This window comes from Panicum virgatum, chromosome 3N (genome assembly GCF_016808335.1).
Source record: "Panicum virgatum strain AP13 chromosome 3N, P.virgatum_v5, whole genome shotgun sequence".
Lineage (NCBI taxonomy): Eukaryota > Viridiplantae > Streptophyta > Magnoliopsida > Poales > Poaceae > Panicum > Panicum virgatum.
In genome coordinates, this window is record NC_053147.1 from 23048207 (window position 1) to 23106447 (window position 58241).

The 58241-nt window shown below is 51.9% G+C and overlaps 5 protein-coding genes across 6 annotated transcripts; 2 read left to right on the forward strand and 3 right to left on the reverse strand.

Annotated features, from left to right (window-relative positions):
* Positions 1 to 6664: 6664 nt before the first annotated feature.
* On the forward strand, positions 6665 to 7949 carry LOC120665176 (abscisic acid receptor PYL4-like). Its single transcript, XM_039944638.1, has one exon. It carries the CDS (start codon positions 7048 to 7050, stop codon positions 7657 to 7659), a length of 612 nt encoding a protein of 203 aa, XP_039800572.1. The 5' UTR covers positions 6665 to 7047; the 3' UTR covers positions 7660 to 7949.
* Positions 7950 to 12302: 4353 nt separating this feature from the next.
* On the forward strand, positions 12303 to 14191 carry LOC120665177. The gene is made up of 3 exons (XM_039944639.1): positions 12303 to 12606; positions 12700 to 12957; positions 13042 to 14191. Exons 2-3 carry the CDS (start codon positions 12713 to 12715, stop codon positions 14078 to 14080), a joined length of 1284 nt encoding a protein of 427 aa, XP_039800573.1. The 5' UTR covers positions 12303 to 12606; positions 12700 to 12712; the 3' UTR covers positions 14081 to 14191.
* Positions 14192 to 14276: 85 nt separating this feature from the next.
* Positions 14277 to 16200, reverse strand: LOC120665178 (glutathione S-transferase T3-like). The gene is made up of 3 exons (XM_039944640.1): positions 16133 to 16200; positions 15206 to 15649; positions 14277 to 15121 (listed from the first exon to the last, which is right to left on the reverse strand). The coding sequence occupies exons 1-3, from the start codon at positions 16160 to 16162 to the stop codon at positions 14480 to 14482; spliced, it is 1116 nt and encodes a 371-aa protein (XP_039800574.1). The 5' UTR covers positions 16163 to 16200; the 3' UTR covers positions 14277 to 14479.
* Positions 16201 to 20841: 4641 nt separating this feature from the next.
* LOC120665179 (zinc transporter 5-like) lies at positions 20842 to 24675 on the reverse strand. 2 transcript variants are annotated; one of them, XM_039944641.1, is made up of 3 exons: positions 23881 to 24675; positions 23608 to 23757; positions 20842 to 21311 (listed from the first exon to the last, which is right to left on the reverse strand). In XM_039944641.1, exons 1-3 carry the CDS (start codon positions 24523 to 24525, stop codon positions 21006 to 21008), a joined length of 1101 nt encoding a protein of 366 aa, XP_039800575.1. In that variant the 5' UTR covers positions 24526 to 24675; the 3' UTR covers positions 20842 to 21005. The 2 variants fall into 2 exon arrangements, with proteins under 2 accessions (XP_039800575.1, XP_039800576.1); XM_039944642.1 differs by lacking the exon at positions 20842 to 21311 and adding an exon at positions 21730 to 22165 and having other exon boundaries at positions 23881 to 24672.
* Positions 24676 to 25764: 1089 nt separating this feature from the next.
* Positions 25765 to 27612, reverse strand: LOC120667437 (zinc transporter 9-like). The gene is made up of 3 exons (XM_039947509.1): positions 26907 to 27612; positions 26655 to 26804; positions 25765 to 26186 (listed from the first exon to the last, which is right to left on the reverse strand). Exons 1-3 carry the CDS (start codon positions 27516 to 27518, stop codon positions 25881 to 25883), a joined length of 1068 nt encoding a protein of 355 aa, XP_039803443.1. The 5' UTR covers positions 27519 to 27612; the 3' UTR covers positions 25765 to 25880.
* Between the last annotated feature and the right edge of the window lie 30629 nt (positions 27613 to 58241).

Sequence of the window (58241 nt, forward strand, 5' to 3'; positions counted from 1 at the left end):
AGGCATCCTCCGTACCGCTGGTTGATGTGGCACTAGGGTGTCCGTGGGGCCCGCCGTGCCATGCCGGGGAAGAGGGAGGGGAGGGGTGGGCCCCGCCGCCGCGAGGTGTCGCTTTCTTCGACACCAAGCATCGGCCGCTTTGTGGTGACGGGGAGCGCGGGGCCCGGCTTGACCTCTTCACCGCGGTGTACTCGCACGGAGAACCGCGAAGGCGTTTTTTTTCAGGAAAAAAAAATTATTTTTGGCCATCCAACTATTGACTGAGTTTGATTTTGGCCATGCAACTCCAAAACCGGATATTCTTGATCATCGAACTATCAAAACTGTTCACATTTAGCCATCCGGCTGTTTTGCAGGGCGGTTTCGCTGACGTGGACGCCACGTGGCAGTGGGACCCACATGTCAGCCCATTTTCCTCTCTTCTCTCTCTTCTCTCTGTTTCTTCTCTCCCTCATCTCTTCGAGCCTAGGCAGAGGATGCCCGCGACGGCCTCGCGCAGCGACGGGTTTGTGACGCACGGGGTGAGCACGCCGGTCTCGATGTCCGCAGCGAGCTGCTCCCAGTTGAACTGCTCCGCGCCGCCGGTCGCGCCCAGCAGGGCCGCCCCTGCCCTGGGCGTAGGGAACGGGACTGGACGGGACCGCCGGGGACCGAGGGAGCTCGCGGTGCGCCGCTGCCGGGAGTGCTCCGAGCTGCTAGCGCTGGCCATACGCCACCGCTACATGCTCGCCGACGCGCACCACGCCTATGTGAGTCGCTGTGCGCCATCGTCGCTGTGCTCCTGCTTGTCCGCAGCTAAATCGAGCTCGTTGACTACGAATCGAGCTCGCTGCGATCCAATTTGAGCTCACCAATATATCTAAATCGAGGTCAACTTTATCCAAATCGAACTAGTTATGGCACGATTTATTCTCGTTGCTGATTGGTTGAGTGCCTCCATGGAATGTGGATGATGGTCTTTCGTCTTTGGCTACCTGCTCCGCTGGACCGCTACATGCCTGCGCTAGAGTCCTGCTCGATTGATTCACGGGCTACAACAACATTGGCCGCAAGGAGGAGGTAACGCAGGAGGGCGGGGAGGATCCCTCGGTGCGGGAGTTCAATGCCTGGATGGAGGAAGAAGAGACGGAGGTCCTCGATCTTAGCAGCGGCAACAGTGGAGTCGGTGAGGTCTACTCGCGGCTTCGCTCCACCTCCTCCTCGTGGCCCGGCCGCCGCTCGCGCTTCCTGCCGCAGTCCCTCCTGGTTGCGGTGTCGCTAGCCCTGACGCCAGCCGGCCATGCTGCCGGCGAGGAACACCGCGCCGCCGCCGTGCCGGTTCCTCTGCTGTTCGGCACTGTCGTGCGGGGTGGAGAAGAAAGAAGATAGGGGCATCGATGGTCCCAGGCCGCAGTGGATGGACCGCGGCCGCGACGTAGAAGCTCATGTGAGCTTGAGGACGGGGACCCAGGCTGGATGACGGGGAGGCGGAGGGCGGCGGCGCTGGTGGCTCGGCCTCCCCTGCCTCGCGCCCGGTCCGGTGGAGGGCAGAGCAGGGAGGCGGCGAGCAGGGAGGCGGGAGGAGGCGAGCAACGGCGGTGAGCAAGGAGGCGGCGAGCAGGGAGGAGGAAGGAGGCGAGCGGCGGCGGTGAGCAGGGAGGCGGCGAGCAGGGAGGAGGGGGAGACAGGAGGCAGGAGAGAGAAAGAGGGAAACAGAGAGAAGAAAGAGAGGAGGTATCACTAACAAGTAGGCTTCACCTCCACATAGCGTCCACGTCAGCGAAACCGCCCTACAAAACAGTCGGATGGCCAAATGTGAACGGTTTTTATAGTTCGATGGTCAATGATACCCGGTTTTGGAGTTGCATGGCCAAAATCAAACTCGTACAATAATTGGATGGCCAAAATGAACTTTTTCCTTTTTTTTAAGCCTGCGGGAGCCTTCTCTGGGAAAGCAGTGCTGCTACTGCCCGTTTTGGCGGCATTTACACAGTATTTGGGCTATGTTTAGGCCTTGTTTAGTTGTCTTCCGTAAATTTTTTGAAAGGAAGTCTTTCTACATTTGAAGTACTAAATATAGACTAATCACAAAATTAATTACAGAACTTGTCTGTAAATCGCGAGACGAATCTAATGAGCCTAGTTAATCCGTCATTAGAGATTGTTTAATGTAGCATTACTATAGCAATTTAGCGTTTAATTACGGCCTAATTAGGTTTATTAGATTTGTCTCGCGATTTACAGGCAAACTGTGCAATACGTTTTTTATTTCGTCTAGATTTAAGTCTCCATGCAGGTGCTAGAAAAAAAATTAGAACTTTGAATTATGGAACTAAACACGGCATTAGTTTCAAAAAAAATTGGACAGGACATGTCACATCGAATCTTTGGACACATACATATAACATTAAATACAGTTGAAAAAATAATTAATCACACAGTCTGTCTGAATAGTACGGGCTGAATTTTTAAGTCTAATTAGTCCATAATTGGATATTATTTATCAAGTAACAACGAAATGTGCTACAGTACCAAAATCCAAACTTTTTCACCAACTAAACACACCCTTGGACTCGTAGAGAACACAAGGAAGTTTCTTGATACTCTGTTTGATCCTCTAATCCCAGAACTAATTCTTTAGTCTACCTATTTGGAACTAGAGACTAAAAAAGATTAAAGGTCATTAAATAAATTGTAAAAAAACCATATTACTCTCAGTCCATTGCTCCCACTCCTTGGACCGTGACCTCCTACGTTTCTAGTCTCTAAACTAAAAACTTTAGTCTACTTATTTGGAACTAGAGACTAAAAAGAATTAAAGGTCATTAAATAAATTATACAAAAGACCATATTAGGCCACTCCCAATGGGAGTTTCATAGAGGTTCCATGCATATTAATTAGTATGTCATATAAGATTACATGATGGCATGGCATAGTATTTAAGAAGAAAGAGAAGAAATCAGTTTCGTCTAGATGAAATTCTCTCTACACGAATACCAACACACTATGAGTTTTGAAATTAAATACAACATAGATCACATGAAACCACAACATGAAATTATTCATTGGGAGATGGTGTTTCAAACATTATTTCATAATCCTTTTACTTATATGGCTATCTTGGAAACAGCAATATGAAATTCTCCATTGAGATTAGCCTTACTCTCAGTCCATTGCTCCCACTCCTCGGACCGTGACCTCCTCCTGCTCGGCTACTCCCGGACTAGACGCTGGTGCCCGCTCCTCCTCTCCACGGCAGGCGGCGGCAGATTGCGCGAGCGAGCAGCTGCGGGTGGAGCGGGCGGCGTCGGTAGGTGGAGCGGGCGGCGGCGATGGCTGGAGCGAGCGGCGACGGGTGCAGCGGGCGGATGGCGGCTTGCGCGAGCAGGCGGCGTGGGTGGAGCGCGGACAACGGCGGCTTGCGCGAGCAGGCGGCGGCGGGTGCAGCGGGGGTACCGGGTGGAAATAGAGACCTTCTATAGACTTTTAGTCACTATAAGCACCTATAAGACGGATTTTTGAATTTTAACCCCAACTTGCACTTTTAGTCCCTTCTATTTAATTTTTTAGGGACTAAAGTATAAGGACTAACCTCACAGGCTCTGGAGGCTTGGAACGCCTGAGGTAAAAATCACAAAGTTTATGTCTGGGCCTGAGATCTCGAACGTTGAATTGACAACCAAACCACGCCTCTTTTATGATAAACCAGAGCCCAGTTGATTCGGCCCATCTCAGACATTTCGGTTATTGCCTAAACAAAATGGTTGCAATTAGGAGGACGGTATTAAGGTCATCAGGTCGTTCCCCTAAACAAATTGTGACGGCATCAACCCACTTTAATATAAACCTCACCTCCCTCTGGCTAATTTTCTTTTCTGTGATTACGTGACGGCAGCTAACTAGCTCGAAGCAGGCACGTCGGTCTCGCCGTGCTGGCGCGATCGAGATCCTGCTTACCGAGCTCTTCCAATGGAACAGGACCTGGTGATGGCATCACGCACGAAGGCGGCGAGCCGGCGACCCCATCAACCTGCAGCTTGCAGTTGCAGGGCTGCATCATGGCGAGCTCTAGGAAATATCGTCGCCAAGATCATGTCTGAACTTTCAGCAAGGCGTGACTAGTAAACTGATCACTCTTTATATGATCCCTGTGATATCACCATCCCCAATAAATAAAAGAGAATGCTGTCCTGCTGCGCTATCAGTTCTGACATCCTGGGGAGAAAGGAGAGAAAGAAAAACCGATTCAATTGGGATGCCAGTATACCACCTGAAAAGAGAAGATAAAAAACGAAACCGACGAGTTGTTTAGGGTTCCCCAGACGATTATCATCGTCTGATGGCAATAATGTAGCATTGCTGGGTCGTCCAAAGATATCATTGTTTTTCGCTGCGAGCATTGTATCTGCAGCAAATGTTGTCCGGCTGATGTGCGCTTTTAGTTGCGAGCGTGCATGCACTGTATCCTCCTCGGATGTTTTGATCTGACGCGACTTTTTTAGAAAGAAAATTGCAGAAAAGGCAAAATGGTCAACTAATTCGTTTCTTAATTCGCCGAGCAAACAGTCGGTATGATGCGAGATTTCTCATGTCGCATCTCCATTTTCACTTGTTTCGAACCGATTCTACCTTACCTGAACTTGTAATAAGTCTTCTGAAGAAAATTCACAAAAAAAGAGTCTTCTGAAGAAAGGTGGCTACGGGCTGTACCTTTTCTTTCTGAGATTACTCCTTTTAAGTGACGTGGATGTTATATTTGCGCAATTCACCAATGTAGACCGTTGGATCTAGCCGTCCAGGATCGATCTGTGTCTTGTTTTGTTTTTGTTTTTATTTTGTTTGTTTTTTGTTTTTGTTTTGTTTTTATATCTAGTGTTACAAGTGACTTGCGGGAATGCAATATCTAAGTCACTGAGACATATTTTTTTTTCGTGCTGAGACCGGGACTCCCCACAAACAATTTCCAGCTACTCTATTTTGCATTTCAAAAAGTTTCCGCTAACCTAATTCAGGCATGGGAAACAGAAGTCGGGATCCTCGCGTGCCGATGCCGAGTACTGAACTGAAAGCACATCGAGGCCCCGGAGGCCAGATGCACTGACAGACGGTGCCCGAAACAAAGTCCCGGGGCCCAGAGTGCGTTCTGACGTTTGCAAAACGGACAAATCGTGTCAGTATCTGGCTTGGCTTCATCAGATGAGATGAGAAACCGGATGCACGCCCCGGCGGCCCCGTTTCAGTCAGATGGAACGTCTTGGCGTTCCCGGGAGGGCCCGCCCGTGGCGGGAGGCTTCGCAACCAGCCTCTGAGCCTCCCACCAAGTCGCTACCACCGAAGAAGAAGCTACGGCGACAGCACGATGGAACTGGCTGCCGGTTGCTGTCTAGACCAGTGTCCCGGGGATCGGACGTCGTCTCCTCCCTCGCCACCCGCTCCCTCGTCCAGCCAGTCCGACCGCGCGGATTCGTCGAGACTCGAGACAGGTCGACCGCTCGCCGCCGCCGGAGATCGGGAGTATTTGCGAGGCCCAGCGGAGCGCCAGGGCAGCAGTGCCGGTGCGGGACACGGGACGCGACGAGCACAACCGCGCGGGATGGAATCGTGGATCACTCGCTCTCGGTGCCGGCTCACCCGCACCATGCCCCCTTCCCTATCCATACCCAAACGAAGAAAGCCACCACCAGCGCGAAAAACGACGAGCATTACCGTCGCCCCCTCCCGCCGCGCGACAAGTGGCCGCGTGGCGGACGGACTGATCGACCCGCCCGGAGCGGAATCGACCTGGTCCGGCATTCTAGATGACCCGCCAGCAAACTTTATCCTCCACCTCCACCTCGCTCTTGACATGGATCTTTTCACAATATATCACAGACCCTTTTGGCACGTTGTATAAAAGTCTAAATTACTCCATCAACCATAATTAAAGTTTCCATACCCCTTCGGTTTAAATTACCCCTAATATAATTTATATTTTTTATTTCTCCATGCATAGGTAGAGTTCTAGGTTAAAATTTTACAAGATAATAATACACATCATAAATATGTTGGGAAAATATATCATATTTTTTATTATTATTTTAAAAAGTTAGGATATTTAATAACAAATAATTATTGGAGTTTAAAATTTATGAAATATAACGATGGAAAAATTATAACAATTTTTAATATGTTTGTACTGTGATGTCCACTACTACATTGCAAAAATTAAAATTAAAATTCAATTTATATATGGAGAAATAAAAACATCTGTATTATGGATTAAAATGAACTAAATGGTGTAGTTTAAAAGAGAAATTGAATTAAACTATAGTTTAGAAGGTTATTCAGACTTTGGCCGTATTCGAAGCAAGTAAAACTTTTCCTATATATATAATTAATATATTATTAAGAGTGGGGGTCGAATTCCTTTGCGAATGGCAATTGGGTTGATTGATTGTAACATCTACTCCCACAAGTTGGCTCATAAACAAGATCAACCAACCTTGACAACGAATAAATGGATCGCGCCCCCGCGATCTTCTTTATTCGCTCGCTAATGGGCATGCGCGTCGCTTTCCTCCCCAATTCTAATCTGACCCTCCCAATTGGCCACCGCGTTGCCCCCGCTTGCCCCAACCAACCACCCCAAGCCCCCAACCCGGCCAGCTTTTCCTCCGTGACCACCCATTGGAACGCCAGGCTTCAGAGTCCAGCCCAGGGAGCCAAACCGCCATCTTTCTTCCGAGAAAACTATCGGCGGCCGAGACAACAACTCTCCCAACTGACCCTAAAAAACTAGTCCCTGCAACTTGCGAGGCCACAGTAAGGAATGGCAGCTGGTGCCGCGCGCGCCTCGGCAAGTTGCGAGGAGTGACCATGACCGGCACCACCCACTTGCTCGTCCCAGTCCCAGGTATATAAGCTGCCGCCTCTCTCCTCCGGCCTCTACCAGCTCTCTTCCCCTCTCTCTATCCCCTCCCGGCCGCTCCTCTGAGGAAAAACCAGGAACCGTGGGGGCGGAGTAGGGTGCGCGTCTGGTACTCTGGTGCCACATAGAGGAAGGAGCGAGCAAGCAGGAAGCAGCAGAAATGCCGTACACAGCTCCGAGGCCGTCGCCGCAGCAGCACATCAGCCGGTTCGCGGGCTGCGGCGGGGTGGGGAAGGCGGCGTCGCACGGGCCGTCGTGCGCGGCGGTGCCGGCGGAGGTGGCGCGGCACCACGAGCACGCGGCGCGCGCGGGGCAGTGCTGCTCGGCGGTGGTGCAGGCGATCGCGGCGCCCGTGGGGGCGGTCTGGTCGGTGGTGCGGCGCTTCGACCGGCCGCAGGCGTACAAGCACTTCATCCGGAGCTGCCGCCTCGTGAACGGCGACGGCGGCGCCGTGGGCTCCGTGCGGGAGGTGCGCGTCGTGTCGGGCCTCCCCGCCACCAGCAGCCGCGAGCGGCTCGAGATCCTCGACGACGAGCGCCGCGTGCTCAGCTTCCGCGTCGTCGGCGGGGAGCACCGCCTCGCCAACTACCGGTCGGTCACCACCGTGCACGAGGCCGCCGCCGGGCACACGCTGGTGGTGGAGTCGTACGTCGTGGACGTGCCGCCCGGGAACACCGAGGACGAGACGCGCACGTTCGTTGACACCATCGTGCGCTGCAACCTCCAGTCGCTGGCGCGCACCGCCGAGCAGCTCGCCGACGCGCTCGCCTAGTGCCCGTGTCGCCGGCCGCCGGCTTTTTTGCGGGACGTTGCTCTTGACTTCTTCCTGTTCCTTAGCCCTATTGGGGGAGATCGATCCCTGTGTTCAATGGTTCTAGATTGATTTAGCTTGTGATTTAATTTTCTTTTCTTTTTTTTGGGCGACACATAGTAAAAAAATCATTTGTGTGGCTGTTGCCTGCTGATATTTGACACCCAATATTCACATACATGTACAACTTTTAGCCGTCCAGCTACTTCTTGGCCTAGTTAAATTAAGTCACTACTCCTATTTTACCTCTATGAAAATATCATTACTTTTGAGCATTTGTCCTTGTGGTTGCATAGGAGTAGCTGTTATGTGTTAGTTCCTGCAGTTGAAAGGCAAACTTCTGCTGAGAAATCTATAGATATCTGAAGGGGGGGGGGGGGGGGGGGTCCGGTTGGTGGTTCATAAGTTACATTCATGAGATGAATTAGATGCAGTTGCACAGAACAGGTGCACATGGACCCGATGGGGATTGATCAAGGACTCTAATCTCGGTTTAGTGTTGTGGGAAGGAAGTTAATTAGTACTACATGGTAGCTAGGCGTAATCATGAAATGCTTGTTTCTTCTAGTATCTAAATCCTATCCGCTCCAAAGCACTGAACGAATCATGAATGGTTGTAGAGTCCTAAAGAAAACCCATCAATGGCGTCCCAGTATATACATTTTGTTACTCGAAGTTCAACACAATTTGAAATCCGGACCTTGAGGTCGCCACTCGCCACCCCATCTGCTGCTTCTCAAGAAATATACAGATCAGCTCAAATAATGCTCGCCTTGCCACCGCTATTATGTTAATCCTCTGACTTTATATATATACTTCTTCTCCTCAAGTCATAATTTTTGTCCATTTGTTCTGACTTCTGAAAGAGCTCAGGTGCCATGCCATCCGTGTGCGCGCACCTCAAACAAATCTTTAAAGATGCATATCTCTGCGTGCAGATGCGCAATGCAATCCTGCTCACTGGGTGGCTCCACGGTACTGGCATGAGTTTGCAGATCTAGAGATGCCCTAGCCCTACCATTGGGCCCAGAGCCCTAATCCAAGACAGGAAAAGCACAAACAAAGCAGCAAAGGCACGAACTAACCAACGCAAATTCCCCGGTGAACACATTTTACCTACAGTACTTACTTGCATGACGACAGAATTAAACGGAGGGTTTCTTCATCGATTCACGTACTCACTACTCGGACAGCAAGCGAGCGAACCGACCGAGACACCCAGTTGGCCGGAGAAAGAGCAAGGTCCTGCCCAATGTGATTGAGAATTTGCCGTCCCGTACGAGGAATTCGGGAGCCGCGCCCGTGCGGCCGTGCTCTAGGATTCCCTGCCCGGAGGATTCGCGCTCGCGAATCGCGATAGCCTGACACTGCACCATCGGCGGGCTTGACCTGGTGCCAGCCGTGGATCTGAGCCGCCATTAAACTAGGCGAACACCCTGGCCGATATGGGGATCCACACGCACGTACGTGCGCGGGGGGTACCACCCTGCTCGATCGCCTTTGCTTCCCATCCAGCTGCTGCTGCTGCTGCTTGCTTGTTGGCCAATAGGCTAGGAGCTCTGGAGGCATTCATGGCGGTGTTGCTGTTGGAGAAGCAACCGCACATTCACAAATCACAACCCTAGCTGCTCGGTCGCATTGCATTGAAATTCTTCGTCCTAGCTTCCCCGGTCCACTGCCAACCGACGGTCGACCAGTTTATTCGCATCTACGCTTCTTGATCTCTAATTCTCCATGCTCCAGTATTGGTAATTCTCTCCTGCCGGTTCCGTTTCAAAAAAAAAAGTATTGGTAATTTACCTAAGTACTAGTGTACGAATTGCATGCAGCTGGCATCGAACGTTTGAAAAGAAGATATATTCTCCTCTTTCAGGGGGAGAAGATATTCTTGGGTTAATGGCAATGATTGTATAATGCCATGATGGTACTACGTAATGGACTACTAAACCTCTGCAGCTTGCAGGGCGGCCTGGTCTGGTCCGCGCTCTTCTCCTTTTTATTTTTGCCTCAAAAAACGAAGGAGGCAGAGGACGCACACTTGGAGCACTTGGCGTAAATAAACCGAGAGCGCCGTGGCATGGCGCGAATAGATGTAAGCGGCTACTTGGCCAAGTTGCTGCACTGCTTCTTTCGGGCTCCCCGATCGGTCAAGGAGAGCTGCGGCTCCCCCGACCCTGATCGATTCGATCCGTTCCTTTCCTTTCGTTTCCCACCAGCTGCTTGCTTGCGCCATCGCGTGTGCAAGTGCAACTCGGCCTGCAAGTTGTGGTTGGGGGGAGTGCGCCGACGCGAGGAGGCAAAGCTTCGGGCTCAACCAGCTGCCAAGGCTTCCCAGTTGCTGGCCTCCGGCCAGTTGCGACCGCTCCGGCGACGCTGGTCATCAGTTGGTGTGTATTCCATCGGCGTTGGTTTCGGAAAGGCCAGATCGACTCGACCGCTCGAGCGCGTCTTCTCCGTAGATGGTACGCTAGCTTGGTCACGAATAAACCACTGTAGACTTCGGACTCACGTCACGACCCGGCGCCGTGCGCGGATCAAGCTGCCCCCGGTCCTCCTGCTTTCGAAAGAGAGAATCTCATCATCAACGCCCCTGGCCCCCGCACCCTCCCCGCAGGCGCAACTTGCCAACTTGGCTCCTTACGGGACGGTACGGCGGCATCACTTCTTATCCGTACGGCACGCTGGACGCCGGCGCGTGCGTCACACCGGTTTCGCTCCGTCGTAAACCCTGACAGCTCCGGCGTGCGGCCGGCGTGCACCAGCGCGGCAGGCAGGCCTGACTAGAAAAATCGCCCGTCGACTGCCGCGCCGACCTCGATCTGCCGGCACGGCATCTCCCCGCGCCGCGGCCTCCAGTTACTAATCCTAGCCAGCCAGGCCCAAGGCCCCGGCCCCGGCCAGCCAGCCAGCTAGGGTTGAAAATGGGACGGGAAAATCCCGTCCCGACCGGCTCCGTTTACCGTTTAAATCGACCGTAAACTGTTTCCGTGGAAAAAATAGGAAAATGGGAAAACAAAACGGGAAAACGGGCTGGAACGGAAACGGGAACAGTTGGGTGTTTTCCCGACCGTTTTCACGGTTCCCGTTTTCAGCCGGGAAAATTCCCGCGGGAATTCCCGTATTTGTCGTAGTCGGCTGTGTTACTTGTGTTGGAAACGTGAATTGTTGTTTGCATGTGTTACAACGTGAATTGTGAATTCGTGATTCACTTTACCTGTGTTTCTTAGTTATACGAGTCTTGTTTCCATGTTATTTATGCATAGTTGTAATTATTTTATCGAGTTAAATGTTTGAAGTGGTTGTATGTATTTTCCCGTTTTGAGTTATCGATTCCCGATCGTAATCGGCATGCTCCCGACCGATTGATTCCGTTCCCGATATCCCGTAATACCGATTTCATTTTCCCGTCCGTTTTTTCCGTTTTCGTTTCCATTCCCAACCAAAAAATATAGTTGCGGGACAGTTAAAGAGTTTGAGTTCCCCGATGTTCCCGACCGCTTTCATCCCTACATCCAGCGGCGTTCCTTCCTCCGTTCCTCGTTCGGGTGGAGCGGGGCCCGAAATACGAGGGGAATCTCCCGTGCCCACTTGCCCGGCCGGACCTGCGCGCCACGAGCGGTGGCAGAGGAAATCTCGTACGGCGGCGGGGCGCGATTCTCCGCTCCGTGGTGTGCAAACGTACGTCGCTCCAAACATGGAAGGTCGCATGTGCCGGCGCGGGCCGGATCGTATCTCCGCCGCGATTTTGTACAGATAATAATCTGGCCCGTGTTTGGTTGCGTAATTCCAAATTCCAAATTTTTTTTCCGGCACCTGCATGGAGACTTAAATCTAGACGAAATAAAAAACGCATTGCGACTGCTGTCTGTAAATGACGAGACGAATCTAATGAACCTAATTAGGCTGTAATTAGATGCTAAATTGCTACAGTAATGCTACAGTAAATAACCTCTAATGACGGAATAATTAGGCTCATTAGATTCGTCTCGCGATTTACAGACGGATTCTGTAATTATTTTTATAATTAATCTATATTTAATACTTCAAATATAAAAATATGCCTTTTCAAAAAATTTACACGCTGCAACCAAACACGGCCCTGGTTGCCTACTCCTTGCTAGCCTCGGGAAGTCAGGATGCTAGCTCTCTGCTCTCTTCTCCCCGACGCGCTCACTCACCGCGCCGGCTCTTCAGCGTGTGGAGGGACAAAAGGACCATTTTCTATCTATCTCTCTTCTCAGAGGCGAAGGAGCAGCACAACCATCCATCTTTTCCAGTATCAGAAAAAAATCCCCTTCAAAAGGAAAAAACACTTTTCCAAAAAAAAATCACATCTTTTTTTAAAAGAAAAAAAATCACTTCGCTAGGCACGAGCGGAAGTGAGGCGCTCAACCTCATCGGAGCAGCACCACCCACTAGGCTCCACCTTTGCTCAGCCTTGGGCATCGCCAATTTGGTACCGGTGGTGGCATATCTTAATCCAACAGAGCGTTGCTGGATTTGGAGCCCATCGTTCTGCGTCGCTGAACTTGGGGTATTGACGTAATTGTAGTTTGTGGTTACCACACCTGGGATATTTAAATTTTTGCCATCGTTACTAAGAGCATCTCCAATGGTTTGGCAAATTGAACTTGGCAATATTTGCAATTTGCCAAGTCCCAAAAATATTTGCCAAGTCAAATTAAAGCCCATCTCCAACGGTTTGGCAAATTGAACTTGGCAAATCCTAAAATTGTGGACCCACCTCAACTACCGGTGTTTTTTTTTCTCGCGACCTGGTCAGATCGCGGCGTCCTTCTTGGCGCCCCTGCTGCCGCCGCCGCCAGGCTTCTCACGCGCCGTCCTTCTTGGTGCCCTTGCTGCTGCCGCTGCCAGCCTTCTCGCGCGCCGCTGTCGCCGGTTACCAAGGTGTGTCCCTCTCATCCCTGTTTCAATTCGATAGTTCGTATTGGAGCCCTAGTTCATACTCTCGTTCATTGCCTATATCCTTGATCACTGTAGTTCAAGAGACGTCATGCCATTCAAGAGATCCCGTTTAGTACGGAGACAATTGGATGATTCATCATCCGATGACGACGACTACGTGATATCCTCAGCTACTCAAATTCTGCATTCGTTATCGAATGTCAAAAGAAGTCATGGTGGGTCTGTCTTTGGACATAGAATTATTAATCGTGATAGACAAGGCGGCCACAATAGGATGTATCAAGATTATTTGGCTGTTAATCCAACGTACAGCCCCGAAATTTTCCGTCGCAGGTTGATATTCGTTCACTTCGGATGAGTTCGTACTATGTGCATACTTGTTATATGAATGTTTAAATTTTATTTTATTTGCTTCAGGTACAGGATGTCTAGGCAACTTTTTCTACGAATAATGAATGCTGTTGAAGCGCACGATGATTACTTTGTGCAGAAAAGGGATGCGGCCAATGTTCTTGGATTGAGTTGCTTCCAAAAAGTCACAGCTGCATTTCGTATGCTCACTTATGGGGTACCAGCTGATGCTACAGATGAGTACGTTCGCATTGGCGAGAGTACTGTACTTGAGAGCCTACGTAGGTTTGTTACAGCAGTTGTTGATATATTTGAAGATGAATACCTGAGATATCCCAATGAGGCAGACACAACAAAATTACTGGCACGCGGTGAACAAAGAGGATTTCCTGGAATGTTAGGGTCCATTGATTGTATGCATTGGGCGTGGAAGAGCTGTCCTTATGAAAAACAAGGTCAGTACAAAGGGCATAAGGACAAGCCCACTATCATTTTGGAGGCTGTTGCTTCGCAGGACCTTTGGATATGGCATGCCTTCTTTGGAATGCCTGGATCACATAATGACATCAATGTTCTTCACCGATCTCCTTTGTTTTCAAATTTGGCGGAAGGTACATCTCCACAGGTGAATTATACTATTAATGGCCATGAGTATGATATGGGATATTATCTAGCAGATGGTATATACCCCTCATGGGCTACTTTAGTCCAGTCCATCACTCTTCCTATGGGCAACAAGAGAAAGTATTTTGCGAAAGCGCAAGAAGCAGCAAGGAAGGATGTGGAGAGAGCTTTTGGGGTTCTACAGTCCAGGTTCGCCATTGTTCGAGGACCAACTCGCATTTGGGACAAAGAGACAATAGGAATGATCATGAGAGCTTGTGTGATCATGCACAACATGATTGTTGAAGATGAAGGGTTCTTGGACCCTAATGAGCGCTTCGATTACGGTGGTCGAAATGTGGAACCTGCTCGTGGCAAGGCTACTCGTACACTTGATGAATTTATTGATGCACACAGAAGGATCAGAGATAAGGAAACACATGTGCAGTTGAAAGAAGACCTCATCGAGCATCTATGGAACCATTACCCAGATTTATATTAGACACATAGGATTTTTAGTTTCATGTGACGAACATGTTTTTTTTTAAAAGGTGTAATAAACAATATTTTTGTTTATTTTATCGAGTGCAGTACCATGTCCTACTCCCATTCAGCACTTGAGCATGTTTTATCGAGTGCAAGGAGCTGTCGGACCATGCAAATGAACAGCAGCAGCAGGAGCTGTCGGACCATGCAAATGACATGACCACGTTGTAGAATGGTTCAACATGCACGTTCAGGACCATGCAAATTCAGATAGAGTGCTGCATACATATTTGTTCATCAAATTAAATTACAGGACTTGATAATGGAAAAGGATCACACAATGACAATGAACAGAAAGGTCTCACTCATTAAAATATAATTGGATTTGTAGAATAAAAAATGACATAAACTATAACTAATTTTCCATGCGACGAGCTATTATTTTCTTTTGCATCATCTCAATGTACTGCAACTGCAGCGGATCGAGAGTTCTCTTGTCCACAAACATTATTGCATTTTCTTCCTTCAGCAAGTCTGCTTCAGCCTTTTTTTCTTCAAGTGCACACCTTTTTTCTTCAAGTGCAACCTTTTTTTCTTCAAGTGCAGCCTTGTTTTCCACTCGTTTTTTCTCTAACTCTAGTGCAGCCTTCTCTACCTCAAGCGAAGCCATGAACCTCTCCTCTTTTGCTTTCTCTTTTTCCTTGTCGAAGGCCTCCTTCTTCGCCCACATCTTGTCTAATGCCTCCATAGAAGCTTCACCCCCTCCTCGCCTAGCAGCTTCTTTTGCTTTCTTTATCCCCTCTGGCCTTTTCCTAGCTTCGGTTTCATGAGCAACAACATCTGCACCTTCTTCATTGTTGTTTTTTTCTTCATCCCTTGGCCTCGACTGCTTGGAAGACTTGTTTTTTTTCAGCCTTGCTTGTCTCTCTAGCTCGGCAATTTCTATCCTTTTGGCTTTCCACTTGTCTTCCTCCTTGAGTATGTTCCAACAAGGTATAAGAGTAAATGACTTCTTGTCCTTGTCTACTCTCTCGTACATCTTCAGTGCTTCTGAAATCTGTACAAATATTTTATCAATACACATATCTTTTTGTAGTAAACCGAAATTAAGTTAAAAAGAAAGTAAACACATATGACATACCATGTCTTTGACAGTTGTTCCACTTTGATTCCTACCCTCAATAGCATCATAGCATGCACAAAACTTGTTCACAGAAGCTTGAATTGCTAGCCACCGATGCATAATGGAACTCTCTGTCCTCGCAGCTGTAGTTTTCTTGTGCTTCTCAAAAAAATTATGAACTCTCTTCCAAAACGAGGTACGAGTTTGGTTGGCCCCATTAATGGGATCTTTGCTAATGTTCAACCAGCCCGAGCATATAACTTCATCTTCGTCAGCACTAAAATTTTTTGTTCTCTTCGAACCCTTTGAACTGCGACTTGCCTGCACCTCCACATCAGTTTGTTCTACTTCTTGAGAACTCTGATTGTTTTGTGTGGACGGAATATTGAGGTCCTCCAAACCAGGAACAACACCATTATCTCCATCGAGAAGAATGTCTGTCAAGAATGCATCTCCATCCATCTATGAGTATTAAAAATAAACAAATTTAGTTTACTCCAGAACAAAATCACTTCAATTGTCTACAACTCCTATCAATAGCAGTTGTCACATACTCCTGCGATCCGAAAATTCCACTTTGATCCCAATTAAAAACGTACAACGTTGTAAAGTTGAAGGCTGGTCAACTAAACCATGATGAGAAAGCAAAAACAACGACAGTGAAGGAAGCAAAACGGGATCTGCAGGTTCCGTGCCGACTCCGAGGACGGATCGCCCCTGCGGAGGGATCGTGCCATCTCAGAAAGGGCGCGTGCGGAGCGCTTTCCGGCGACGGCGACCGGCCGACCGCAGCGCTCGTTTTCTAGCTCTTCTCCGGCGATCGGCCGGAACTGCGGCGATCGGCCGAAACCGCGAATTCAATGGCTGCGGACATGAATCCTAGGGGGGCTGAAGGGGTCCATGGAGATGAACCCTAGGGGGCAGAAGGGGTCCATGGAGGCGTACCTGAACATGACAGCATGGATGATCTTCCATCTGCAACCCTAGGAGGAGGAAGATGATCGCCAACTCGTCACGACGGTGGCGCACGCTGTTCTGTCGCGGGAACAGAAAGAAGTCGCGCCAAGGAGGAAAGGAAAGGCCTGGCGGAAGTTTCCCACACGCGGGAGGATACCTGATCGTGCGGACGGGGGGCGATGCGCGGACGGGACTCGCGCGCATATTTGCGCGAATTGGACCCCAGATGGGCAACTTGGCAAATTTTGCCAACCCAGATGCCAAACCATTGGAGAGTAGATTTCAGGGAATTTGGCAAAATTTTAGGATGCCAAGTGCAGATGCAAAACCGTTGGAGATGCTCTAATGGCACCTCTTCAAATGCCAGTTTTAGAATGGCACCTATATTTTTGCCATTGGTGAGAGAAGATTACACTATCTTTTGCCATTTTTGATGACATGGCACGACACGTACACAAGCCAGCGTGGATAGACGATGTGCAAAGACATTCTTGACCCCGGGTTGTCTTCTTCCTCTCGCTAGCACAACCTGATTCCTCTGTTCTTCTTCCAAGGCATCTAGCACAACCTTCCTCTGTTCTTCTTCCAAGCGGCAACCGTAGCAGGCTAGCAACTTGCTTCTTGCCCACCGCTTCTTTTCTTCTCCACAGCACCAGCCATCCTACTCTCCTCTCCACAGCAAAGAAGTCAACATGCAAGCTCCTGCTCCACCTGCAGAACACCACCACACTCAATGGTCAATGCGGACAGAGCAGCAGAGGTTTCCATGACGGTGGAGAGGCATTATCAGTACTGGTCCTACTGGAGCATGCCACGGCCGGGGCAGTGGGTAGTCGACGGCATCATATGATTTTTTTTCGTTCATTTTTTTCGCCGGGGCTCACCCATGCCTCGCTCCCAGTCCCAGTCCCAAGCTGCTTGGGTAGGGGCTCGCTCACAGCCGTGCTCGTGCCGAGGCTGCGGTGGCTAGCGGAGCTCACCCACGCGTCTATCGTCGCGCCCGTCTGCGCCAACTCAACCCCGTCCTCAATTTCAGCCTCGCCGCTACCGATTTCGCCTGCGCCAGCCGCCAATGCGCTGCGTGCTTCAGCTTGTGTAGTTGTGTTCCACCACCATCACCACGCCATGACTGGCCACAGTCATAAGCCCGCAATTGTTCCAAGACCACCGTTTCCTCCTCCGCGGGGAGCTGCGCTAGAGGGGGGGGGGGGGGGGGGGGGGGCAGGCTCGCTGGCCTAGGACCAGAAGGGTGGTAGGACTGCAGGAGCAAATGAGCAGCCATGGTGTTGGGAGGACAGAGGGAAGGAATGGGCGAATGGAGAAGAGATAGGGGTTAAGGTGGTCTTTTGACACCATCCATCCACGCTGGCTTGGGGACGTGTCGTGCTATGTCATAAAAAATGGCAAAATATAGTGCAATCTTCTCTCACCAATGGCAAAAATATAGATGTCATTGTAAAACTAGCATTTGAAGAGGTGTCATTGGTAACGATGGCAAAAAATTAAATATCCCACCACACCTAGTCTCTACCTACGATTCTTAGCCAATTCCGAGAGTTTTTATTGCGCCACGTCATCACGCAAAATCCCTGCGGTCAATCCGGCGACCAACGGCCGGCGATTGGCCGAGCCCCTTTCCGCGGCCCGCTCCTCGCGGCCGCTGGCCAAGGCCACCGCCCGCCGGCTCCTCGCGCCGCCGAGCCATCCGGAGATGAACAGCCATCCGAGCGGCCCCTGCGACCGGCTCGTTGCGGCGGCGGCCGAGGGTCCTCACGCCCAAAAACCGCACTCCGGCCCCAGTCGCCGGCCACCACTAGGCATGGAGGGGGAGGGGGAGGCGGTGGCGTCGGCCCGCCGCTCCAGCGCACGGAAGGGAGGGGACGAACCGGGCCGCTGGCGCGCCACGGAGGGGAGGGACGGAGCAGTGCACGCCGAGCCGAACCCCCAGCCCCGGCGGCCAAGCCATGGAGGAGAGGGGGAGGAGGGAGGTGGCATGGCCGCTGCCAGTCCAAAGAGCCGGCCGCCGCCACTCAACGGAAGGGAGGGGGAGGAGGGCGCGCGTGCCGGGCCACACCCCCGACCCCGGCCGTCCCCGCGTCACGGAGAGGGGGAGGGGGGAGCAGCCCCGCCAGCGCACCGAGGGAAGGGGAGGGACCGGGCCACCGCCGCACCACGCCTGCCGGGGGATGCAGCCAACGGCGGCCGCGAGCTCCTCCCTTGGGGCCAGCGGCAGAGGTGGCCCCAGGCTTCTCGCGCACGCGCCCGCCTGGGGAAGAAGCCGGCGGCGGCCGTGAGCCCCGCCGCAGCCTGCTCTCGCATGCGCCCACTACTCTTCGGACTTGCGGCGCTCACCGTTTCGTCCGCCGCCAAGCGCCTTGGTCAGAGCCTTGCTGCTCCCCTACCCTGCTGCGTAGCCTCGCCGCTTCCCCGCATGCGCGTGCGAAAGTCACCTCTGTTCCTGCAGCCCGTGAGCTCCCTCACGCGGAGCCGCATGCTCCTCGGTCCTCGCCAAGGACGCCACCAATTTGATGGATTTGGAAAAGAAAGAGAAACAGGAGACACGGGAAAGAACAGAAGGAAAATGGTATGCTGGTGATAAGGTTGAGCGGGCCCCTCCTGTGCGGATGAAAAAAGAGCGAAGCTTCCAGGCTTCATCAGTCAAATAATAAAATTTCTTGAACGTACATAGTAGTATTTGTTAACACAGAGCAAACAACCTCAAATTTCTTTAGGTACGAAAGCCCAAGGTTATCAGTATCAAGTAGTATTGTTTTATTTTTTTGCCTGAGAACATTATAGTATCGGAATTTAATCGTAGTATCAGAATACTATCAAAATTTTAGATGAATATTTAATATAGCATTTGTGATCTGTTGTACAAATTAATGCAAACAGCATTGATTATGATAAGTTTAAGTAACATTTTTGAAAATTTGAGTCAACTTATTCATACTATTTTCAATCCACCTTATTTTAAATAAGATCTTCATAGTATCGTAGTATGGAGAGACTATGATTCATCCAATAGAATTGTATAGAAGTAAACAGTAGGATGAAGACACTACCAAAACTAAAATACTATGTGCGATCAGTATTATTTTGGCTTGGTAGGATCGTACTATCGTAAGATATTAAGATACATATCGAGATACTGACAACCTTGCAAAAGCATCGCTGTGGCATGCGACCGGATCCATCCAACCATGCGTCGACCAGGGACCATGCGCCGCTCCCTCACCAACCCCACCCCCCCCCCCACCGGTGCGCTGAAGTAGCAGCGCCACCGCCAGTTGGGCACGTCTCGCCGGGCCACATCAATTTGTGTGGATGGGGAGGCAAAGACAGACCTGTGGAACGAAGAATTGAGAGTATCTTTACGAAACGAAGGTTGGATACACGATGGAGGGGGGTAGGGACGAGAACGAGATAAGGAAGAGAGAGATAGAGAGGTGCTCCAGCGCTATTGCCCGCACTTTTGTGAAATCAACCCGTAGCCTGAACTCCTCAGATGTTATGAAAATTACTACGCAATTTGGACCTCTGGTAACTTTTCCTACAACCCCTTGACCTTCGTTGAAATTAATCCGTGCTCCACCCAGTAACCTCTTAGTTAATTTTGCAAAAAAAAGAATTTTACCAAATTCAATCCACGATCCAGCCTTTCTCTCATCCATTTTTACAAAAGCAATCTAAAAGTGTCCTAAAATCTAGACCCACCATATTACATCAATTATTTCATATAAGATGTGTTAAACTTGCAATTCAAACACACAAACGTCTTGAAAATCAAAAAGTGTACAATGTAAAAGTTCTTCAACATTTCAAAACCTACAACTTTGTTACATATAAAATTTTAAAATTCAAAACTCTTTTGTAATTTCTTTGTACAAATGTTTACATTTTAACAAAAGATACACTTGAAAAGAAAATTTGCTCAATAATTCAAAATCTAAAACATTTTTATAGAGAAAAATTCAAATTTAAGGTACTTTTACAGTTTGTTTACAAAAATATTTATATGATCGCATGAGGAAAAAATACGGTACTACAAAATTATCCAATGTATGGTTAGTAGTCTACAAGTTTATGTGCCTTTTAAATTGAATTTTATACAACATATTCTATTCATGCCGATCATCATAAAGGCTATCAAAAAAACTTCTCTATCTATGCTTTTGTTCCTATCAAATACCACTGGTGCATCCACTGGCCAACCGCAGCAACGCTGTGGCGTTTTCTAGTAGCTATCTAAGGTGAAATGAGTGGCAGTTTCAATTCTTTTCAAAGCCCAAGTGATCTTTGAACACTTTGCGTGCATGGGCTCTATATGGCAGCTTGACTGGTGTGGAGACTTTGACGATTGCTTGGGCCGTCAAGTGGCAAGCCCAGAAAAGGGGATCGAACAAAACAGGCAGGCGGCACGGCATCTTCTATTCTTTTTCCTCCGGGCTCCCCTCCCCTCCTGTTCTCTGCTGGCCTTCCTTCCCCAGCCTCTCCGTCCATGTATCCAGTACTACCAGTTTATGAGACAATCTGCATCGGCTGCAAGTTGTCGAGTGATTTTGAGATGGAGGTTCGTAAAACGTGGCCTGTGGCCGGTGAGTGGTCTGTCCTGCACTCGCCAACAATACCGCGCAGGTGCTAAGCAAACTAGGCAGCTTGAGCGTGAGGCTGACTTCCTAAGTCCTAATAACCTGTGTCATCACGTCCAGCCTTTCATACATCTCAGTTCACAAGCTCAGTTAAACCTTACATCCTTGCAATCAGCCTAACAAAAACGCTATCTACTGCTCTCTCGCTTCGTACTCAGATGATGGAACAACAAATACGCCTGCGGCTTCGTGAGCTCATCTCACGGCGGTCAGGCCCAGATGGCTAGCATGGACATCAAGCCGGCCCCGAGCAGCAGCGAGGCGTTCAGCGCGAGCTGCAGCCGCGCCCTGCTCTGCACCCTGGCGCTAATGAACTCCTCGGCGAGGATGTCCACCAGCGCCATGTACACCAGGATCCCGGCCGCCGCGGCCTCGAGGAGCCCCTGCACCACCAGCGCCGTCGGGCTGGTCTCGTCGTACACGGACGATATCGCGATGCCGATGGCCACGCCGGCCGGGGTCGTCACCGAGAAGAAGAGCGCCATCGCTACCACCGATTTGAGGCGAAACTTGGCCTGTGACGGAAAGAAGAAAATCTCTGTCATCCAATCCAACTAGTTGTTAACTTACTCCAGTCAACAAGGAGTGGCATCTACTACATTCAAAATTAAAATAAAAAAAGAAACACGGGTGGAATCTTTACATGGGCTGACTTTTTACTCAGCCTAGGCCCAGAAGTATCCGATAAGCATGTGGCCATTCAAGGCGTTTTTTTTATTTTTATATTTTCAGAAATATATTTTCGGTTTCATAATTTACAGATTTATACACCTACCGCCCGGTTGCGGGGCGGCCGGCCCCCTGCCGCCCTCCTGGCGGGCGATAGGGACTTTAATGTAAATAAAATTTATTTTTAACCGCTTTTTGGCCCCTGGGGGAGGCTGCCGCCCGGCAGCCGGGCGGCAGGTACCCGCCGCCCGGTGGCGGGGCGGCCGGCCCCTCCCGCAGGTTAAACTTTGACCGTCAGTGCGGCATTAGATGCGGTTTTAAATATTTTGGATAGAAATAAAAACCGTTAGTAAAGTAGATGAATATGAAAAGTATAACTTAGCAATTCATACACATACGCAACTGAGAACGAAATAGGTGATGCATGAGAACAAAATAAGTATAACATGACGACATGTCCATAACAAAAATACAGAAACAACTAGAAGCACCTCCTAACCACCCCGGCCATGTCGACCTCTTTTACGCTGTGTGTGGACGTGGTCTGTAGGGTAGGTGTGTCGGTCTGGAGGCCATACGTCTCTACCTGGACGTCCGGTGGCCACAGGTGTCTGGAAGGTAGAATCGGCCTGCTGGTTAGGTGTAGAAAATAACCGACTCCAGTCTTCGAAGCTCGCCTCAAAGGTATCATGTGTGGCCCCTATGCAGTAGCAATTAAGATATCTTAATCATCGTCATATAAGTCATATATTTGAGTACATATTCATCATACGTACCTGTTGGTGGTGGATACGAAGAAGGACCCATATTAGGAAGCTGCTGGTGCTGTAAACCGCCCCCTGCCGGGCGGCAGCCTCCCCAGGGACCAAAATGCGATTAAAAATAAATTTTATTTATATTAAGGTCCCTACCGCCGGCAGAAGGGCGGCAGGGGGCCGGCCGCCCCGCAGCCGGGCGGTAGGTGTATAGATATGTAAATTATGAAACCGAAAATATATTTCTGTAAAAAATGATTTTGAAAAATAAAAAAATAAAAAAACGGGCCATTCAAGCATTACCGGCCCAGTTACTAGTAGTATTCTTGTTTCACAATATTTTTATAAAGTTTGCTCGTCGGGAACGTATCTAGTACAAACTGTAGATTTCATAAAAATCCGTGCAAACCACGGTAAAAAAAGTCGTCTAAATTCACTAAAAAAATCACACATGCAGATGATATGATGATACACAACCTTGTAAAATATTTTGTCCAAACTTGACTTCGTTTGTAAGATATAAAAATAACAAATTTCTAACAAATTGTTAGAAATTTGTTATTTTTATATCTCATAAACGAAGTCGAGTTTGAACAAGATATTTTACAAGATTGTATAGCATTATATCATCTACATGTGTGATTTTTTGGACCAAATATGTTCCCTGTTGTTCGTCAGGGCAAAAGATAGCAAAAATGAAAGAAAAGGCCGCAGATTACGATACGTTAGCGATAGTGATTTTGTGTTTGGCAAGAAAAAAGACGATAGTGATGTTGTGACAAGACACTTTGATGTGGACCTTGGAAGTCCTAAAAGATGAAACACGAGTGCTAAACACGAGTGCTAAGGCCGTGTTTAGTTTCAACGCAAAAAAAATTTCGATGAAATCTTACTAATTTGAAGTACTAAATGAAGTCTATTTATAAAATTTTTTGCACAGATGGATTGTAAATCGCGAGATGAATCTAATGATGCTAATTAATCTATAATTAGCGGATAGTTACTGTAGCATCACTGTTGCAAATCATGAATTAAGTAGTCTCATTAGATTCGTTTCGCGATTTACAGCCCATCCATACAAAAAAATTTTGTAAATAGAATTTATTTAGTACTCCGTACATGCGTCAAAATATTTAATGTGACTTTTTTTTGCGTTTACGGAGTTTATGAATAAAGATCTAAACAGAGGCTAAAGAAGATGCGGCGACGTCTTCCGTACAGGTTTTATAAAGTTTCAAAAGATTGGTAGATTCTGCTGAGTGCTATGCCCCAACGCCCGCAGTAACGTTCGCAATTGATGGCGCGGTTTCACGGACAAGGAGTCTAAGGACGCTAGCTAATTGACTGCTCCTAAACCAGCCCGAATGGGAAGCAACAGCGTCCTCACCTGGACAATGCACCCGCCGAGGCCGATGCCCTCGAAGAGCTGGTGGAACGTCAGCGCCGGGACGAGCGGCCGTACCGTGCTGGGGAAATCCGAGGCGCCCAGCGACATCCCGATGATTAGCGAGTGCACCACCACGCCCAGCTCCAGCACCTGGATGGATGGATCCACGACAGCAGCTCGATCAAATCCGTCGGGAATCATCACCGCGCCGCGCCGCCGCCTCTCTGTTTCTTGGAGACAGCGCGCGCGCAAGGTGTTATCGTACGTACGTACCTGAGAGATGACGCGGTGGCGCACGAGCTCGTCGCCGGCGGCGGCAGGCGCGGGTGCCAGCACGGACATCCCGTGCGCGTGCCCGCGGTGCCCGTCGGCGGCCTCCTCCAGGTCCCTGTCCCCGCAACGCCCGAGCTCCGCCGGGGGCTCGTCGACGACGGCCGCGGCCTTCCTGGCGACCGTGCGGCGGAAGTACCCCGTGGCGACGGTGTCCACGACGAGCGTGGCGATCGCGGCGAGCATGGCGACCATCCCGGCGAACGGGAACCTCCTCCAGGGCCCGGTCGCCGCGAGGCACGGCGAGCCCAGCGCGTCGAAGGCCGCGGGCAGGATGTGGACCAGCCCCGTGGCGAGGATGACGCCGCCCGCGAAGGCCTTGACGGCGCGGAACAGGCCCGTGCCCGGCCGCAGCGCGGGGACCCGGCGGCCCAGCGAGGGCACCGCGGCCCCGGCGGCGCCCCCCGCGAGGATGCAGAAGACGGCCACCACCTTCAGCCGCAGCGCCCGCGCCTTGTCCCGCCCCGCGGCGTCCTCCGAGCAGCCGCACTCCGCCGCGGAGGGAGCCGGCAGCAGGGAGGCCGCCAGTGCCAGGAGGAGGCACCAGGGCGCGGCCGGGAGGCTGGCCCTGGGCGCGGCGCCGGCCATCGTCTAGCTCGGTCGGCACAGTGCCGCGGGCGCGGCCGGCACTGATGTGGCGCGTAAGTATGCGTTACCGATGGGTTTTCCTCGCAGCATTTTTGTACCCGGCGGGCCGTGACGACCCGCCATCTCATTTCCCGGGGGTTACGAGACGCGACGGGCTCACCATGGGTACGCGGCGACGGCGACATTGATCGTGCTAGCTGTCGTTTTTGCTGCACACGCCTCGCCCGCGCGCGCGGGGCCGAATTGATGGGTGTGGTGAAAGCAGCGGGGCAACGAAGTGGAGTGGACGCTGCCACACGACGACGTGTTTTCCGTTGACCGTGCCGAGCATATGGCCTGCTGGTCCCGGGCGACGAAGTAGTAGAGTGCGTGGCAGCAGCTCGGCGAGGCGTTTCCGACGGTTTGGCCAGTGGTCCTAACTCCTAACGCACTTGCGTGCATGACAGTAACGTACTAGTCTGAATGTCTGATTACTAGCGATCAGCTAGATTGTTTACTTCTCTCGGAGGCCGGCGAGCGGCGAGCGATCGTTCCACGCTGCCGATCCAATGAATGATCCAGCAGCTCAGATGGTGCGAGTTGGCACGACACACTAATCGTGCAGGACCCGGGGGTACTACAGCATAGCGGAATTAGCGGGTCTGGTGGCATGTAAACTCGATGTCCCCAACGGTCAACCAAACCAATAAACTAGTCTTGGGCAAGGAGAGTAGTACAGCCACTGCACCTCGGCGACGAAGAAGTCTTGGGATCAAGGAACAGATCGAAGACTTTTGGCATGTCGCCACCATGTCGACATCCTGTGTCATCTGCATGAGGTCGGTGGACCTGCTCTTGTATGCTGTGATCTGCACGGCCACGCCATGTTCCAAGTCTTGCAGATGGGTATCTGGCTATCTGCTACGCACACGTATCTAGAGTGGGCGAGTGGCGGCTTTGCCATAGTCAACTTGCACTGGCCATTTCCTTTTTTTTTTCCTTTCTCCTCCTATCCGTGTACTATCGCGAGAGAAGTAGCAGGTGCGCTTTCACGATTGGTACGAATGGAAAGCCCACCAGCTTTTTGCTTGAAGTGGCTTTGATGCAGCTGCTCGCCTTTACCTTCCTCCTTTTGGAATCCTCAACGTACATTCACAAAATCCGGTTCATAATTTTGCCATTTAGCGGCGTAATCGGCGCTTTCATCACATGAGTTTTATTTGGTATTTGGTATATGTACTTCTTTTTACAGACACAAATAATAAACTGTCAGGTGATGATGATCGCATAGTAACAAGATCAAACGGGAGGTGAAAAATCCAAAAAGGAAAAAAAAACAGAATTGGATCAGTACTGTACACATGCATGAGTATTATTCACGCCCATATAGCAAGCATGGACATGAGCGCCGTCCCGACCAGCAGCGACACGTTGACGATGACCTGCAGCCTCCCGTTGTTCTGCACCCTAGAGTTCATGAAGTCTTCGGCGAGAAGGTCGACGAGGGCCATGTAGTTTAGGATGCCAGCCGCCGCGGCATTGAGGACCCCTTCGATGATGAGGGCCCTGGGGCTGTGCTCGTCGTAGGCGGAGGAGATCCCGATGCCGATCACCACGCCGACAGGTGTGGTGAGTGAGAAGAAGAGGGCCATTGTCAGCACCGACTTTAGACGGAACTTGGCCTGTGTTCAAACCAAGAAATTCCACATCACCCCAATGATCATATATTCATATTGATATACTTTTGATTAGCTAAACCCTAATCTGGAAATATTGAGCACACAAAGGCGGCGACCAAGGTGCTCTACGAAGGTAATGGATGAATAGGAGTAGTGTTGTAGGGTGGTGGTACGGGGGCGAAGTATGAGGACATAGAGAAAGAAATCATCAGTGTCCTATCATAAACCCTTTTTTGAAACTCTTTTTTTAAAAAAAAATCGAGGTTTTATCCCATTTCCATTTCACAACGGAAATACAAGAACTCCTTTTCGAAACTAATTAAGCTGTTGATCTAATATTCCTTGATTGTATTGAGCACCTAGTTAAACCGGAGTACTATTTACAGCGTCTCAGGTGCCGCTGTTGTAAACTTTGGTAGTTCAAATGTAGCAGACTGCAGAGTGCAGACAGTAATAAATCGAAGTGTATACCTGCACAATGCATCCTCCAAGCCCTATTCCTTCGAAGAACTGATGAAACGTCAGCGCTGCTACAAGCGGTCTGATCGTGCTGGGACTCTCAGATGCGCCCACAGACATCCCAATGATCACCGAGTGCACTATGATCCCCAGCTCGAGAACCTTGAGGGCATCATGCAATACAAGGCAAGACCATAGTACATGAATTCCTATGAATTATACGTTCATTCGATTCACGGGCAGGGATGATGGATCGATCAGAACCTGCGCGATGACGCGGTGGCGGATGAGCTGCGTGCCGCCGTCGGCGGCGTCGTTGGAGGTCGACACCATCATGGCCGCGACACCGTGCGCGTGGCCGTGCCCGTGGCCACCGTGCGGCGCATGATCTGAGGTCTCGACGTCCCCGACGGCCGCGACGGGCTTGGCGCTGTGCGCGCGCTGGAAGTAGCCCGTGGCGATCGTGTCGACGACGAGCGTGGCGATGGAGGCGAGCATGGTGATGAGGCCCGTGAACGGGAACTTCTGCCACGGCCCGTCGACGAGGCACGGCGAGCCGAGCTTGTCGAAGGCGTCCGGGAGGATGTGCACGAACGCCGTGGCGAGGATGACCCCCGCCGCGAAGGCCTTGACGGCGACGAAGAGGTCGGTGTCCGGGTGGAGCGCCGGGAACCTCCGGCCGAGAGAGGGGATGGCGCAGCCCGCGGAGCTCGCGACGAGGATGCAGAAGATGGCGACGATCTTGAGCGTGAGCGCCCTTCCCTTGTCGTTGCCTTCGTCGGTGGAGGCCTCGCATCCGCAGTCGGCGACCGCGAGAAGCGGGAGAGAGGCGACGACGAGGAGGCAGAAGGCAGCAAGCTTCATACCGGCAGCCATGTTGAGTTGAGCTAGGAATAACGGTGACGAGCAGTACGGCCGTATGCGGGTATATATGAAGAAGCTTTCATCGTTGGAACTTGATCGTGGATATACTAAGAAAATGAACTGAAATGAAGGTTAACATATATAATAATCATGTGGAAAATTGCTGGACAACTAGTAACACGGCAGTGATTCATTAGGTCCTGTCACCATGGCAAAACTTTTTATTAGCAAATTTATTAGGTCATGGACTAGCTCGTTGGGTCGCTACTCGCTACAATCTGAACACACATTGGCTATTTGAAGCGCGAGCTGCATGCGTGCACTACATCTTTTGCTTGATACTACAGTAGTTTTCACACACTTGGTCCTTGTCAATCATCTTCTCCAAGATCCCCGAGGCGCCAGTCACCAATCACCATGCTCTCTGGCATCGATGATCGCGATCCCCCTCTTTTCCTGTAACGAATCCGCTTTGGGTACTGAAACACGCCGGTCACGTGTAGATCAGAGACCAACGCAGTCAGAACTCAGATAAGCGTGTTCAAAGATTACGGACCCTGCAACCATCTCGTATGACACTCCTCTTTCAGCACTGTCACTCCAGAGCGCTCTCTGCTGCTCTGCATGCGGCTTCTCCATCCATGGAGTCAACGCCTACCGGCTACCGCCGGCCGCCACCAACCATCCGGCCCGCCCCCAGTTCATGATTCGGTGTCTGATTGGTGCCCCATCATGTACGCCTCCCTGAGATGAAGACGGCGCTTAAAATGTTTCGGGGTCAAACGATCGAGCACACAGAAATACTGTATAATCCTGGTCGAGATGCATGTCAGAATGTCGACACAATTTGGGCAGCACGCGACATGGTAGCCGTGATTCAGCAGCTAACCTCGTCTTAGTTTTCTTATTGGGTTCACATGGGACGTGTCTGGAATCCTGTGAGATCAAGGGTTGGTCCGTCCGTCGGTCTGTTCGCTGCACGGTAAATGGTACATCTTCCTTTTATTACTTATTACCTGATGGTGATGTTCAGGATGCAGTCTCCAACCCATGTATTTGATAGTTATTTTTTCTTTTTTTTTCGTTGAAATTTATAGAAAATACAGTCATTTGAAAGTATGGTTATGGACTTATTATGGCCAAGCTAAGGTATATCATTTTTTTGCGGGTAAATGTATATCTTTGCTATGCCGTAAAAACCTTAAAATTTCTGTGTATATGTATTGCTTGTCTAGAGTTGACCAGTTACATACTTGAGCGTCATTTAAAAATAATAGTTCACCGTACGTACGTATCCTTATGTATATTAGTACATGGGCTTAAAATCGTAGGTCCATTTTATTATATTTTGTCTAAAGTCAAACTTTCATCGGTTTTGATCAAACGTGTATAAAAGATATATAACATCTTACAATAGCAAGACATATTTAATGGTGGGTTTTAATTTGATTTGGTGTTGGTATTTTTTCTACAGAGACGATCAAACTTAGAGAATTTTTTTTACTTATGAAAATAAACCGCCCATTCTCCAGGCCGTAAAGCTGCCAACGCCCGCCATACCCCAGCGCCAAGGTAAGATGGACACATTTAAATTTAAAGGTATTCAATTGAATATTTTTTTATAAAACCTTATACTTTCTTGCTCTCAAATTATTAGTCGATTTGGTTTTTTTAGGTGCATAGTAAAATTAATATATCTAGAAAAATTGAAACGACTAATGATTTGGGACGGAGGGAGTATATACATACACAAAGTGTATCCATGTATATAAAAAATATCGCAACATAACATACTCCTAATCAATCCTCTGACCTAAAAACAATACCAGTCCCCCTTCCCTTCCCATCCGACAGCGCGCACACACAGCTCATTAGAACTCCCAACCCTTAGGATGGTTTCTATAGCATTAATATAGTGTCACATAGGACTTTCAGTTTACATGGCACCATAATGAAAAGAGAAAGATAGTGAAAAGTGGAAGAAACTGGGTCTCGTGTATGAGAACCTATACGCTAGACATTGTTAAGTTGTTCATTGGAAATGAGGTGGTGTCTTCATAATGTGAAAAAATCGTGTATTTACAACTACAATGGAATAATATACAAAGTCAACACCAATGATTAAATTAAATTTATGGCTACACAAACTGTTGAAGATAGTTGCTCCCGGTCCGGTATTGGCAAGTACTTTAAGCCCAGAACCAACCCAGGAGATAAGCCTACAATAAAGAGTGTGCTTCAAGGAGAAGAAGTGAACTTGAAGACTGATTTGTGTGTGACAAAATGGTTTATTGATGCATCTATTCCATTTAATGCAAATAACTCAATGTTTTATCAGCCAATGCTTGATGTTGTGTGTGCATATGGTTCTGGATACAAGGGGCCAAGTTTCAATCAGTTGCGTGGTCCATTACTTGCAAAATGTGTTCAGGAAACTAGGAACTTTGTTGATGGATTCCGCAAAACTTGGAGGGAAACTTGTTGCACTGTTATGGCTGGTGGATGGACTGATAGGAAGAGAAGGACACTCATCAACTTCTTGGTCTACTGTCCCAAAGGTATTGTCTTTCTCAAGTCAGTTGATGCCATAGAAGCTTCCAAAACTGCAGATTACTTGTTCAGATTATTTAAAGATGTAGTCAACTTCGTTGGTCCTGAACATGTTGTTCATTTTGTCACTGACAATGCCTCAAACATGGTTGCTATCCATCAATTTATTGGACCCCTTGTGCTGCCCATTGTTTGAATTTAATATTGTCCGACTTTGGCAAGGAAAATTAAGTGAAGACTATTGTTGCTCATGCATCATCTATTACAAAATATATCTACAATCATTGCTATCCATTATATCTGATGAGGAAGTTCACTAAAGGTCATGAGATTCTTCGTCCAGCACAAACTCGCTTTGTGTCGCTACGGGAAATGGGCGACTACCAAACTACTCGATTGCTTGTTTGTTGTGCGCTTGATCGGATATGATCTAGCACGCAAAGACTCGAGGATTTAGACTGGTTCGGGTAGAAAGTGCCCTACGTCCAGTATGGGGGGCGGTGTTCTTGCTCTATTGCTCTCGAGCCTGGGTGCTCAAAGTTCTGAGGGGAGCTTACAAACAGTATCCAGCAGTGTCGAACCTCTAGGAGTCCAACCCTGGGGGGGGGGGCTCTCCCTTTTATAGTTCAAGGTGGGGCCCCCATTTACATATATCTAGCGCTGTGTCTTGGCTCCGTCTGGGAGTCCTTTGTCCTTGTCAGTCATCGGGGCCCACTTGGTCAGTCGGGAGTGGGATGGCTTGAGTCTGGTTGGTTTTTTTGGGCAACGGGTTGTTTAACTGCTGTCCCATCCCGGGCCAGTCGGGATAGCCTGGTCACTCGGATGGTCGCTCAGGGATCATCTCCGGTCTTATCTGCCTGTGCCTACGCTACTTATCTGCAGGGCTACCTCACGTCCTCCTCGCGTAGCCCCTGCCTGTAGGACAGCACGCCCGGTGAGGGGTGTCTTACCGAGGCTAGGCAGGGCCGTCCAGTCACGCTCGCTGGCGTAATGGAGTGGTGTGCAGGGACGACCATCATTATAGCGCGGGAGGCGACGACCGTTGACGCCCTCTCCCGTTGCATCACGGGGCCCGCTAGGGAGGTGCTGTCCCTCTGTCAGGGAGCCCTGTAGCCCACGTTCACGCCGCGCGATAAGGGGAGTCGGCGTCGTGGAGCCTGCACGGGGACCTGGCTTGTCCGGCACGTCCGTCCTACAGGGCGGCAATCTTGGAGCACCCGGCCCGGGTCATCTGGTACGGCTCTGACCCGGGGCGCTAGGTCGGGGAGCCTCCACGTGTTCCGGGCGGTCGGGCTCCCGGCCGCGCTGGCTTATGAAGGAAGGCGGCTGCCCACACCGGTTGGTGGGCCATGCCGCGTCCAGCCCAGGAGACTCATTGGACTATCCTTATGTGAGTTGGGCCCGTTAGGAGTCCCGGACTCCCCCGTCAGAGGCCCCCGAGTGGCTTTGCGATTTTAATAATCGCGAAGCCGCTGGACTCGGTTTGATGACCCTTGACCGGGGCGTCCCATCCGCCTGCTCGCGTTCTCAGCTTTCGGCGAACGCCAGCGCCGGCGTGACGAGGGTGTACCAGTTTTAATTGCCGGCTGGGGAGCTAGTACTGCGGAATCTCGAGACCTGCCGGCGTGTCTCATCATCACGCCGCGGACGCTTTGACTTCTCTCCTGCTCGGGGCCGCTTCCCATTGGTTGGTCGTATGGCGACCGTGTCACGAGTGGGGTGGTGACTGCTCAGTGCGCTGGGCCTGGCCCGTTGGCATTGAAGAGGGGGACACAGCTAGGTGAGGACTTTTGGTGCGTCCCATTTGACCGGTCCGTTGGGCACCGTGGCCGTTCGTGTCCACGTTTGCCTATAATCGCCCTCCAGATGAGAGCGGGCATATCCTATGTATCTGGTGCTAGAAGAATGCTTGCGAGCGGCGGAGGATCTTCCTCAGGCACGAGCCTAATATCGTGCTCCGTCCGCGAGTCGCGTGCCGGCGCCCAGAACTTGGGGACTGCCTTCCGGGATCAGGCAAGCCAGGCCACTGGTTCCCTTTCCAAGGGGCGTGATTGGCGGCCATCCCTCTCTCGTAGCTCCCTTGGTATTCCTTTGGCACTGGTCCCATGATGGACTCGGCATGGAAGCAGAAGGGAGCCTTCCCGGGGTGCTCGGGCTCGCGTCGGCTGGAGGTCCCTCGATGAAACGGACGCCGGGGGGAGGGGTTGGCGAGGATGCCGAAGGAGTACTCGTGGGGTTCCTTGAGCATGTCCTCTACCTCTGCCCACGGTGTCTGTTGCCTTTGTCTTCCGCAGCTGAGGGGAGAGGTCGTAGCTAGAGAGTGCGTTCTCGAGGGCGCCTTCTGTGTTGCCCCTCCAAGGGATTTAATGGATTTGATCCATTGTACCTGCCGTTTCCCTGAGTCGGGGTTGGCTAGTCTTTGTTTGTTGTAATGGCTTCTGGCCGATTGCTTTAATGAAATTAATCGGAAGCAAACTTATCCTGTGTGATTCGAATCATCGTTGTCGTTCCCATACATCGATCGATCAATGTGCTTTGTTTTGAGCGAGAGCCATTCTTGTTGTGGGTGATGGGCCATAGGAGACCGTTATTCCTGCGATTATCCCGTCATCGGCTCCAAACTTCACAGACCTGTGGGGTCGGTCGGCGTTCGAGGGTAGGTCGGGAATGTCCGGGCCTTGGTGTTGCGCAATGGATGGTCGGCTCATCGGGCCCGGCCCGCTTTCCGTCCGACGGGGGCATGCGCCAGACGCACTCGATGTCGTGCCGCTGCGGGTTTCTCGCCGATCGGTGGGGCCCATCAGGCTAAACCCTTTGGCCCTTTAATACGAGGAGTGGAGGGTTTACCTCCTCTCTTGCCTAGCTCTTGCCTTCTTTCTCCGCCGCCTCTAGTGCCTACTCTCCTCCTTGCTCTCACTTATCGCTGCTCTCGGCTCCTCTCCCTCCTCAAGCGTCCGTCTCGTTGGAGCCGAGGCATGGTGATGTCGCTGTGGAGGCCGTCCTCCTTGACCGAGGCCCAACTCGAGAAGTTGGCTGTGGAAGGGTCGATTCCCCCGAGGGGCGTGGCTCACTGGAGGGCACCGCCGCCCGAAGAGGTTAGTCCCCACCCGCGCCTTGATGAGGTGGTCTCCTTCCGCATCTTCTATGCGCGGGGTCTCGGGCATCCTGCCCACCCCTTCTTGCTAGGCTTGCTGGAGGAGTGGAAAATTGGGTTGCATCACCTCAACACCACCAGAATGTTGCACATCGCGGGTTTCATGATGGTGTGCGAGGCGTTCCTCGGGATAGATCCGCATGTGGATCTATTCCGGGAGGTGTTCGTCGGTCGCTCGGTCACACTGAGGCGGGAGGCCGGCGTGTCGCGTTCAGAGGCGACAATCGCGCCCGTTGGCGGTTTCGGCCTGCAGCGGTATTCACTAGGAACGCCCCGGAGAAGCGGGACAGTTGGACCTGGGGGCCTCCCGGAGGAGGAAGAATTGCGTGGAAGCGATTGAGGAGGTGCTGAAGGGCCTAGTGGCGTGCGGCCTAGACGCGCCCGTGTTTTTGCCACCATCTTCCTTCGCAGAGTGCGCGTTCTTTCCGCGTTGTGGGGGAAGATGTGGGATTATGAGCGCGATGAGCCACAAGAGGAGCTGCAGGACCCCGACAGCTCAGGGCTGTGGAGGTGGCTCGAAGGCATGATTGCGGGGGAGACCCGCCGCTCCATCGGCGGGCCGTCTCCTTTTTGGTCGGGGTCTCCTCCCAACCTGGTATTTTTCCGTCCCTGTCTGTCTTACCCTCATTTATGGTCGCAGGGTCTTGGCAAGCCCAAGTCTCTTCCTCACCGCAGCAAAGGGCCGGAAGGGGTTGCTCGTCAAGCCGAACAACAGAGGAGGGCCACGGAAAGGAAGAAAAGGAGAGCGCTCCGTGCCCGGGAGCATGAAAGCCGTCAGAAGGAGGTCGCCAAGCTTATCCTTGAGGGGATGGACCCCGCGGAGGCTCAGGATTTGGTTGACGCTCGGCCCCTGGAATATCCGGAGTCCGGATCCGATGGGAAGGAAGAGGAGAAGGTGCCGGAGCAGCTTGGGGGCAAAGATTCCGGCTTTGACGCGTCCCCATGTGAGACGAGCGGATCCGGGGCCCTCAAACGCGCCCGCGACGACGTGGATCCTGAGCTGGTGAAACGGATTCGGGGCGAGGGCCCGGGCACGCCGGAGGTCATTGGTGGCGATTGCGTCCTCCCGTCAGACCGTGGGGGAGCTAACGGGCCGCCGTCGCCCATTGCGACGGCTGTCGCAACACGCTTGCCTCCCACATCGTCAGCCGAAACCATCCCGACGAGAGCTGCGGCGAGAACATGAGTGCTACGTCTGCTCTGGTGTTCTGAAGAGGCAGCTTTTTGGTGACACACTTTTTCGTCCTTGTAATGCAGGGTCTCGACTGGATTCCAGCCATTAGCTGGGTCGGTGGAATGGGTTGAACATCCTTCGCTGGCGGTTCTGCTCGCCAGTCGTCGGGAGGGAAGTGCACCCTCGGGGGCATCCTCATCACGGATGGTAATAGTGGCGATACCAGGCCCTGTTTTTTCGCCGGCCGGCGTGGCGACGGCGTTCGTGCCGTTTTCTGTGAGCCGTGGGGGTGTTCCTGCCGAGAGCCCTCTCCTCTTGCCGCCTGTGGGGGAGATCGCTATGTTGGCAGAGCCACCATTGATGGATGGCTCCATGGTTCCCTACTGTCCGCCGCATGGGCTGCTAGAGTGGCCGTCACGTGACGATGCCGGTGACACGCGGTTCGTGCTGGATGATTCTCGGGAGGACAAGCTCTGGCGACACGTGGGACGACAAGGCCTCGAAACTCAGGAGGTGCTTGCCTCCGCCAAGGGCCGCATTGCTCTGCTGCTGGAAGAGGTGGAACGAGCTGAGAAGCTTATTACCTCTGGCCTGCCTCCTGCCGTTGGGGTAAGACCTTTTTCGTCGGGCCTGCTCTACCTGCCTGTAGGCGTTCTCTTGTGACCTCCTTTCGTCTTCTTGGTGCTAGAGAAGATCTCCAAAAGGAAATCGTCCTTCTTGCGAGAGGAGCATGGTCGCGAGGTGATGGGCAAGGCGGCACGCCAAGACCTTGCGGAGCGGTTGCGCTCTGTAGAGGCCGCGCGTGCCTCGAACGCTCAGGAGTATCACCGTAACCTCGCGGCTGCAGAGACCCGGCTGGAGGAAGAGCGGGCCAGTCGTGCCAGCGCGGAGGCTGACCTGGCGAACCAAGAAATGGGTCGCCAAGCAATGGAGGGAGCATTGGATGGTAATTTTTCTCGCACTCCTTTCCTTTGATCTAATTTGCAACGTAACCTCACAGTGTTGTGATATCCCATTCAGAGATGACTACTCAAAACCAGGCTTTACGCCGTGAGTTTGATCGATTGCGAACGTCAGCACGAGAGGTTTGCTCCTGTGTCCTTGGCTCCCCACTGTCGAGCCCTCTGCAGGATGATCTACGGAAAGTCCCCAAGGAGCTGGCCGCGTTAACGGCCATAGCGACTTACCACGGGGCTTCGACAGCACTGAGCGCCGTGGTGCTGCGGCATCCGGAGCTGGATCTGGATCTGGCGGGTCTTGATGGCGATCTCTCTACTGGGCGACCGTACGACGACGCGCTTGTGGTAGCCAGGAAGCTAGAGCCCATCGCCGGTAAGATTGAGCAGGGTCTGACCTTCGCAGTGGTAAGGGACATCCAGCGTGCAGAGCAGGAATTAGATGTGAGCGGTGGGAGCGCCGGAGCCATGGCGGACGCATCGTCGACTGGTGGATATGCTGCTCCTTCCTCTTGTGTGGATCCGCCATTGAAAAGATAAATGAATTGTATTAGTTTTCGCTTTATGTAAAATTGCTGATGAGGGAAAGAACATCTTGCGCTTCGTGTGCGAAGTAAATTTTTGTTTTTCTAAAAGGAGTTCTACCGTTCGCTTTTCCGCATGCTCGTGAATGTTTTTGCCCTCTGCATTCCCTTCTTTCGGAACTGCGTGTTGATCGTAGGCTACGACGTGTAGCCGGGAGCTAGCCCAGAGGCATCAATCGCCAGTCACCGTAGACCGTTACATGGATCCAATTGATCGGGTAGTTCGGGAAAAGCGTTTGAGTAGGATGGAGAAAGTGCGAGCTAATAGAAAGAGTCGTGTGTTGTGTGACGAGAGAAAACGGTGTGCGTGTGCTGCACGGTCCGTCCCTATGAGGCCCCCGAGCGCCTTGGCCTGAGAGTGCTCTGGTCAAGGGGCTATAGAGGCAAAAAAGCAACAGAAATTGGGATGGTCGAAGACCATGGTCTGGCCCCCGAGTGTGCTGAGCCAAATGCCATTGGGTCAGGGTGCTGGAAAATAGAGAGCTTGTGTGCTGCGAAAAGATAAAATACAGGTATCAGGCTCCCGAGTGTTTCCGAGCTGGGAGTGGCCGGTTCGGGGCGCCGGGAGAGTCTACTGTGCTGTGCGGGGAGAAGAAAAAATCGACAGGTGTCGGGCCCCTGAGTGCTCTAAGCCGGAAGTGGCCGGGTCGGGGCACTGGACTGAGCCGCTGGTGCTCTTATCGGAAAAAATGCCGTAACTGTTCTATGTTCCAAGAATTGGTAAGTGTGTTACCGTCGGAGTCTTTTAGCTTGTAAGTGCCTGGCCGTATGACCTCTGCGATGTTGTAGGGTCCTTCCCATAGCGGCGAGAGCTTGTGCTTGTCCTTCATCGACATGACTCGTCGCAAGACCAAATCTCTGACCTGCAGCGTCCTCTCCCGTATACGCCTCTCGTGGTACCTGCGCAAAGTTTGTTGGTAACAGGCCGATCGGTGTAACATTGCTAACCTTGCTTCCTTTAAGATTTCCTTAGCGTCCCTCTGGGCTTCAGCTGCCGTTTCTGGGTCAAACGCTTTGACTCTCGGGGCACCGTTGTCCAGGTCAAAAGGGAGCACGGCCTCAGAACCGTATGTTAGGAAGAAAGGTGTTAACCCCGTTGACCGGTTAGGTGTGGTTCGCAAGCTCTAGAGCACCGCCGACAGCTCTTCCACCCAACGACCCGCGAATTTTTTGAGCATGTCAAAAATTCACAATTTGAGCCCTTGGAGGATTAAGTCGTTAGCTCTCTCAACTTGGCCGTTTGTGCATGGGTGTCCGACCGATGCCCAGTCGATCCGATCCCATACCCTTCCGGAAATTCTTGGAAGTAGTGGCCCGTAAAGTTAGTTCCGTTGTCGGTGATGATGGAATTGGGCACGCTGAACCTATAGATGATGTCCAGGAAGAACTTGGTGGATTCACTTGGTTTATCCACTTGGTGTCTAGAAAGAACTTCCGCGAGTTTCGATTGTGGTGATCAGCTTTGCCTCTATCCACTTGGTGAACTTGTCGATTGCGATAAGTAGGTGGGTGAACCCCCCTGGTGCCTTCCGCAATGGCCCGACCATATCCAAACCCCACATGTCAAATGGCCATGTTATGGGAATGGTCTGAAGGGCTTGGGCTAGCAAGTGGGTTTGTTTTGCGTAAAACTGGCAGCCTTTGCATGCGCGGACGATTTCCTCCGCGTTGCGCAGTGCCGTTGGCCAGTAGAATCCTTGTCGAAAAGCTTTTCCAACCAGGGAGCGTGGTGCAGCATGGCGTCCACAGATCCCGGCGTGTATCTCAAGAAGAAGTTCCTTGCCCTGGACAATGGGGATGCACTTCATGAGAATGCCAGTTTCAGAGGGGCTGCGTTTGTAGTTGGCTCGTCGGGCGATCCGGCGAGCTGTGTTGCGTTCCTCAGGGAGAACTTCGCAGAGGAGATAAGCCAGTAGGTCGGTTCTCCAATCTGTCTTGTCTGCCTGGCTTGGGTCGGATTGGCCCGTAGCCAAGCAAAGTGGGCTCCCGGGTGTCTGGTCGGGGGCTGGGTCGGAGGGAGCGTGCTTTGTTTTCTCTGGATGCTCTGTTTCCTCTACCCGTGTCTTGTCTGTGGTCGGCGGCTTTTCTCGCGCTGATGGCACGTTCAAGTCGTTGACGAAAACACCACTGGGCGCCGGCTTGCACTCGGTGGCCATTTTTGCGAGAGCATATGTGTCAGGATTTTGCTTCCGCGGGATGTGGTGGAGCTCCAGACTCTGTAATTTCCCTTCTAGCTTGCGGACTTCCTGGCAGTATGCGTCCATGAGGGGGCTCTCACGGTTGGAGTTCTTCATGACTTGGTCGACTACCAGCTTGGAGTCGCCGTAGACGTATAGGCGGGTTGCCCCAATTTCGATGGCTATGCGGAGGCCGCTGATGAGCGCCTCATATTCGGCGACGTTGTTGGATGCGGGGAAATGGAGGCGGACTGCGTACTGAAATTTGCCTCCCTCTAGGGAGAACAAGACGACCCCGGCCCCTGTGCCGGGTCCCATGACCGACCCATCGAAGTAGAGGGTCCAATACTCGTGAGAGATTTCTGGGGTCGGAGCTTGGACTTCCGTCCACTCGGCGATGAAGTCGGCCAGGGCATGAGACTTTATCGCCATGCGTGGTACGAACTTGAAATCGTAGCCCATTAGCTCAACCGCCCATTTGGAAATCCGTCCCACGGCGTCGTGGTTGCGGACCACCTCACCGAGTGGGAATGAGGTGACGACCGACACCTCATGTTCAGTGAAGTAATGTTGCAGCTTCTTGGCCGCCATGATGACGGCATAGAGAAGTTTCTGTGTCTGCGGGTACCGCAACTTGGTGTCGGTCAGTACTTCGCTGACAAATATACGGGACGTTGGACTTTGAGGGCGTGTCCCGGTTCCTCCCTTTCTACTACCAGAGCAACGCTAACCTCATGGTTGGTGGCTGCCAGGTAAAGCAGAAGGGGTTCGCAGGGATCTGGTGCGACGAGGACCGGGGCAGAGGACAAGAGGGTCTTGAGGTGGTCGGGGGCCACCTGCGCTTCCTCTGTCCAGACGAAGGTGTCGGACTTCTTGAGGAGTTTGTACAGCGGCAGGCCCTGCTCTCCCAGATGGGCAATGAACCGACTGAGCGCTGCTAGACACCCAGTTAACCTCTGGACACCGATTTTGTCGCGGTTGGCTTCGATACCACACTTGGACACCATGTACCTGAGGAGTTTGCCCTTAGGTACACCAAACGTGCATTTCTCGGGGTTCAATTTGATGTTGAACCTCTTGAGGTTTGCAAACGTGACGCTCAGGGTGGCGACTAGGTCGTCTACGCGTGGCGTCTTACGATGTTGTCGTCAACGTAGACCGCGACCGTCGCCCGAGGCGGATCCGCCCGGTCGGGGTCGGTCGGCGGATTAATCTGGTCGGAAAAGCAGGCCTGCATGCATCGCTGGTATGTTGCAACTGCATTCTTGAGTCTGAACGACATAGAAACGTAGCAGTACGAACCGAACGGTGTGATGAAGGATGTCGCGAGCTGGTCGGATTCCTTCATCGCTATCTGGTGATAGCCCGAGTAAGCGTCTAAAAAGATAAGATCTCGCATCCAGAGGTGGAGTCGATTATCTGATCTATTCTAGGCAGACGAAAAGGGTCTTTGGGGCACGCCTTGTTTAAGTTGGTGTAGTCAACACACATCCTCCATTGACCGGTTTTCTTCTTTACAAGGACTGGGTTAGAGAGCCAGTCGGAGTGGTAGACCTCTTTTATGAAGCTAACAGCTAACAGTTTAGCTATTTCCTCTCCTATGGCCCTACGCCTCTCGTCGTCGAAGCGACGTAGGCGTTGCTGGATGGGCTTGGATCCCGGCAAAATGCGGAGCTCGTGCTTGACGACCTCCCTTGGGATGCCCGGCATGTCGGACGGCTTCCAGGCAAAAGTGTCCTTGTTGGCGCGGAGGAAGTCGACAAGCGCGAGTTCCTATTTGGCCGATAGCTGGGAGCTAACCCGCACCGTCTTGGTTGATTCGGCGTCGCCGACCACGACCGACTTGGTCTCCTCGGTCGAGACGAAAGTCGGTGCCTGGCTAGGCTTGCCAGGGTCAGGGCGACACTCGGTGGTGGCTGCACGAAGCTGGCCGAGCTCCGCCGAGTTCGCCGCGGTGGTGGCTAGTTCGAAATGCTCGCGGCTGCTGGCGTAGGCCTGCTCGAAGGAGCCACTCACGGTGATGACTCCGTTTGGGCCCGGCTGCTTGAGCTTGAGGTAGGTGTAGTTGGGCACCGCCATGAACTTGGCGTAGGCCAGGCACCCTAGAATGGCGTGGCACACCCCCTTCCAATCTACCACCTCGAATGTGAGGTTCTCGATGCGGTAGTTGGTTCTGCTGCTGAACGTGACCGGCAGGTCGAGGTTGCCGACCGGGTACGCCTTCATGCCCGGCAAGATGCCACAGAAGGGGAAGAGGGAGGCCCGCAAGCAGGATCGCGGGATCCCCATGGCTTCCAGGGCGTCGATGTACATGATGTTGTGGCTACTGCCCCTGTCCATCAGCACCTTGGACAGGCGCATGTTGCTGACGATGGGGTCGATGACGAGAGGGTAGCTCCTGGGTCGAGGGATGCTAGTCGGATGGTCGTCCTGATCGAAGATAATGGGCGTGGATGCCCATTTCAGCTTCCTGGGGATAGCGCTTGCAGTGGCACATACCTCACGAAGCCGCACCTTCTGCTGTCGCCTAGAGCAGTCGTCCTCCACGCCACCGATGATGACCAGGCACCAGTCCACCTCTGGGAATGACCCTTTCGCCAGCTTCTCCTTGCCCTGGTCGGCGTCGGGCTGCTTGTCGCGACCGTCGCCGTCGGACCTGGCTATCCTGCGAAGGAGGCGCTTCATCATGTCACAATCTACGAACTTGTGGCTCACCGGGTAGCCGTGGTTGGTGCACGGCTTCTCCAGGAGCTGGTCGAAGTGGTTGTTCCTGGGAGGGTGCTTATCTTGGCGATCAGTCGCCGCGACCTCGCCGGTGGTGGGAGGCCGATGGTTCTTCTTGTTCTTCCTGTCGTCGCGGCTTGAGGAAGGCCTGTGGGGTTGAGCCGTTTCGCCTTTGCCGCAGGCTGATCCCGTTCGAAGACAGCTTCGACCGCCTCCTCGTCAGAAGCGTGGTTGGTGGCGATGTTTAGGAGCTCGTGCGCAGTGCACGGCTTATGGCACCCCAGTTGGTGGACCAGGGTTTTGCAGTTCATCCCACTGAGGAACGCGCTGATGATGTCAGCGTCGACGACGCCAAGGAGCGAGTTGCACTGCTTGGAGAAGCGCCGGATGTAGTTACGCAGGGACTCACCGGGCTCCTGTTGGCAGTTCTTGAGGTCCCAAGAATTGCCAGGGCGCACGTACGTGCCCTGAAAGTTTCCGATGATAACTTTGCGGAGGTCCGCCGAGCTGCCAATGGAGTCTGCGGGCTAGAATTCCAGCCAGGTGTGGACGTTCTCTCCTAGGCAGATTGGGAGATACTTGTGACGGCCCAGGTTTTTAAATAGCCAATTCAGGGTAAATAGCACCAAATCATGCATCATTAAATAGGAAACCTTGAATTAATGCATGTGCATGCATGAATGTCTATGTGTATGTGTGTCTATGTGCATAAGAAATTGAGTTGGCATGTCACTAATGTCACGATAAACCAAAGTCTAGTTGAAGTCAAAGTGAGAAAGTAAAATTTTATACATGAAATGACGAGTTCTTCAAATTACAGTTTCGAAACATTTAATTTATCTTTCAAAGTGTAACGAACCAGTTTTAAAAATAAATTTTAAACCATTGCTCAAATTAACCTTTGTCCAAAACCAATGTTGTAGTTTTTCGAAAGATGAACAACTTTCATGTTCATGATTTTTCAAGTTGCCCCGCAAAAACTTGAGAAAATTTTGAATTTTGAAAAGGGCTATATTTCGAATTTGCAAGAGTTTAAAATTAACTTTTAAAGTAGGCTTCAAATGAAAAAGTGACTAGGACAAAAGTTGTAGATCTCGAAATTTTAAGCAAGTTTGGTATTCAAAAGTTTTTCATTTGAGGCCATGAAAGTGGAGAAAAATTGAGTTTACAAAAGGAAATTTTAAACTTTGCTCTATTTACAAAATTGCCCTCACTCCATCCCTCTCCCTCCTTTGTTTTTCCTTTCACGCCTGGAGGCACCGTGACGATGCCGGCGTCGCCAGCCACGCGCCGAGCTCCCCAGCCAAACCCACATCCCCATCCCCGGTTCCTCCCCGACGCTTCTCGACCTCGCCACGCGGCGCCGTTTCCCTGTGCGCACGCCGAGGACGGACGCTCGAAGCGCCACGGCAACAACGCGTCGTGCCGTGCGCCCCTTCTCCATCTCACCTGCGCCCTCGCTCCTCTCCTTCCCCTTTGGCTCGCGCAGCACGCGTTCGCAACCTTCCTTCCCATCTCCGAGCCGAATTGAGCTCGCCCCTGCATCCCGAGCGCCGCCGCACGCCATGGCCACCGCCGCCGCCCCTACCTCGCACTGGTCAGTATACTGCATGTTTGTATATATTTTTTTTAGTTCATGTTGTTCCTATGTCTAATTGTTTATTTTTGCACTGGTCAGTATACTGCATGTTTGTAGATAAAAGTTGCACAGAATCATATCTTAGTTGTGTAGATGCTCTACAAAAGTTTAGGGTTTATTACTTAATAGAATCTTAGTAGAATGGTCTGTATAAATTAACCTGGGTCTATGTCACTATAACTTGCTTTCATGGCCTGTGTAGTGCTCCTTTAAATTTGAAAAGTGTACAGTAGGCTCATCATCGGGTCATCAACACTCAGTTAAAATTTCATTACCAGTGCTTGCATGATTCGACCTGTACAATTTATTCTTGTTTGCCTATTGTTTGTTGAAATACCTGCGTTACATGACTTAGCGAAATTTTGAAAACCACCCTGTTCCTTTCACGAACTAAATCATGTTAAATTACTACTCTATAAATGACTGCCCAGGAAATGTTAATTAAGAAGTTTCACATCCAACTCACTTTATGTAGACTACAACCTTATTGTGAAGGAAAAATAATAAAACCTAAATCGCTAAACAACTCGGAACTTTGCATTCATACATATGCATTGTTGCATTTCATTAGGTACGATAGATGAACCTCGTGAATGATGTGATGTTGAAGACGAGCCAGAAGACGATGAATGGTGGACACATCTAGAAGATGGACGAATGGATCCCGATGTGCACGACTGAAGGAAGATGCTCGCCGAGTGACTATCCTATAACTAACACTGACCTAGTGTTATTCCCAGGCAAGCCCCGGAGCATGTCCTATATATTTTAAATTTATGCAACTTATTATTATTCCTATCTACTTGCGCATTTAAGTTTACAGGAGTTGCTTGGAACCTTAGCTGCATGATCATAGGTACCTATGCTTGAACACTAGTATGTGTAGGTCGCTAGTTGGCTAGGCTAATGGTTCGGTAGAAGTCGAGTGATTTCCTGTCACTCGCGAGAATTTTAGGAATTGAATGTTTATTACATGCTGCAACAACAAGGCTCACGGCGGGGCTGTGGTACTTGTGATGCCCCGTCTATTTAGTGAAAAATGATAAGGCTGCAGTGTGTGGTAGTGGTGGTTAAGCTTTTGAACGTACTAACCACATGCCGAGAAATATGGTAATCGGTAAGCTTAAGTACCTGATCAGCCCGACGAGTGGACTTTTCCCTCACCCTCTTTGAATGTTGTTCTCATGCGGCCACATGCGGGTGCAAGAAGGCTCACGACCCGACGTACTGTGGCGTCGATTCTTGTACTCGAAGTGGGTGACCCTGATCCACAACCCGGAAAGAAAGGGGAAAAGTCGTGTGGGTGACTTGGTTCCCATACGTGTGTGTTAGGTCTGCCTGGCCAGGTTAACAAATTCGATTTGAATCGTCCGCTTCTCACGGTTTGGGACTGCTTAACCCTTTTGCCACATAGAGTAAGAAGTGAAAGATGATGATGATGAATATGGTTGGTTGGATGATGAAAGATAATTGTTTCCACCATGTATGCTATTGGATAGATGCTCACCTATAATGGTTAATTGAACTAGAACCTGAAAGCTAAAATATGAAATTAAGGATCTACTCTTTATTGCTTTTCGGTAAACAAACCCCTCAAGCCAAAAGCCTTGCATGTCTAGATAAAGGGCTAAGTATACCCTTAGTCGGGTAAGCCTTGCTGAGTATTAGTATACTCAGCCTTGCTTGTGGCTTTGTTTTTCAGGTGGTACATTTGAGGATGGATGACGTCATGTACGGGCTTCATCATGACGTCTTGTTTCGTCGCTAGACTATCATTTGTTTTCTGTCACTCTTGAACTATGTTATATTTTTATAAATTCAAACTTGGTTTAGAATAATAATTCAATTTCATACTCTGTGCTGTAAAATTCGTGGAATGTTGCACACTCTGAACTGCTTTGTCGATCCTATTTCAAGTGGTTTAATCGGGATTCTACCCGACAGCACTGCCGGATTACTCCGTTTTAAGTGCGTGTTAACCCTGATTGTTGTTTTGATGATGGTTAGCGCACTTAAGCTAGATTAATTAAGGCGGGGCTACCGCAGCTGGTATCAAAGCTGCAAAGCATACTTCTGAGAGTGCAACAAACCTTAAAAACTTATTTTCTTAAAACTTGACCACAAAAATCGCAATTGCAAATACGTTGGTCTGTTAAGGATTGTGCATAGTTCGTAAAGCCCTAGGGGAATTATGGGAGTATTGTTAGGTGGCTACCTACTTATGGTGTAGTTATATCTGACTTCCAGCACTTTAAATTTCTGTCAAACCTTACTTTTGTGCACCACCAACCCTTAAATTCTGTAACGACGCACCTACGCTAAGGTAAGAAGGTAAGGATCCTTAGTCAGCTGAGGGAGTCTGCCCTTCCCGTCGGTGATGCGAGCCGAACGCTGCCCTCAAGCAGTGGCTTACTTGAGGTACTGCCAATATACCAACTATCGGTTGACTATATTGGGAGTAAAGTATACTCAGTCAGTTAAGGGAGTCTGACCTTCCTGTCGGTGATGCGAACCGAACGCTGTGCTCAAGCAGTGGCCTACTTGAGCTGCTGCCAATATACCGACCATCAGTCGATTATATTGAGAGTAAAGAAACTCGTGAATACGCTATATATATATATATATATGTGTGTGTGTGTGTGTGTATATATATATATATATATATATATATATATATATATATATATATATATATATATATATATATATGCTGCCAATTCTCTGCAGGTATGCTAACCACGATTGCGATAGGTTAAAAACGAATAGAATTCAGCTAAATATATATAGGGAGAGACATAATTTATGCCATGCCACCGGCGCTAACCCCGTAAGTCCAAAGTTAGTTGGCAGTTGTTTTGTTTTGTGAGGACGTATAGGACGTGCATGTATCATATCATATCATGTTTGATTTGAAAAGTGGTTAATGGCAAACAATGTTATGTTTCTTATCAAATTTCCTTGTATGATTCCTACTTGTTTCGGATCATGCCATGGGTTGATAACACAAATTTAGGTGCCTACCTGTGATTTGCACTAGAAAATGAAATGTCTTTATGCATGAGCATTTTTCAATATCAATGCATTTCACCATTCCATGACAGCATATCAGCATCATTGTTAGATAAAAAGCACATGATCTAACCATTACATGTGCATTTTGGAAAAAAATATATAGGTTAGCTGTCTATAAGCATTTCTGATCTCCTATTCTATCCTCCGTATCTAGATGCGCTATCCTTGATTTTGTAAATGTTTTCTTTTGCAATGGGTCCTTGAGCAATAACCTAGGGTGCCACGATACAACCCAGGACCTCGTGTATCTATCTATTCTGTTTGGTGCATGTGGACTTGTACTTGAACGGTCATCTGGTACCATGACAACCAGTACACCTCTGCTTGTGCTGAACAATGGAGGTTGCACGATTGTGTCATTGGCGGAGCGTTGATATCTTTGATTTATGTGAATGCATCCCTATTGCATTGATCTTCGTACCCCTATTCCACCTCCGCATTGCACCTCTAAGTTTTTGTAGTTGATACATTTTGTTTTTATATACCAATTCAAAGGTACCACTTCAAAGGTACAACATATATCTAGCGCTGTGTCTTGGCTCCGTCTGGGAGTCCTTCATCCTTGTCAGTCGTCGGGGCCCACTTGGTCAGTCGGGAGTGGGATGGCTTGAGTCTGGTTGGTTTTCTTGGGCAACGGGTTGTTTAAGTGCTGTCCCATCCTGGGCCAGTCGGGATAGCCTGGTCACTCGGATGGTCGCTCGAGGATCATCTCCGGTCTTATCTGCCTGTGCCTACGCTACTTATCTGCAGGGCTACCTCACGTCCTCCTCACGTAGCCCCTGCCTGTAGGACAGTACGCCCGGTGAGGGGTGCCTTACCTAGGCTAGGCAGGGCCGTCCAGTCACGCTCGCTGGCGTAATGGAGTAGTGTGCAGGGACGACCATCATTACAGCACGGGAGGCGACACCCATTGATGCCCTCTCCCGTTGCATCACGGGACCCGCTAGGGAGGTGTTGTCCCTCTATCAGGGAACCCTATAGCCCACGTTCACGCCGCGCGATAAGGGGAGTGGGCGTCGTGGAGCCTGCACGGGGACCTGGCTTGTCTGGCACGTCCGTCCTGCAGGGCGGCAATCTTGGAGCGCACGGCCCGGGTCGTCTGGTATGGCTTTGACTCGGGGCGCTAGGTCGGGGAGCCTCCACGTGTTCTGAGCGGTCGGGCTCCCGGCCGCGCTGGCTTATGAAGGAAGGCGGCTGCCCACGTCGGTTGGTGGGCCGCGCCGCGTCCAGCCCAGGAGACTCGTTGAACTATCCTTATGCGAGTCAGGCTCGTTAGGGGTCCCGGGTTTACTCCCCGTCACTTTGCTACTAATTTTGTTGCATTGCAAAGCATATACAAGCATAAGGCTGACCTTAATTCATGCAATGGTTATCTCCAAAGAGTGGACAACCTCTGCATATTGTAAGGAAACACAAGAGAAAAAGTTTAACAAAGCTGTGCTAGATCAATCCTTTTGGAAAGATTATGCTATTATTTGTCAATTATCAGAACCAATAGTTCGGGTGTTGAGAATTGTGGACAGCGATGAGCGACCTGCCATGGGTTATCTTTTTGCAGCCTTCCATGCTTCAAGAGATGAAATTGTGAAGAGATTTCAAAGAAAAAGAGAGTTTGTCAGGCCCTTTTTAGAGTATATAGATGCAAGGTGGGATAAACACTTTGATAAGAATCTTCATGCTGCTGGTTTCTGGTTTAATCCTAACAACCAATATAATGATGTGCTTAGAGAGAAGTACAATTTCACTACTTCTGGGGTTCTTGATGTGATTGAGAAATATGCTGGGAAAGATTTTGCTCTTTGAGGTTCTTTAACAAGAGAGATGAGAATTTTCAGAATGGGAGAAGGTGATTTTGGGCATTCAACCGCTAAAAATGATCGACAACACATGCTTGCTGGTAAGTCTCCTTGTGTTATAATGTTATCTTTTCCATTGCATATCAGAAAGTATTAATTCTATTTTTTTCACATAGATGAGTGGTGGCAAACATATGGCTGCAGTGCACCAAATTTACAAAAGTTGGCCTTGCATGTTTTAAGTCAAACTTGTAGTGCTTCTGGATGTGAGAGGAATTGGAGCTTGTTTGAGCATGTGCATTCCAGAAAGAGGAACAGACTTGAGCACCAAAGGCTAAATGATATTGTGTATGTTCATTGCAACTTGAGATTGCATCAAAGGTACCCTTCATTTTGCTTGTTTACACTCACTGCCTTGTTGTTCAGTTCATTTCCAAAAATAATACATGCCTATACTCAAAATTTCTACATTAGGTCCAGAACAATTACTAGAAATTATGACCCAATCTGTTTGGATGAAATTCGGAAGGGAAATGAAGCATGGATTGTAGAAGATAATCCACCTCGGCTTAATGCTGAAGAGCTGAATGAATTCCGAAGTGAATTGGCCGCTTTAAGTATACAATGCAGTGATGGTAATATGAACTTGTCAAGTACTCTTGTAAAATCAAGACCATTTCAACATATACATTCGCCAATAGTAGCATCAAACTTAATATGTTTTTTTTCAGATTTATTGCTAAATTTGGATGAGGCCGAGGTTGATGCCATGGAAGAAGGTGAAGTTATGGCCTCTGAACATGAAAATACAATTGATGGTCTTGATATGATGTTGGGTGAAGATCTTGAAACAAGCACTCATAATGATTTACTAGAAACTGAATATGATTGGTGCCCATTTTACTAGTTATCAGGCCTATGTTATTGAGTATTTGAGTTGTAAACTTGAAGTTTTGGTTGTGAACTTTCACATTTTCTTGTGAGCTTGTGTGCTGTCCTGTACTCCTAAGTTGTGGCTCCTGTACTCCTAAGTTGTGGCCCCTGTTGTGAACTTACTATTTGAATTTGTGCTTCAGATGTTGAACTTTGAATGCAATCAATTTGGTTATATAGTTGTGTTATCTATGAGCTTATTTTTCTTATGATAAACTATGCATTATTTAGTATGTACTGCTAATTATTATTGTATATATATATATATATATATATATATATATATATATATATATATATGACCGGTTCATATTGTCTGTGGCCGGTTCATTTTAATGGTCCAAAACTTTTGAACCGACGGTTCAACCGGTACATAACGGTTGAACCAATGAACCATTGAACCGACGCTCTCACCGGTCCGGTCCTAATAACTTGGGCACTCGCGCCGCCGGAGAGAGAGAGAGAGAGAGGGGGGGGGGTTGACCGGTGGAGCAAGGGCGGCCGTCGGCGGACGAGGCCGGTGATCACAAACCGCATATCTTCTACTGCCCGCCAAGCCGCTCACCGGAGCTCCACCGCCCACCGAGCCGCTCGGCAGAGCTCCATTGGCGGAGAGCGAGCAGAGGAGCTCCACGGCTACGGCAGCACGCCCAGTCTGACCGGCGGTGCAGAGAGAGAGAGAGCTCACCGGCCATAGCCCCGCTCGTGTGTGTGTGAGAGTGAGAGAGATAGGGGCGGGGCAGACAGAGGCGATGGGACCGATTAGGGAGAGAGAGATAGGGGAGGGAGGCGTTGGGGGAGAGAGAGTCTGGAACTCGCCGCCACGCGTGGATCTGGCCGGAGAGAGGGCCGTTGGCGGGCCTCCATGGCCCTGTGCTCGAACAGCAACGGAGCTTGGCCAGCGACACGCAGATCTGAGGCCGAGCTCGGCCATGGCCTTCTCTGTGCGCCAAGATGCCCAAGCTCGAGGGAGGAGGGGGCGGCGCCGGGGAGGGCCCGAGCTCGAGGGTGGAGGGGGTGGCGCTGGGGAGGGCCCGAGCTCGAGGGAGGAGGGGGCGGCGCCAGGGGGGATGGGGGGGGGGGGTGGGAGGAGGGGGCGAGCTCGAGGGAGGAGGGTGCGGCGCCGGGGACGGCCCGAGCTCGAGGGACGAGGAGGCGGCGCCCCTGTTTGCTGCGAGCAGGGAGGGAGGGCATCGACAAAGGGAGCAAGAATTGAGGGTGGAGGGAGAGAGAGAGTGGGAGGAGTGGGTGGGTGGGATGGGAAATGATTAAATAATTATGACATGTGGGTCCAACTGCTGGTAGTTGATATAGAGTAGAAGATATAGAGGATGATGGGTGCAGAGAAACTGAGTATAGAGTAGAGAATCTCGATGACCAGACAGAAATATTTTTTTAGAGGATGTAAATAGAGGACGACGAGTGCCGATAGCGTTACCACTCGGCCCAGCGGGCTCCCACTGTCCCACGCCCATCCCAAAGGCGAGTTCAAAGGCCCTAAATTTCGGCCCAGTTTTTTTTAATACGCCCAAAATTAACAAATGATCCTACAATCAATCCTAACTCGAGTTGGACGCTGTTTGAAATATAAGCTCAAGGCTAATTTGGAGAACTAATGTTTAGCCTTAAATTGGTAGGCTAAAATTAGCTCAATGTAGGATATTTGGATCCATGGGCTAATGTCCATCCTCTCTCCCATTCTCATGTCTAGATGTATGTGCATACTCACCTTTTTTATGGGGACTGTGCAAAATTAGCTCTATTATCATCTTTGAAGGGGCTAATAATTTTAGAAGGGATAATCCACTTTAACCCAAAATTGTTTCATATATTTGAATGCATGAAGGATAATTTGAATCTAAAAGGTGAGAGCTAGGATTATCACTTGTATCAAACAGGCCCTGGTCCAATCTCCCTCAGCGCGGGCCTTAGACTGTCTCCAATAGCTCATGCAAAGGACGATGCAAACTCAAGCCTCGTTTAGTTCCCAAATTTTTTCACAGGCTACAGTAACTTTGAACATTTGACCACTAATTAGGAGTATTAAATGTGGATACATGACAAAACCCATTCTATAATCACCGGGTGAAATCGCGAGACGAATCTAATTAACCTAATTATGCAATGATTAGACAATGTCATGCTATAGTAAACAACCTCTAATGATGGATTAATTAGACTTAATAAATTCGCCTCGCAATCCATCCATGTAATTAGTTTTATAATTAATCTATATTTAATACTCGTAATTAGTGTTGGAAAATGTCGTGGTGCTGCAAACCACAGCCGGGTGGCGGAAGGCACCCGGCCTAGCCCAGAGGGTGTGTACTCGGGGGTTAGCTAGTCCTAGTTCGATCTCTCTCAAGGACACGATGAACACAGCGGGATTAGAGTGGTTCGGGCCGCCGGAGCGTAATACCCTACGTCCACTGTGTGTTGTATTGCCTTCCCTCGAGAGAGAGTTCACGAGAGCTTGTGTGTCTGGAGCCTTGTAGTGCGCAGCAAGCGCCTCCCTTTTATATCTCAAGGGAGGTGCGTACATGGCTGTTGGGTCCCCGACAGGTGGGCCCAACGATGTAGTATAAAATAACGTACTGTTCATACATTATGGCATCACAGGCAAAGGAGATATCTCTCCTGGAATCCCTTGCCTGCTCTTGGAGTCCCTCGTTCATCATGTCCAGGCGCTGTCTTGTCGGGACGATGCCAGACGTAGCTAGTGGCGTCGCCTGCCACGTAGCTGAACGGGCTGTGTAGCTTGCGGCGTAGGCGGCATGATGGAAAAGTGCCGTGCCGTCGTATCCATTTAATGCTGCAGACAGGCTCTGCGCGGGTGCGGCACAGGTGGTTGCACTGTGTACCTTGGTAATACGCGGTGCACAGTGAGACCTGACAAAGGCTGTCCCGCGTGCCGCGGCGACAGAGCACGCCTCAACCATCCGCATTAAATGCGGTGGGTGGGCGAGTCTCCTAGCGGAAGACTCGCGCACGAGCCCGCGCCCGTGCCTCCGGGACACGTGTCGGCTCCGGACCCCCACGCGGTAAGGGGGGTCCAGATGGACGCAGGAGGTCCCGGACCCCTATGGGGGGTCCGCGGCCTCGGCTGTCAGCTCGGAGCTTCCCTTCCTTAGAGACACGTGGCGTCTTCAGACCCATCCCCAGGCGGGGAACGGGTCCAGGGCCGTTGGCCTGGTGAGGAAAGAGCCTGACCCGTGGGGCCTGGCTACTCCGTCCTTTGCGCGCAGTTATGGATAACTACGTGGGTCCTGCCTTGCCACAGTAAGAGTGGGTATCCCTGCTACAGGGTACCGACAGTGGCCCTCGGGCCCACCTCGGGGGAGGTACGAACCCGCAGGTGGGGCCACTACTGCGATTTGGCTCTACATAGCTTGAAGCTTCTTACTGCAGGGGTCTAGACCGGCTTTGACCATCCATCGGGTTGTTTGCTGCCTCATCACATCGCAACGGCTTACTGACTCATGGCCCCCACGCACAGTGGTTCACCTAATCACGCGCGCGACGCTCGGCATTGTTGCGGCCGGAGTAAACGGATCATTTACCATCGGCGCAGTTCCCGAAAAGCTCGGCCACGCCAGCGCTTAATATGCGCACGTCAGCTCAGCTTCCGCCTCGCTTCGCGCGTGGGCGATGGTTCAGATCCCGCCTTTTCACTCCTTTGTTGGTTACCCGCTCTCCCTGACAGATGGGCCTGGGCCCCCTTGTCATGGGCTAGCGGTTAACACCAGGTGCGGGCGTCGCTTGGGTTCCAGCGATGGTTCCGGGGCGCGCCGGTTGAGTTAGGCTTTATAATGGGGCAAACCGCATACCACGGTTACTTTCCCGCATTCGCCTTCTTCCTTCCAACCTTTGCGCCCCTTTGCCTTCGAGCTTTCCCTGCCCCTTTCTCCCCCACGTAGGCTGCTCCTCACCTCCACAGAGAGATGGCATCCCTTGTTCATCCCCGCCGCTTCCATACCGAGGAAGAGTTGAACACGGTGCGCCGCCTGCTTGGGTGGAGTGCATAGGAGACTGGCTGGGGGGTCCGAGCAGGCTCAGTTCCCCTTGGCAACCTCCGCGCCGGGGAGTTTGTGCTATTCACCTCGCACATCTCCACCGGCGTGGGACTGCCGATTTCTTTGGCCTCCAACTTCAGCACCTGACGCCCCACTCCCTCCTCCTGACGTCCATCTTCGTGCTTTTGTGTGAGATGTTCGTGGGAGTGCGGCCCTGCGTCATCCTCTTCTGCTACTTCTTCATCTTGGTGAGGTCCGGAAGGAGCAAGGACGAAGTGGGGGGGTACTACTTCCAGATAAGGAGTGACCTGCCGACTCCTTACATTCCCGGCCTTACTGGCGGGAAGTGGGAGGAGTGGCGCAGGGATTGGGTGATCGCCACCACCGAAGCCAACGAGCGTCTCGCCCTGCCGACCGAGGGGCCCGCCACCGACCGCGGATCCTGGAGGGCCAAGCCGTCCCTGCAGCCGGAATTCGACTCCGTGCTGGGCAAGATCAGGTCGCTGGCGGAGAGCGGCCTCATCTCGTGGCACGTGCTCGGAGACTTTCTGAAGCGCCGGATTGCCCCCCCGAAGCAGCGCCCGCGCCCCGCTTGGAGCTTCACCGGCCTCAACGACTACAGCAGGACCCACCACGGAGAGGGGAGCGACCTGACCCAGGAAGCCTTGGAGGTCCTGGTGCGGGCCGTGACGGGAGACGCCTTCATCCCGGAGAACCTGATCCTCCCTTAGGGTATTGTCCCCCTCTGCGAGGACTCCGCGAGGGTGGCGGTGCTGGCTACCCTGCCAACTCTTGACGACGGGGGGCTGGCCCCACGCCAGACCGGGGGCGATCCGAACCGTGGGCTCCGGATCCCTGGCGCATCAGGGGATCAAACTACATTGAGCACCGCAGGGTCCGGCGCCTCCACGAAGGGGAAGCAGGCCGTGGCCAGTAGCGTCGCCATAGCCAGATCCTGCCAGGTACAGAGCAGCTCCGGTGCATCATCGGGAGATGCAGGCCGGCGCAGGCTACTCAGGGGCGACGGGACCCTGGTCTCGGAGCCCGCCGCGAAGCGTCAGAGGACCTCTGAGGGCGCGGGCCAGGGTAGCTCCCGGGCCGTCGGCCCTCGCGGGTCCTCGGGGGTGACTGCGCCGCCACCATCGCCGCCGAGAGATACCCCCCGCCGGCAGCAACAGTAGCAGCCGCGGGAGCAGCTGCAGCGGGCGCGAGAGCGGCAACAGCAGCAACAGGTTCAGCCCCGAGTTGTGCCCGCGCCGCAGCCACGGGAGCAGCAGCAGCAGGAGCAGGCGGCGGCGGAGGCGTCTGTGGCAGGGGGTCTGTGGCGGCGCAGCAGATGCAGCGGCGGCGGAGGCGCCGGTGCTGGGCGCAGCCGCACCCGACGCAGCGGCGGCGGAGGCGCCGGCGCTGGGCGCAGCCGCACCCGACGCAGCGGCGGCGGAGGCGCCGGCGCTGGGCGCAGCCGCACCCGACGCGGCGACGGCGGAGGCGCCGGCGCTGGGCGCAGCCGCACCCGACGTGGCGACGGCGGAGGCGCCGGCGCTGGGCGCAGCCGCACCCGACGTGGCGACGGCGGAGGCGTCGGTGCTGGGCGCTGCCACACCCGACGCTGCGGCGGCTGAGACGCCGGCACTGGGCGCGGGCGCACCCGACACTGCGGCGGTGGGGGCGCCGGTGCTGGGCGCTGCCGCACCCTACGTTGCGGCGGCTGAGACACCGGCACTGGGCGCTGGCGCACCCAACACTGTGGCGGTGGAGGCGCCGGTGCTGGCACTGCCGCACCTGACGCTGCGGCGGCTGAGACGCCGGCACTGGGCGCTGTCGCCCCCGACTCTGCGGCGGTGGAGGCGCCGGTGCTGGGCGCAGCCGCACCCGACGCATCGGCGGCGGAGGCTCTGGCACTGGGCGCAGCCACACCCGACGCGGCGGCGGCTGAGGCGCCGGAGTCAAGTGCTGCAGCAGAAGCCCCCACCTCCATCTACGGTCCTGTTGCAGAGGAGGAGTTGGAGGTGGTATTTGGCAGGCGGCTCCTGCAGCTCCAACTCCCGGAGGAGGAAGCGACTCCCCTTCCCCAGGTACTGACCCAGGTCCGGCGGTCGATAGTGGAGGCAACCCCCTCTGCCGAGGCGGCCTTCCGGCGGGAGTGGTCTGCCCTGGAGAGCGAACGCCAGCGCCTCTCCGACTGGCACACCCGCCTGGAGGCACACACGAAGGCGGAAGCCTCCCGTGCTGCGGAAACCCGGTCGAAGCTCAAAGCCGACCAGGAGGCCTATCGTGCCAACCTTCTGAAGGTATTCAACCGGGAGCTTGCAGTATCAAGCCGGGAGAAGACCCTGGCCCAGCGGGAGGAGATTTTTGCCTTGGAGGTTGTTGGCTTCGCGGCTCAGCGGTCCGACCTCGAGACTCGCCTCGCGGCCCAGCAGTCTGAGCTGGAGACTCACAGCCAGGGTCTCGAAATCCGCAGGCAGGAGCTCGACGTCTTCTCTGCGACTCTACAGGGATTGCGCGAGCAACTGCAGGAGAGAGCAAGCAAGCTGACTGTTGTCGAGGCGGAGCTGGAGGAGGACCGGAAGTCCCTCTATAAGCAGGAGGCCCACGCCACCGGCATAGAGAAGGAACTCGGGTGTCAGCGGGACTCCCTCAAGAAGCTGAAAGAGTGGTCAGAGAAGAGGAAGGCCGAGCTCGAGGAGAGGTCCCGCGAGGTGGAGGTGGCCAAGGCGGCTCTGGACACCCGGGTGCAAGAGGCGGTACAGGAGGCGGTCCGGAAGCACCAGGAGGACCAGCGCATGGGGGCCCAGCAGATTGCCGAATGGGCGGCCGAAGCGAGCCTAGCACTGGTGCCATTTGGAATGATCCCAATCCAGGTGGCGGAGCCGCCAGCTTCGATAGCTGACGCCCTCCCAGTGCTGAGTTCTGCTTCGGATAGGCTCCAGCGTCTAGAGCCGGTCCTTGCTGGTCAGCTCGAAGCCGAGGGTCGCGAGCTGATCCGGATGGTGGCAGAGCACATCCTGACCTGCCTCCGGAGCCACGACCCGGCCATCTCGCTGACGCCCGTGGTCAATGGTCCTGTCGCGGAGACGGAGGCCGCCGCTCGGGACAGCGTGCGGGAGGTTGTCGACTTCGTTGCCGCCTACTTCAAGTGGGAGCCTGCAGACCCTTGAGCTGGGGATTGTATCTTTGTATCTTTTGCATTATGTAACAAACGTTGTATTAGTTGAAATTTTTGAAATAGAAGAAAACTTCAACTTAGCTGTTTGTCAGTTGCTGATTTGCAGTATGCAGCACCCCGGCGCCCTGGCCCCCTGGCGGATAGGTTCAGTTGATTGGACCTATCTGCCACCTGAGCCGTAGAAGATACTCCGTACCCCCTTGGGCATAGGTGCCGCATAGTTCGCAAGGCAAGCAAGCGTCTTGTTCCTGTGTAGCATACAGAACTACAGAGAGAAGAATCAAATTCGCTTATATGGTAGTAATGATACTGCAACTTAGCTGTTTGAGACATGCAGAATCCATTCATGATGTCTTGGGTCAAAGCGGATGCTCCGGCCCCCCTGGGAGATAGACTCAGTTCTTTTGAGTTTGTCTACCATTGAGACTGGACCTTGATCTGCATGAAACCTTTGAAGCGGATGCCAGGACCCCCTAGTAGGTAGGCTCAATGGTTGGAGGCTGGCTACCACTAGTCAGGGCTTAACCTGTGTACCATATCAAAGTTACAGCTTAGTAGCAGGCCCGCGGGACTCATCCTAGACCGATCTAAGGCTGGTACCAGGTCCGGGGCTCTAGATGCACAGGTCTAGGTAGCTCAGTGCTTGTTACAGAGTGGTGGAGTGCGTAGGCTTAGGGTACAGAACCAGGCTAAGGCGCTACACAGGGCTCCGGACCACTCCAGGAAACAGCACGATCTTTCCGGACCCGGCTTCATCGTCCCAGACCCTTCGCAGCAGTGGGTGAGGTCAATTTGTTGTACTCGATCCTTTGAGATATAGGGCTGGACATGCCGTGTAGGACTTAGCAAGCCAACTCTTGAGCTGGAACGAGGTCCGGGCCCCTAATTACCCGGCTCCAGGTACTAGAGCACTCGTTACAGGGTGGTGGAGTGTGTAGGCTTTGGGTACAGAACTAGCTAAGCGGCTACACAGGGCTCCGGACCACCCCAGGAAACAAGCACCCGCTCTCCAGAGTAGGTCCCTAGGGGTCCGGACCCCTCTCCAGCAGCATGAGGGTCCGGATCTGTACGGCAGTCCAGCAGCTCAATGCAGATCTTAATTGTAGCAACAAGAGTAGAGGTCCCCGCGGGGGTTAGAAAGGTAAAATCTCGAGAATCAGAATGCGAAATTAAATTTTGACACATAGACAGATTTGGGAGAAATTATTTCCTTTGCAATCTTGATGTACATGGCCTTGCGCGATGGATGCCAGAGGCCGGGTTTACGAGGTCGGACCTCTACCGCTCTGAGCCGCGCGTTAGCCGACGGTGCGATGGATGCCAGAGGTCGGGTTTATGAGGGTGGCCCCCAACCGCTCTGGGCCGCACGCTAACTCTAACTTATTACAAAGGAAAAGTTTATTTCCCTACTCTGCCTAGGTGTAAAACTTACGCAGATGTTCTATGTTCCATGGGTTGGGCAGCGGCACTCCATCTTCTGTGGCGAGGCGAACGCATCCGGGCCGGCATACCTCTGTAACCTTGAAGGGCCCCTCCCAGCTGGGGGAAAGTTTGTGGAGCCCTGCTTGGCTCAGGATCCATCTGAGGACGAGGTCGCCAGCCCGGAGCTCCCTACTGTGCACGAACTGTTGATGATAGCGCCTGGGCGCCTGGTTGTAGCGTGCATTTCGGATTGCTGCTCGCCACCTTCATTCGTCAACGAAGTCCACGTCGTCACGCCGCAGCTGCTCCTGCATGGATTCGTCAAAAGCCTGGACCCATGGTGAGCCCAGGTGAATTTCTGGGGGAAGGCATGCTTCAGCCCCGTAGACCAGGAAGAACGGAGTCTCCCCGGTGGCTCGGCTGGGTGTGGTCCGGTTGCCCCATAGTACACATGGAAGCTCATCAACCCATTTGGCACCATGCTTTTTCAAGCAGTTGTAGGTGCTGGTCTTGAGTCCCCTGAGGATCTCTGCATTTGCTCTCTCAACCTGCCCATTGCTGCGGGGATGTGCCACGGACGCAAAGCATAGCTGGATGCCGATGTCCTCGCAGTACTCTTGGAAGAGTCTGCTTTTGAATTGGGTCCCGTTGTCCGCGATGATGCGGTTTGGGACGCCAAATCTGCACACAATGGACTTGAGGAATGCGACTGCTGATTTCTTTGTGATATTCACCATAGGGGTAACCTCCGGCCACTTTGTGAACTTGTCGAAGGCGACGTAGAGGAACCGGTACCCGCTGACGGCCCGGGGGAATGGCCCCAGGATGTCCACACCCCACACAGCGAATGACCATGAGGGCGGAATCATCTGCAGAGCTTGAGCCGGTGTGTGTATTTGCTTTGCATGGAATTGGCATGCTTTGCAGGACTTTACCAGCTCAGCCGCATCCTGGAGTGTTGTTGGCCAGTAGAAGCCATGCCGAAAGGCCTTGCCAACAAGCGTGCGAGATGAGGAATGACTTCCACACTCGCCTCCATGGATCTCGGCGAGCAACTCGCGGCCCTCTCCCTGGGAAATGCACCGCATGAGGACACCATTGGCGCCACGGCGGTAGAGATTCCCTTCTACCACCGCGTAGCGTTTAGCCAATCGGACTATGCGCTCAGCGGACACATCGTCATTAGGGAGGATGTTATCTTTCAGGTAGCCCCGGATCTCGGAGATCCATGCATCGGGAGCTTCCTGAGCAGGTGGGAGTGGCTCTACGAGGTCACCAGGATCCTCAACAAAGCACACAGCCCAGGTTTGGCACCATAGGTGGGATGCCGCCGGGATTGCTAGCTTCGAGGTGCTAGCTTGATCCCCTTCAC

Excerpts from the sequence above, each read along its gene's own strand:
- LOC120665176 (XM_039944638.1), top strand. The coding sequence starts at position 7,048 with ATGCCGTACACAGCTCCGAGGCCGTCGCCGCAGCAGCACATCAGCCGG.
- LOC120665177 (XM_039944639.1), top strand. The coding sequence starts at position 12,713 with ATGCCATTCAAGAGATCCCGTTTAGTACGGAGACAATTGGATGATTCA. Across the intron at positions 12,958-13,041 it reads CCCGAAATTTTCCGTCGCAG|GTACAGGATGTCTAGGCAAC; the intron begins GTTGATATTCGT and ends TATTTGCTTCAG.
- LOC120665178 (XM_039944640.1), bottom strand. The coding sequence starts at position 16,162 with ATGGAAGATCATCCATGCTGTCATGTTCAG. Across the intron at positions 15,650-16,132 it reads ATCCATGCTGTCATGTTCAG|ATGGATGGAGATGCATTCTT; the intron begins GTACGCCTCCAT and ends TAATACTCATAG. Across the intron at positions 15,122-15,205 it reads GAACAACTGTCAAAGACATG|ATTTCAGAAGCACTGAAGAT; the intron begins GTATGTCATATG and ends ATATTTGTACAG.
- LOC120665179 (XM_039944641.1), bottom strand. The coding sequence starts at position 24,525 with ATGGCCGGCGCCGCGCCCAGGGCCAGCCTCCCGGCCGCGCCCTGGTGC. Across the intron at positions 23,758-23,880 it reads GCCACCGCGTCATCTCTCAG|GTGCTGGAGCTGGGCGTGGT; the intron begins GTACGTACGTAC and ends CCATCCATCCAG. Across the intron at positions 21,312-23,607 it reads TCGGCGGGTGCATTGTCCAG|GCCAAGTTTCGCCTCAAATC; the intron begins GTGAGGACGCTG and ends TTTCCGTCACAG.
- LOC120667437 (XM_039947509.1), bottom strand. The coding sequence starts at position 27,518 with ATGGCTGCCGGTATGAAGCTTGCTGCCTTCTGCCTCCTCGTCGTCGCC. Across the intron at positions 26,805-26,906 it reads GCCACCGCGTCATCGCGCAG|GTTCTCGAGCTGGGGATCAT; the intron begins GTTCTGATCGAT and ends GATGCCCTCAAG. Across the intron at positions 26,187-26,654 it reads TTGGAGGATGCATTGTGCAG|GCCAAGTTCCGTCTAAAGTC; the intron begins GTATACACTTCG and ends GTTTGAACACAG.